This window comes from Magnolia sinica, chromosome 15, assembly GCF_029962835.1.
Source record: "Magnolia sinica isolate HGM2019 chromosome 15, MsV1, whole genome shotgun sequence".
In the NCBI taxonomy this organism is placed as follows: Eukaryota; Viridiplantae; Streptophyta; class Magnoliopsida; order Magnoliales; family Magnoliaceae; genus Magnolia; species Magnolia sinica.
In genome coordinates this window covers 5070597-5142685 of record NC_080587.1, presented here as the reverse complement: position 1 = coordinate 5142685, position 72089 = coordinate 5070597, and the positions used below count along the sequence as shown (strand labels likewise).

The 72089-nt window shown below is 41.0% G+C and overlaps 1 protein-coding gene across 6 annotated transcripts; it reads left to right on the top strand.

Annotated features, from left to right (window-relative positions):
• The first annotated feature begins 21337 nt into the window (after positions 1-21337).
• Positions 21338-54595, top strand: LOC131227389 (type I inositol polyphosphate 5-phosphatase 10-like). Of its 6 annotated transcripts, none has more exons than XM_058223184.1 (15): positions 21338-21484; positions 21580-21700; positions 46129-46250; positions 46415-46509; positions 46708-46783; positions 47960-48022; positions 48119-48206; positions 48583-48687; positions 49466-50060; positions 50453-50646; positions 51097-51205; positions 52182-52330; positions 52659-52871; positions 53172-53378; positions 54472-54595. In XM_058223184.1, the coding sequence occupies exons 4-14, from the start codon at positions 46495-46497 to the stop codon at positions 53176-53178; spliced, it is 1614 nt and encodes a 537-aa protein (XP_058079167.1). In that variant the 5' UTR covers positions 21338-21484; positions 21580-21700; positions 46129-46250; positions 46415-46494; the 3' UTR covers positions 53179-53378; positions 54472-54595. The 6 variants fall into 6 exon arrangements, with proteins under 6 accessions (XP_058079167.1, XP_058079166.1, XP_058079165.1 ...); XM_058223183.1 differs by having other exon boundaries at positions 48113-48206; XM_058223182.1 differs by having other exon boundaries at positions 47951-48022.
• The last annotated feature ends 17494 nt before the right edge of the window (positions 54596-72089 follow it).

Sequence of the window (72089 nt, the reverse complement as noted above, 5' to 3'; positions counted from 1 at the left end):
ATGAGAATTAAACTCTTACCGTTGAAGACTTCTTAGGGGCCACAGAAGTTTTAGATCGAACTAATATTTCTTTTTTTTTTTCCTTCATCCAGTTCTATATTACTTCACAAATAGGTTGGATGGAAAATAAACATAACCGTGGGCCCTAGAAAATTTTCAACGGCCAGCAACATTATCACCTCTGCTTCCTGTGGTGTGGTCTACTTGAACCTTTGATCTGCCTACATTTTTGTTTTCTACTGTAAAATTCCACGTAAAAATGGATGGACGGTGTGGATAAAACCTATACATCAAGATGAGCACTCCGATCCCCTGACCGTTCCCAGCAGGAAACGGGTAGGGGTAGGACGCAATCTACGTTCTACTCCAGACACCTTTTCTCGGATAGACGTACGGCCGACCAATCAAATCTGGCTATGTAACCAGACCGTTGAGGTTGGTGAGCACCTCACCACCTAATCGCCGTCTGTTCCGTACATGTACGTTAAGCTCAACCGTCCAAAATGTGGGACCCACGAATGGATAATGACCCTACAGGTAAAAGATCAATAAAAAACAAACAAATAAATAAATAAGGAAAAAGAGAACAAAAATCAAGCGTCATCGGAGAATCGAAATACCCACGGTACACGTGGCAAGGCAAGTTAGCATTTGGGCCGTCCATCGGGTTGCCACGATGGTAAATGTTTCAAACCAAACAAGGATCAAACGCTCCTAGTCTTCTCACCAGTTTTTTAAGCACAAGCCATCTATGGTGGGCCCGTTTGGACACCTGCATTAGGTAAGACATAGAACCAGAAATTACGTGTATGAAATTCTCATATGGGCCACAAGACAGATGATTGAATGTACACCGTGAGACATACGTGGGGTCATGAAAAATTTGAAATATAACAACTTATAAGTTTTCACTAATATGTGTTTATAATTTAATTTGAATGATATAGATAGTATATAAAAAACACGATGGACCTATGAAGGTTTTAACGGTAGGAATTTACCTGCACACGTTTATCTGAAATAAGGCTTACAAGAGTTTTGGATTTAGATCATTTTTGGGCCCATCACCTAAAATGATATTGCAAAACTGATGGGCGTGTTGGATTTAGATCATTTTCGAGCTTATCCCCTTGCTAATATAGAATTCTACGTAAATATTCGGATGCCGAACTCAGACGTCTCAACCCAACCTCAACGTCGCACGTCAACAACAGTTATATAAAGTACATCAACGGAAGACTTAAATATGACATCCGGGATGCCAACAACGGTTTCAGAGGGTACATCCATAGATGACTTAAATCCAATCGTTGGGACAACTTTTGTTTTTATTTTTGTTTCGATCCTAGTTCTATTTTTCGCATTGCATGTTGCGATCAAATTATAGGAACTTCACTGACGCTTTCCGGATGGACGTTGTTATCTATTGCAACTTTTAACTTGGACGACAGTACTCTCTCTTATGTTACATGTTTGTGTTCAAGTTTAGTATGTCTGCAATCCATGATCTATCCTATGATGGGGTGCAATTTTTCATCAATTCTCCTTCATTAATTGGGTGTTAATATAAAGTAATTGCCGAGGTGAGACGATGGTGTACTACATATGATGCAGGATGGTAGGACGGCTAAATACAGAAACATCTGCTTCTCTCTTCCCACGAACAGAGCAGAGCAAGGCTACCTTCGGGTTCAGTCTACTTCCAAACATGAGTTTAGCAATCCCAAAGGTATTTGCAAAATGATTTTTGCAATCACATAGTATCTTTTCCAAACATGATTTTACTCCAATTTTGCAGGATAAAAGGTAATCTCATATCTTCTAAACATGACGTTAAAAAGTACGGAATATATATATCAAATCTACAAACAATATCTTATACATGCATTAATTACCACCAATTCCATTTACTTTAATCCCACCTAATGTAAGTGGCCAAATGGGCCCTAAAAGGACCACCCACTTAATACATCTCGTGCCAAGTGTAATTGAGGATGTCAGATGCTAAGATCTGATCAGTGTTGAAATGAGGTATCTGTCGCTCAGTCTACCACTTGAGCTATGGATTTGGGTGTGCTATCTCGTTCTTCTAGACCTAGGTGTTATCACCCATGAATCAAGGGTCAGGATGATCTAATCAACCCAATTTTCATCCACATCAAATCTAAGTGGGTCCCACTTTTCACCTGGATTTATCGAGACGCGGTTTAGCTAGTGACCTGCCACTATCAAGATGGCTAGTTGTTGGTCTATTTATTTAAAAAAAGAAAAAAAAGAAAAAAGAGAGGTATATCTAAATCTCAGGTGGATAACATCTTAGGAAAATAGTAGAAATTAAATGTCCACTACTAAAAATTTCTTGGGCCACTGTAGCATTTATTTCACATCCAATAGATTGGGTCAAACAGACTTGGATTAAGGGTAAAAATACAAATATCAGCTTGTTTTAAAACTTTTGTGGAGCCCAAAAAGTTTTTAATGGTGGCCCTTCAATTAACGCTGTTTCCTGAAATGTGGTTCACTTGACATTTAGATGGATCTGATTTTTAGGATCACAACATAAAATGATCTGAAAAAATGGATGGACGGCGTGGATGAAACACATACATCATGTTGGGCCCACATAGCACCGACCGTAGGGCCACTAGCCAATCCGCGTACGTTTTATTGGAGGTGGAGGCGGATTGATCCCCCCATACGGAAACGAATTGGCTACTCCTCGTGGGGCTGGTGTTCGGTGCTCCGTGGGCCCACGATGATATATGTGTTTCATCTATTTTTAAAGATCATTTTAGGCTTGGTCCCAAAAATGAGAGGGATATAAATCTCGGGACCACAGCACAGGAAAACAATAATAATGGGATATCCACCATTAAAATCCTCTAAGGCCCACTGTACTGTTTATTTTTATTTTTATTTTATTTTATTTTTACACACGCACACACACCCCACACACTCACGCTGGTGGTATTTCACCACCTATGGGTAGGGTTAAAAGTTGGGCAGGTTCAACCCGACCAACCCGTGATCGGCCCGACATTGGGTTTGGCTCGGACAGGATATATCGGGTCCGATCTCAAGCTTGGGCTATATAAACACCAACTCGATAAAACTTGGATTAGGCTCGAGTTGAGGTCTCGGGTTGCCCGACCCAACCTGAACCCGATCAATATATAAGTCATTTACAAATCATAATTGAGTGTAACCCAACTTGAACCCGATCAATATATAAATTACTTACAAATTATAATTGAGTGTGGATCGTTTGTGTCAAAGGCACACTAGCGATGTCGGGTCTCATTTGTCCACGTCATTATCAAGGACTCAAGTTAACAAGATATGCCAGATTTCTCTCTCCCAAATTGATTGCATGCTATGCAACATGACTTCTAAAGGAGCAGTTGTCCTATATTTTAGCTTGTTTTTTTAAAGAAAAAAATGAAGTTCTTTATGATGAATGATCACATATTTAATTAATAAAATCATAGATATAAAAAATAAGTCCTATATTAAAATATAATAAATTAATGTAATAACGAAAATATTAGCACATATACTCAACCAACCTGATCAACTTGACTAAGCCCGCTTGGGTTGGGCTTGGTTTGAGAATTCTCAACCTTATGTTGATTTGGATTGGGTTAGAATTGAGGTATAGGAACCTTGGGTTGGGTTAGGGTTGAGCACCAACCCAACCTAAGGACCCAACTGTACTATTTATTTGACATCCAATCTGTTGAATAGGTTACACAGACCCGAGTCAATCACTCAAGCAAGAGCAAGGACCCAACTATACTGTTTATTTGACATCCAATCTGTTGAATAGGTTATATAGACCCCGATGGAGGGAAAAAACAAAGAACCGCTTGGTCGGAAACTTTTCTGCCCCCAAAAGTTTTTAATGGTCAACGCTCATTCAACAGTGTTTCCTGTAATGTAGTCCAATTGAGATTGGGATATAACTCATTTTTGTTCTCGTAATATAAAATGATCCGACGGAATGGATGAAACACATACATCATCATAGTGGGGCCCACAGAGCACCGACCATCAGCCATTTGGTTGGTGGCAGGGGAGTAGCCAATCATTCCCCTGCTGTACAGTTTGTTTATGAATGCCTTTCCAACGTCACAGAGTCACACTCCGCCTCCGCATTATTATCAAGAAAAAATTAGCACTGTAGACTCTTCCCCCATGATACTCGGCAGCATATGACGCCTCATACGGAGGCACTCAGATATTGTACACGTAGATATATTTATTCAATCTAAACCGTCTAAATTTTGGAACCAACCATTTTTCAGTCACCATCCTAAATTCACATTGATTCAACAATCCTATCTTCATATTTGAGGAAAGTTGTTTGTTGAAATAAATCTATTGGATAATTTTCATTTTTAACCGTCTAATAAATGTCCATCAATACAATAGATGGATAATCAAATAAGCTTTGTTTATGGTCCATGATAAATCTAAACTGGGATACATAAATAGGTGCCACGCGCAATTTCTAAACGAAGTAGGAAGGCTTACTGTTGGGGACAAAAATACAAGTCCGAAGACTCGGACTTAATGCCTCGGGACTCGGACTTAATACCTCGGGTCACCGAAGGATGTGTCAAATCCGAGGCATGGTTCGCTAAACCGAGACAACGGTTGAGTCGGTTCGGACGACTTATCAGCGTTCCGGGCATGTGTCGGGCGGACCACCTTACAAGACCGACCGTCGCTAGGTCAGATCTCATCCCGGATATCTTGGGATAAGATCTCCGACCCCGAAGCTCACGGGATCGGATGACGGCTCAAGATGGGCACGATCCTATCTCCGTGATACCAGGAGAAGATCCCGCGCTCAATATCAGGAGGACCCCAGCTATAAAAGGAGGACCCCTGTCACCTTGAGAGGTACGAAACAAATTCCCTCTAAAAACCTTTCAATACTTTGAGACCCCGAGTCCAGGCCTGACTTTGGCATCGGAGGGTCCCCTGCTCGAGCCAGGGTCTCCTTTGTCCTCTTTCTGTGCAGGCATACAAGGGTCAAAGGAGGACGAACCAGACATTTGCATCAACAGTTTGGCGCCGTCTGTGGGAACGTGCAAAAAGCCATCTCGTATCTCTATACTGAGTCCAATGGTGATGACTAGAAGGACGGTCCCAGAAGAAGATTTGAATGAGAACGCGATTACAGGGCCACCCGATCCAATCGCCGTTCCCCCAGCCCAGAACGCACCTACGAGGGGCGATCGGAACAAGCAACAATCAGCGGGGTCGCGACGATGGGCGGTTGGACAAGGAGGTTCAAGAAATCCGCTCCGATATGAATATGATGAAGCAGATGCTGGAACGAATGTATCAGCAGCAAATGCAGCCACTCCCGCATCCTCAAGGGGAGACAGCGCACGTACCGACGGCGGCGGTTGATCCTCAACCTTCCGCGCCGCAGTCTTTCCGGCCGAGCCAACCCCAAGGCGGATCAGAACCATCTCCAGCGCAGTCAGCCAACGCCTCCCTCCCCCCGACTGATCTTCGGCACGAAATAGAGCGAAGAAGGCGCAATCGCCCTTCCATGGAAGGCACGGCAGAAAGCAGCGAACCATGGAAAGCCGACATTCAAAATTTCAAAAAAGAAGTGCGGGAAGAGATGGCAAAAGAGATGGCGGACATAAAGCACGGCCGGAATATATACTCAACCGGGTCCGAAGCGAAAGCGTCCCCCTTTGTAGACTCGGTACTGAAGGCCCGGTTGCCCGAGAGGTTTCGATTACCTCAAATCACTCCTTTCACCGGCAAAACCGACCCGACCGAGCATATTGAGTGCTTCAGAACCTATGGAACTCTACGATGCCTCGGATGCGGTAATGGGTCGGGCCTTTTCTCTTACATTGACCGATGTAGCTCGACTGTGGTTCAAACAGTTGAAACCAAAGTCCATCAGTTCATTCGTTGAGCTGAGCGACGCCTTCCTCACCAACTTCATCGGCGGAAAGAAGAAATTAAAGCCCCCTGCACATCTGAATAACGTAGTTCAGAAGCAGGGAGAGCTACTAAAAGATTACATCAAGCGTTTTAATTTCGAATCCCTTCAAGTTCGAAAACATTCGGAAGAAACGGCCCTCAATGCACTCATGCAAGGAGTTAGGGATAAGCCATTCCTGGCATCTCTAGACAAAACTCCGCCCGATACTCTGGCAGAGTTTATGGCACGATCCGATAAATATGCCAACGCCGAGGAAGCGCGAATCCTGCGTGAAACTAAAACCTCGGCCAAAGAGTCGGCCAAAAAAGAAGCCGACTCGGCCGGAGGAAGGAAACGCAAAGAGGATCAAGCGCGTGACGAGCGAAGGTCAGGAAAACGGCCGGATCGAAAATTTTCCACATATACTCCCCTGAATAAGACTCGGGAAGAGGTACTGATGGAAATAAAAAACGAAGGCTTTGTTAGCTGGCCCAGTAAGCTCAGGAGTAATCCTAATCGGCGGGACAAGGATAAGTACTGCCATTATCACCGCGATCACGGGCATAACACAAGTGATTGCCGTCACTTAAAAGAAGAGATCGAACGACTCATAAAAGACGGCCGACTCAGAGAACATATGGTCAAAGCTGGGGCATCTGAGGCGCGCCCGACCGAGAGTCAGCCTATGGAAGAAATCCGGACGATCATCGGCGGTCCACAATGTGGGGGCGACTCAAACAACGCGCGAAGGAACCACGCACGAAAACTTAGTCAGCCTCAGTCCGAGCTCATGATTATAGATCGGCCATCAAAAGAAAGGAAAAGAGAAAGATATTGCATATCGTTCACTGAGGGAGACGCCCGAGGTATCCATCACCCCCACGATGATGCGTTGATCGTCTCCTTGGCGATCGCTAACCGAAAAGTGTTTCGGATACTCGTCGATACGGGGTCATCTGCAGACGTGTTATTTACCCAAGCTTTCGACAAAATGGGGATCGAACGATCCACACTACGCCCAGTTCGGACCCCGTTGATCGGTTTTTCCGGAGGACAGGTACTGCCTGAAGGGATTGTCTCGTTACCACTCACTGCTGGCAGCGCCCCATGTCAGACGACGATGATGGTTGACTTCCTAGTCGTCGATCAACCCTCAGTATACAACGCAATACTCGGCCGTCCTTCATTGAGTCTCCTCCAGGCCGTGGTATCCACGTACCATCTTTCAATGAAATTCCCGACCGAGTCGGGAGTCGGGATTGTCAAAGGAGACCAGCAGGATGCGAGGCGATGTTACATGATAGCCGTAAAAGGAGCCGCCGACAAAAGTCCGACCAACATATTAACGATCGAATCGTTGGATCCTCGGGGCGAGAATTATGAACGAGGACAGCCGGTCGAGGATCTTGTCTCGGTCCCCTTGGTCGAGACAGATGGATCCAAGACGGTACGAATTGGCTCGTCTCTGCAGTCCCCTTTGAAAGAAAAGCTGATAGCCCTGCTCCGTAGGTACGCCGACGTCTTTGCCTGGGGTCATGAAGATATGCCCGGGATCGACCCCTCTGTGGTGACCCACCGACTCAACATCGATCCGTCGTATCGACCGATCCGACAGAAGCGGCGACCGCTCGGCCCTGAACGATACGCTATCATCGAAGAAGAAGTCAACAAACTCCTCCAGGCTAATTTCATAGAAGAAATACACTATCCAGAGTGGGTCGCGAATGTCGTGCTTGTAAAGAAATCCAACGGGAAGTGGCGAGTCTGTATTGACTATACCGACTTAAATAAAGCCTGCCCCAAGGATAGCTTTCCGCTTCCGAGGATAGATCAGCTAGTAGACAGTACAGCCGGACATGAGCTCCTTAGTTTCATGGATGCATATTCAGGATATAATCAAATTGTAATGCATCAAACAGATAAATCAAAAACGACCTTTGTCACCGACAAAGGCCTTTATTGTTACCGAGTGATGCCATTTGGTCTGAAGAATGCCGGCGCAACTTATCAAAGGTTAGTTAACAAAATCTTTGCTCGGCTTATAGGCCGAACCATGGAAGTATACATCGACAACATGCTCGTCAAAAGCACACACGCGGCAGATCATGTGAATAATTTGGAAGAAATGCTTCTAATCCTACGGAAGTTCCGGATGAAGCTAAATCCAAGTAAATGTGCTTTTGGAGTAGGCTCCGGTAAATTCCTCGGTTTCTTGGTCAGTCAGCGAGGAATAGAGGCAAACCCTGAGAAGATAAAGGCTCTGATTGATATGGAATCCCCCAAAACCATTAAGGACGTCCAAAGGTTGACTGGACGAGTCGCAGCACTTAATCGGTTCCTGTCCAGAGCAACGGATAAGTGTCTCCCTTTCTTCAAACAATTGAAAGGAAGACAAGCGATGGGTTGGACGGAAGAGTGTGAAGCAGCATTCCAGCAATTAAAATTATATCTCGGTTCTGCACCTCTCTTATCAAAACCCGAACCGGGGGAGTCGTTGCTCCTCTACCTAGCGGTATCCGAGGCAGCGGTGAGCTCGGCTTTGATACGAGAATCCGAAGGAAAGTAACTGCCGGTTTACTACGTCAGCAAAGCGTTATTGCCAGCAGAAACGAGATACCCAAGCTTGGAAAAAGTGGCCTTGGCTTTAATAACTTCCTCTCGGCGACTTAGGCCGTATTTCCATGCCCACACCATCATAGTAATGACCGACCTTCCGCTTCGCCAGGTACTGCAGAAACCAGAAGCTTCCGGCCGACTCACCAAATGGGCTATCGAGCTGAGTGAGTTTGATATTCAATACCGACCAAAGGCAGCAATCAAAGGGCAAGCCGTAGCTGATTTTATCGCCGAGGGAACGTCTTCAACCGAACTTTCAGTAAATGATACACCGAAGGACGGTGCAGTTCCGACCTCGACCGCTCCCCCTTGCCCTATTCCGTGGAATCTGTATGTCGACGGTTCTTCCAACTCGAAGGCCAGTGGGGCTGGGGTTGTGCTTGAAACCCCCGATCATACCTATATACAGTACGCCTTACGACTTGGGTTCCAAGCGTCGAACAATACGGCGGAATATGAAGCGTTGTTACTCGGCCTCCGACTCGCCGCTAGCATGGAGGTCACGCACCTAAGTGTTTTCAGCGACTCTCAGTTGGTTGTTAACCAAGTTACCGGTGTATACCAGACACGAAAAGACCAGCTAAGGGCATACATGCAGAAAGCAAAGGAACTTATCAACGGATTTCAATTCTGTCGTGTCACTCGGATCCCTCGTGCGGAAAACAGCAAAGCCGATTTGTTAGCAAAGCTCGCCTCAGCCGATGAAGATGAGATACCCAGGTCCGTCCCCGTCGAATACGTTGACAAGCCAAGCATAGACGAACCAATTAGCGAGGCTGTCAATACAATCGACTCGGAACCTTCCTGGATTGATCCAATCCGCCAATACCTTAACGAAGGAAAGTTGCCCGAGGATCGTGCCGAGGCTCGACGAATTAAGATTCGAGCCTCCCGTTATACCATATTCAACGGAACCCTCTACAAGAAAGGTTACTACGCCCCGTTGCTGCGGTGCCTCAAACCCAGCGAGGCAAACTATGTGTTACGGGAAATTCATGAAGGAATCTGCGGAAACCACTCTGGAGGCGATCCCTCGCCTACAAGGTCCTACGACAGGGATACTACTGGCCCACTATCCAACACGACGCTCGCAAGCTCGTTCAAAAATGCGACAGATGCCAACGGTTCGCGGCAATTCCGAGGCAAGCGCCCGAAGCACTAACGCCGATGACCGGTCCCTGGCCTTTCACACAGTGGGGCATCGACATCATAGGACCGCTCCCTATGGGAAAAGGTCAGACCAAGTTTGCTGTGGTGGCGGTTGACTATTTCACGAAGTGGGCCGAGGCAGAACCATTAGCTAAAATAACCGAGCAGAAGATCACCGAATTTGTATGGAAAAACATTATCTGCCGATTCGGGGTACCCCGTACCATTGTTACAGACAATGGAAGGCAATTTGATAACAGAAGCTTTCGCGGGATGTGCGACAACCTCGGAATCAGAAACGTTTATTCTTCGCCTCATCATCCTCAAACCAACGGACAAGTTGAGGCGGTTAATAAGATTATCAAGCAACATCTTCGGACCAAGCTTGGCCGAGCTAAAGGAGCGTGGGCCGAAGAGCTCCCGAAAATTCTTTGGGCCTACCGTACCACCGCTCGAACAGCCACAGGGGAGACCCCATTTTCACTAGCCTATGGCTCGGAAGCCGTCACTCCCGTTGAAATCGGATTACCTTCGGCTCGGATCACCACGTTCAATGCAGAAGCAAACGAAGAACTCCTTGCACTCGGACTTGACCTTCTGGACGAACAAAGAGAAGTGGCACGGCTGCGCACGGAGGCGCGGCAGCGACAAGTGGCTCGGTTCTACAACACCCGAGTTAGGATTAGAAGATTTCGAATGGGGGATATGGTTCTTCGAAAAGTGTTTTCTAACACCAAGGAATTTGGTTCGGGTACACTGGGACCCAACTGGGAAGGACCCTACATCGTCTCGGGCACCATTAGACCGGGAACGTATCAGCTAGAAGACCTAAACGGACAACCGTTGCCCCACCCTTGGAACGCTGAACACCTCAAAGTCTACTATCCCTAGTTCTGTCTTCAACGATTAAAGACTCTGAACTAAGAAAGGATAAAGCCAAGTCGAATAAGTAAAGATAGGCATTTCTCTTCCATTCATCAAAACATATGTAAGTACAAAGCGAGCGAAGATCTCTTTCATTCATCAAAACATATGTAAGTACAAAGCAAGCGAATACATCAAAGCAAAAATATATATATATATATATATATATATATATATGCACCGGCCTCGCCCCCAGCAGTATCTTCAGCAGTGGCGTCCGGGTTCTCGGATCCCGAGGCTGCTCCACCCTCGATTTCTGAAAGGTCAAGGTCAGGGAAGGATTTCTTTATGTCCTTGACGCATTCCAGATATCCGCTTTGGAACAAGCGGTCCCTTTCATCCTCGAACTCCGCCGACTCGAGGAATGCTTGGACGGCTTGGTCCCTAGCCCTCTCGGCCTCCCGAGTCTTCTCGACGGCCTGCTGAATGTGCTCCGCCGCCTCAAGCTTAGCCCGAGCTAAGTCATCCGCGCACGAAGCATGGACTGCTAGAACTCGCTGATTCTCCTCTTCAGCTTTGGAGAGTCGAGCCAGTGCCTGAGCGACCTCTGCCTTCGCTTCGTCCAGGGCTCTTCTGGAGGAAGCCGCCTCTGCCCTCGCGTCTTCGGCAGCCTTCCGGGCAAGGGACGCCTCGCCTGTCAGGACGCCGACCCGGACCTCGGCCTCCTCGCGTCGACCTTCGACCTCAGACAGAAGAGCCTGCAGCCGATGAGTTGAGGATAGCTCCTTGCTGGCCTTGATTAAGCAAGGAGCGAGTTCAAAAAGCATCCGGGCAGCATGGCTGACGGTCTGCGACGACGGGGCGTTGTAGAGTTTCACGAACTCTCTTTCACACCCGTGGGCCAGGGCCCATGGAACCATCCCCGACACCACTTGCTGCAGGAATGACGGCCCCTCCTGGTTCGTCCCCTCCCCTCGGGAGGACGCGGTCCTCGTCTCTCCCTCCCCCCTGGAGGACGCGGCCCCGGTCTCCTCCTCCCGACTCGGAACATCCGTCTCAACGCGTGCCGAGTCAGGATCCGCCTGAGGCTCCGAAGCAGCAACCGCCGTCTCTTCCGCCCTTTCGTCCGGGTCGGGGATTACGACGACGGAAGGGGCAGAAGAGCTCGCTGGCTCTTTCTCCTTCCGCAGCACCCTTTGCCTCTTCGGCGGCCGAGGCTCCGAAAGAAGAACTGACCGCGGAGGAGCCTTCAACTTCGTGACTGGCCTAAGGGCAGGACGAGCTCCAGTCATCTCCGGTTCGAGGGTGATCCTGAGGTTGGGACGAGCTTCGGGCAGATCTGTAAAAAAAAAAAAAAAAAAAAAAAAAAAAAAACCAGAGAATAAGTTATGGCGAAGTAAGTCGAGGGAAATTCGGGAAATCCAGAAGATTCATTCTCAATTACCTGTAACTTCCGAGTCCAGACCTGCAAGATGAAGGCGCTCCGGCTGTAGAAGCACCTTCCAAGACCTATTCTTCGAATCCAACGACCTCAACTCTTTGATCCGAGCCGAGGCAGTGGTGCCGAGCTTCGGCCGCTTCTTTGGAATGTCTGCCAAACATAAGCTCGTCAGACTCAGAATATTACAAAAAAAAAAAAAAATAAAAATAAAAATAAGGGGGCGAGAGGGAGAGAAGACCCAAGTCACCTGCTCTTTGGAACGCCCGAGGGACACGAGCCTCGTAGGACCCGGATTCATCCGTCTCCCAGCGACCACATGCCCAAAACCAACGCTCTCTCCAGTGTTTGTTGGAAGTGGGAGGGTCTGTTTCATGGAACCGCCTCCGCCTCGCCAAGCCGCGAAGTAGAAGCCGGGATAGTTCGGATTTACCCGCACTTGATACAGGTGGAGGAATTCGTCGACTGTAAGTGGTGCTGTTCCATCTCAACCCACAACACCGCACATCCGAGTAAGTTTCTCCACCCATTCGGGACTATCTGCCCCGGGCAATCTTTATGCGAGACAAAACTCCCTGGACGATGGCCTGAAGGGGCAGACGCAAGCCGCATTGCATCGACACCTGGTAAATCGCGACTGCCCCGGCAGGAGGGTGGTCCGGTAAGTCATTCGGACGGGGAAGATAGGTGATGACCGACTCGGGAATATGGTACCCGACTCGGATTCTGTCCAAGTCCGTCTCAGTCAAGACTGAGGGAACCGGACCGCTTAAATCCTCTCCCGATCCTTCTTCTTCAGACTCGGCCTGCGCCGATTCACCAACGGGAGCAAGATCAGGGGTTCCTTCGGCGATTAAAATTTCATCTTCTTCCTCCTCATCTTCCTCCATGTCCCTTTGCAAGTTAGGCCTTCCCGGGCGGGTTAATAGAGATGACCCGCCCCGAGAAGGAACGACGGAAGCAGGGCGCTCCGCCGGAGCTTCGGTGACTCTCTCCGGTAGACAAGCAGCGTTGGCGTCCACTGCTATCTCCGTCAGTAAGGAAGGCGATTCCGCAACGTTCCAAAAACGTTGCGCTTCGCCTTCGTCTCCGGAAGCTCCCCCCTGGGGACTTTGAGAACTCCTATCCGCCATTAATATCTAATAAAGAGGAAGGAGAAACTCACCGGAGGGAGAAAGGAAAACGGAAATGGCGGAAAGAGGCACCGACGGTTAGGAGAAACGAAAAGAATGAGATGAAAGGCTATGCAAACCCCAAAGAAAATGCGGAGCGGGAATGGCAAGAGCAGTAAAAGTTTAAAGTGCGGGGCCCCTGACGTTATATAAGGTCGCCATACGGCAGAGACAATTAATGGGGAAATGATTCGACGCCTGCATCGATTCCCTCATTCGACACGTGGCGCACGTCGACTGGCGACGATAATACCTTTGCTACGTGTCCAATCTTCGTTGGCGGGATGTGCGATTTGACGGCTGACGGCGCATGCGATGTCAGGAGCTGAACCGTCCCCCATCAAAGGCCTTACGGAATGCATTTAATGACCACGACTCATCTCGGACTGAGTTACGAACCGACTCCAAACTCGCTACTCCTTAGTGTCATATGAAGCACACGGAGTAGGGGGGCTTACTGTTGGGGACAAAAATACAAGTCCGAAGACTCGGACTTAATGCCTCGGGACTCGGACTTAATACCTCGGGTCACCGAAGGATGTGTCAAATCCGAGGCATTGTTCGCTAAACCGAGACAACGGTTGAGTCGGTTCGGACGACTTATCAGCGTTCCGGGCATGTGTCGGGCGGACCACCTTACAAGACCGACCGTCGCTAGGTCAGATCTCATCCCGGATATCTTGGGATAAGATCTCCGACCCCGAAGCTCACGGGATCGGATGACGGCTCAAGATGGGCACGATCCTATCTCCGTGATACCAGGAGAAGATCCCGCGCTCAATATCAGGAGGACCCCAGCAGCTATAAAAGGAGGACCCCTGTCACCTTGAGAGGTACGAAACAAATTCCCTCTAAAAACCTTTCAATACTTTGAGACCCCGAGTCCAGGCCTGACTTTGGCATCGGAGGGTCCCCTGCTCGAGCCAGGGTCTCCTTTGTCCTCTTTTTGTGCAGGCATACAAGGGTCAAAGGAGGACGAACCAGACATTTGCATCAACAGAAAGCATTATAGCCTGCCAGAGTATTAAAAAACGCAAAAGTACATCGCAGGAGGGGCCAATCATTGAGAAATTGATAAATCTTAAATGTGAGACATTCATTAGCAATCCATGGGACGGCCACGATTGCTTCTCAACTCCACCCGCCGTTTTCTTACGGGGGCTATCTTATAGGTAAAAACGTAGTATTTAATACTCTGGAAGAGTATAATGGTTCATGTGCATTCACTTAGAATTTGTACACGTGCAATAAATGATATCCAAAACGAACCATTCAAATCTTAGGCCCCACTTTTAAATGGGTCCCAAGGTTAATATCACAGTGAATAAATATCCTAACTTGCAGATTGTTCAACATCCAGTGGATGGTTAAAATGGAAAACAATCAACGGTCCAAATTTGACAAAAAATTCCAACTATTAGGATCATTCGAGTAGCCTATGTAGAGTGGATCGCTGTATTTGGATGGTCTTAATACGGTTACGTGTATGTCAAGTATAGAGTTTTTGATACATGTGTATGGACCAATGTACTTCACCAGAGTATTAATAACTATATGCTAGTTGTCTATACATATGGACAGCCCCAAAATCAGATTTCTTAGACTATACCCGCCAACCGAATTACTGGCTACAAATGAATGGTTAAAATGAAAATGATACATGGTGGTCTCTCCAGCAGCAAGGAAATCCAGGCGGTTCAATCTCAGTTTACCTTTGAAAAGAGAATCATCAATGGTTCAAATCAATGGGAAAACTGAGATGGTTAAGATCATAGACAGAAAAGAAATATTCTCCTATAATGTATTAAGAAAGATCTAGTACTTAGCTAGAACTAGGCTTTGAGTTGAGTTAAACCGTGTTAGAGTTGACCCGAAATTTACGACTGTGGACCCCACCTTTTATCCAGTGGTTTTTACGAAACGATACGAACTTAACATACGCATTTAGACCTCCTCATACGGCCACTGAATTTGAGGACGAAAATACCCCTGCCTTCCTCTGGCTGGCGTGCAGACACGAGCGTTGACGGATTTGTGAACGAAGGACAGCCCCAAAATCAGATTTCTTAGACTATACCCGCCAACCGTATTAGCGGCTACAAATGAATGGTTAAAATGAAAATGATATATAGTGGTCTCTCCAGCAGCAAGGAGACAGGCGGTTCAATCTCAGTTTACCTTTGAAAAAAAAACAATCATAATGGCTCAAATCAATGGGAAAACTGAGATGGTTAATGTTAAGAAAGATCTAGTCTCCAAGCATTGAGTTGAGTTAAACCGAGTTAGAGTTGACCTGGCTTGCTTTGGTTTTAAAATAGCCCTGATGTAAACTCGCCCGACACGGTACTAAGTTTAATATGCTTGACCCAATCTGCGTATAGGCAACACCTGGGTTAATCAAGACCAATTCGAAACCCGATCACAAGTACTAAGTCAGGTCAAGTGCATTGGGTATCCATGGGTTGAAATCAGAACTCAAAACCTACGTTCACTTGAGCCAATTGCATCTTCTAGACATCTCATATTTGAAACGTCATATTTAAGTTTTTTTAATACATATGTATGAGTCTAGTTTCGGATTGTGTTGAGTCAATATCGAGTTGAATTTTGGGTTGAGTTGAGTTAAATTACTTAGTGACTCAAACTCAACTCAATTTGAGTTCAGATTGGACTAAGTCAACTGATTTGGATCTACTCACCCGTTGAATTTTGGGTTGAGTTGAGTCAAATTACTTAGTGACTCAAACTCAACTCAATTTGAGTTCAGATTGGACTAAGTCAACTGATTTGGATCTACTCACCCCCTCTGTTCCAATCAAGTTGGATATGAACGAGTTGAGTTTGCCTAGTCGAGTCATCCAGTGCCCAGCTCTAATTGTGGCCTGGGCATGATCACAATTGGCTGAACATGATGGACGGATCAGATCTTGAACACATACACCAATTTAGCACGTGTGCAGCAAATTCCTTCTTCAATCTACATGCTCACTCAAATCCCTTCGCATTCTTTAATCAGAGACCTATGCTTAGCACACGCGTGTACAAGGCATACCATCAACACGGCATAACATGTGCCAGCGTGGCATATAATCGCAGAATCCAAGCCTTCCATAAGATAGTTCCAACTGGGTAGATATTATCATCCAAATTCAAGGTGGTCCACTTTTCAGGTGGACCATTATGCTAGAAACATGAATACAGCGGTTCATTTGTCTCATAAACAGAATGGCCCACCAGACGAGTGGACTGGAATGATTTGTCTACATACTGGGACCCTTCCGATGGATGTATTTGTGTACACACGTGCCATTCTGGCACATGTGCCACATGGATAACAATACCCCGAGCGTGTTCGTCCAGAAGTACAGAGACAACAGTGGCACGTGGAGTTCAAAGAATCGAGGAAGAGATTTGTAGCCCGTCCCAGCCACATATATGGGTCGTTAGCCAAACATCCGCCATACACTTGGGCTTTTTTTTTTTTTCTAGATCAGCTGTAACCGTCCATCTCATGATTAGACAATGGATGGTCCACGACCTGAAAACCATACTAGTAATGGAACAGTCCAGAGTGAGACAGGACATTACAATCCAAGGGGATTTAAATGGTGTGGGTCCATGCTACTAGACCATCAAAACAATGACCTGAATGGACACGGATTGCCTGCGACAGGTGTCGTTGGAAGTTCCCGCCGTCAAAAGCTATGCAGTTCCTCTCTAATGTTAGGTAGAAATGGCACGGATCTCCTGTGAAAGCCTTTCACACAAAGTTTCAGCTCTGAGATGCTAAGTGGGCCCACGGTGATGGTTGTGAGAAATCCACACCGTCCATCTACTGTATGAGCTCATTTTAGGATAAGAGACCAAAAATTAGGTGAATACAATACTTAAGTCGGCCGCACCAGAGGAAAATTGGGAAAAAAGTTTCTGACCGTTGAAACTTTCATGGGATCCACGTTGATATTTATATGTTATCGAAACCTTTATAAGGTCATAGAAACTTAGCTTGATATGAAACTTTGTGTCCATACCAATGTTTCAAACGGTGGTCATTGAATCTACACTGTTTTCTCTTGTACAGACTACTTGACTTTTGACTACATCTCAGTTTTGGTTAAATAGTCTAAAATGACCTCCTAAAATGGATGGACGGTATGGATTCATCAAAAACATCATGGTGGGACCCACCTAGAATATCAGGGCAGGAACTTCGTGCCAAAGCCTTCCGTTGGAAATCCGCATCCAACGACATGAGCTCATAAATGAGGACGCGGATTAGATAATGACTCGTTCCGTGGCGAATCTTGCTACCGAAGTGACGTCATTGGGTTTTGTAGGCCCATCATGATGTATGTGTTGTATCAACACCGTTCACCCATTTGGAGAGATCATTTTAGAGAGATCAGTTTAGGGCATGAGCTAAAAAGTGAAGTAGATCTAAATCTCAAGTGAACCCCATTGTAGAAAACGGTAGAGATACTGGCATCCACCGTTGATTCATTCCTAGGCCCACCAAGATGATTATTTGATGTTAAACCTGTTTATGGCCTCAAGAAGTTTTTAATGGTAGGCATTAAATCCCCGCTGTTTTCTGTGGTGGGGTCCACTTGAGCTTTAGATCTACTTCAATCTTTGGCTCGTGCTCTAAAATGGTCTCTCTAAATGAATGGACGGTGGGATACAACACATACAGTATGGTGGGGCTTAAAAAACCTTATGACCTCCCTTCAGTAGCGACATTGCTACTCAACCGGTCAGTAGCTAAGCCGCGTCCCAAAAATGATACCAATCTAAAAGCGGATTGCCTGGTGTACCACACACCAACGGTATAGCCGGCTTGGGTCCTTACTCTTTCTCCGGTGATAAACTCTCGCGCGTTTCAACACTAGGTCTAGGGTTCGAGTACCCATGGGTGGTGAAATTCCACTAAGGCGTGAGTGTGTGTGGTGTGTTTGCGTGCGTTAAAGGAGATCGAAGCTACATGGCCGTTAAAATGATGTATTTATTATATTTACACTGTTCATCATTCGTTTTAGAGCATGATTTAAAAAAATGAATCAGCTCAACTGGACCACACCACAAGTAGATGATTTTCACGGTTAAAACATTCTCAGGGCCCACTATAACATTTAATTTCTATTCAATTAATTCATGAGGTCACAAAGACGAGGAATCAAGACGAAAACCAAATATTATATTGACCCCAAACTTCTATAAGCTCCAAAATGGTTTCAATGGCAGACGCTCAATCCCACACTGCTTTTTGCAGTGTGTCCACTTGATCTCTAGATCTGTCTTATTTTTCTGCTCAAGCATTATGACGAGATCCCCAAATGGATGAACGGTTTGGATATAATACATATCTCATGATAGTACTCACTTGCTAACGTCAACACACCGGCTAGATTGATTGGCTGGTGTACCACATAGACCACCGACCTGGCTGGCGCGGGTACGTGTTGTACGAAGATTAGCGCTGACACTCCTCGAGCTCTGAATTGTACGAACGGTTCAAAGGATATCAAAGTTACATGGGCCCCACAAGCATGTAGTTACTATATCCACTCTGTTCGACCATTTTTATTTGAATGTGAATGATTGTGGTATTTTCTTAACCGTCCATTCACAGAAGTCAAAATATGAATGTTGGGGACTACCCTATGAACGTTATATTCTCTGCATGGGCCAGAAATGGTGGACCCAAAAGTCAAGTGGTATGGATCGCCCAAAAATGGCTCATCTATAGCTGAACCGAGCATTCTTTTGGTGAGGAATACTACTCACAGAACACATGGCAACCCCACACATTTATGTGACATCCGAACCATGCATAATATGTGCCTGATGGTTAAGATGACCTGTTGCAAAAACCAGACAGCTCCACTCATCATGTGGGCCCCACCAATGCATGTAGACCGTTGGTACGTTTAGTTATTTACACAAGTGACAAGACCATATACACATGTAGTATCCATCTCATACACGGCTCTGATGTCCCACATTGTTCGAGATTCTCACGCGTACAGGGTGTAAAGGTTCATATTATATGCCAGATAATTCATAACTTTTCAATATGATCATCAAAAATACATTTCTTTTTCTTATATGACCACAAAACACATTATGTTTATAACGGTAAATTACTACATCAACTACGTGATATATTCTTTTTATCTTGTGTGAAAACGAGAGATATTTTCATTTTACCCACATGCATATATGAAAAAATTATCCATAACATTTAAATGAATTTTTTTACCATTTAGATAGCCTAAATCAAATGCAACAGATGACCTACAATTTGATGGCTTGGATCCGTTCAGGTGTTGAGGTCCACATAACAAGTGCTTTGGATTTCGCTCAAAATGTTAATTTCTTTGGTCTCTATAAATTTGAAGACAGACGTTAATTCATACTGTTAACAGTTAATTTTAATATTGAATTATATTATTTAATGATCAAATAATAGTTAATAATATAATATTTTATGAAAAGAAAATATCTCAAGTACAACAGGTTGGACCACAACTTATGGTCCACCCAATAGATAACTTGGAAGAAAAGTTAATAATATAGTATTTTATAAAAGGAGAACGTCTCAAGTCCAACTGATTGGATCACAACTTATGATAGACCCAATAGATAATTTCCAACCTTCTATGTGGATGCAACATCCAATCCATTCAATTAGTTGGGCCCACCATAAGGATTTTCATATTGTAAAAATCAACTCCATCCACTCATTGTGAAGACCATACTTGTATTTTGCTACTTATCAGTAGATAATATTGGCTTTCTTTATTGTGATCCATCTAATGAGTAGATGTTGCAGATTTTTGTATGAGATAATCCTAATGATGAGCCCAAACAATGTATAAGGTCAGTATTGTATTCACCTCTGAGTAGACCATAATTTAGTGATCCAAGTGGTTGGACTTGAGACCTTCTCCCGTGAAAGTCTATTAAAAATAGAAATGTACATGAATTGAGCTTGGCATAGCTTGGCTTGGCTTAGCTCGGCCAATAACTAACTCTAGCTAGAACTTGGCTCGATTCGGTCTTCAAACTTAATTGGTCAGCTCAACTTGATTAGCAACTTAGGCCAATTCAAGCTGAGTTCAAACTTGTGTTTTCTCAAATGCATAAAGTGCATCTTCAATTTTTTACGGAATAAAAATTAGTAACAATAATTTATAGGTGTTTTATCAAACACTTGACATTCATTATCAAAATCAAGATATAAGGATAGTTTATAAAGTAAATTTTTTTTGTAGTGATTTATTTTATATCCATTCCTTCCTAGCCACAAGTCAATCCCGCAGAGAATGTATGCACTTAAAATAATACTTAGTTGAGTCATTTCATCAAACACTTGGCAAGCAGCATCAATAATAAAATAATTGGGTCATCAAGCTATTTTGATCTGAGTTAAGCTTCGATTCGAGTTGAGTCGAGTGCAAACAAGCTTGAACTTGATTTGGAAATTATTTTTACCTCCAAAAATCAACTCCACTGGGTCTAAATCCGACAGCAAAGTGAGGCGTGTCAAACTGTTCCAAGTCAAGCCGAGGGAGATGACCGAGCTAACGCAACTCATGTCCTGCTATAAAGAAAAACCGGATTTATTTATTTTTTTCGTTGAGTAAGCTAAAAAGAAAGATGGTACGTGTAAAAAGCTCAACAAAAAAATAGAATCAAGCATCATGATGCCCACGTGTGGTGTTGCGTTTTTGACATCTAACCCTGACCGATGCACCCCACCATAAATATTAGCCGTCCAAAAGATGCAATCATAGCAGGACACATTATATAAAACAATATACACCACCCAAAAATGTCAAAATTAAGTGGCCCTCCCGATGATTTTATGGACCTGAATTTTGGGCCATGTGACCATCATCATAGGATGCACTTATTGGATGGGTTGGATGTCATACCCATATCAAGTGCGCCCCACAATGCTCCACTGCCCACTTCTGCTGCAACAAACTAATAATTTCCTAGTAAAACCAGAAATCTTGAACATTTTATTGGTAAAAAACTAAAAATCCCTTCCGCCGGTTCAAAAGTATCTAAGGGCATTTTCGTCAATCAGTCCAATCTGGATCTTTCCCCCGTCTCCGCACGTATATAAGTATCGGTTACTCGGAGATTCGACAAGCCGTCAGATCTTCAAATCCCATCCAAGATGAACTTCTCCTCGCCGGAATCTGACACCACAGATCTCTCCCACCCAGATCCGTACTGTGTCGCCGACTCTCTCTTACCGGAAAATTCGACTTTTACAAGGTATTCTACCTATTTCCATTCGACAGGAGATCTTCCAATCTCCCAGAGAAATGAATGGCTGTGATCTTACTTTCCTCTGGTTTGAATTTCACCAGTGAATTTTAGTTCAAATCTGGCGGGAATCGACAAGATCAACGAACGGGCAGCAGATCGTGATCGGACGGTTCGGATCTACGAGAAGAATCGAATCAAGAGAATATCTCCATAAGAAAATCAGTAAGACCTTCCTTCTTCTCTCCTTCTTCTATTCCATCCGTTTCAAATTCCAACGCGTTTCGGCCGTTAGATTTAGACGGATTTCTCGTAACGGTGACGGTTTCTGGTAAGTTTCTTTCCCGAGAAACCGAAACACTAAAATACTCGACGGTGCGTATTACGCACCACTAAAGAGAAACAGAACGTGAGGTGCATGCCTCCCGATAACGATAACATGCGCCCGCTTTGATATCAACGAACTTCGAAACGATGGCAAAGCTATTTTAATATCATTTCTCCGTTAATTCACTTCTCTGTTCTAAAATGCGCATCCATGCGTAATACGCACTCGTAGTTTCCACACACAATCCGACGAATTCTACATTTTTGGATGCCGAAAACGTTACAAGGACGACTACGTTTTAGTATTTTTTTATTTTTTATTTTTAACTGAGGAAGGGTGCTAAAATACGCACAAGTGCGTACTACACAAACCAACTTGCCCATGTGGAGAGGAGAGATCCAACTGTAGGATGCTCATGTTGAGCTGGCGTCAATGACTTTTCACTTTACTCCTCAAACGTGTCAAACGTGTGAGTAGATCAGAACCGTTGATCTGGTCGGTCACCCTCGATGTATGCTGGAAGCAAATGGCAATTTTCGACATACATAGTCCATCCATGTATGACCATAAGATACTATTCGAAGGATCTAGACCCTCATCTCTGGAGCTCGTATGAAGATGTGATACCCTTAGTCGATCGTGACCATCTGATCTGATGATTCCGTGGATTTGATTTTTTCAACCGTCCATTTTGTGGTTACCCGATTAGATGGCTAGGATCACACATGCACGTATTTCTAGGCATGTCAGCGTTTCGTGACCATGCTGATGTCAGCTCGGTGGGGTCCACTGGGTGGTGCGTGTCATCAGGTCCGAATAATCTGAACGGTTGATGTCTTTGATGCTCTTCAATAATCACACTTCGTTTATTATCTTGACCTTCATTTTCAGAATTGAATCCGAGCCATTAAAAATTTTGTAATTTGATCTCCACTCAGTGATGGTTTGAGTGATCTGATCAGCGTAATTTTCCTAGGATGACCGATAAGAGGTAGTGTCAGGAAATGGACGGTTTCGATCATCTAATAATTTTATCAGGTGGGCCCCACTAGAGCGACACATGATGCGAATCTATGTCGCGACAGAGACAAAACGTACTCATTTGTAATTAGCTTCTAAACGAGGACCTTTATTGTACGTATCCGTGCATGGTACGCGTATGAACGAGGTGCGATTGCACTCGCGACGGTGGACTTTCTTGAAGTCGTGCTCGCACGTGCCACTGCCGAAAGCGTGTGTTAGACGGAGGTACTAATCAAGTGGGTCCCACCATTCATATTCTCCTGTCAAGAATCAGCGAGATCCACTCATCTCGTCGCCGGATGTTTGTGTCTGATCACGACCGTCGGTCAATGTCTACCTCTCCATGGAATCTGATTGTCTAGTCTAGGAGCAATCCAGCATTATCTTTGATCAAGATGGGTTGCACCAGATGAACGCATTGGATCTTTCACACGTGTGCCATGATGGCAAATGTGTAAGAGGCGTACTCAAGAAGTGTACTCGCACATAGGGAGGCGGCTTCTCACCCTGTAAAGTCCTCACGTGACTTTTCACTGCTTTTTTTAAACTTTTGTGAGAGTCAGCTTTCAGTAACTTTATGCAAGCTTCTTGTGTACTCTGGTCACATCCTTCAACTACTCGCGCCAAGTCGACACGTGTCACTTTCAACACCTCAGAAAATCTGATGTGGTGGACCACGCTAGTTTGATAGCAAGCAAATACGCGTCGAACGTCGTTGATATTCTACGCTTGCTTTCAATTATGGCAAGCAGAACCAATGTGTACGCCTGACAATTCAAAGGATCTTATGGATTCTATGACCACTCTTTTCTATGGAAAAAATCATCCCGTAGAAAAATTACAGCACACAATATCAACGGCCACTCAAGAGATCCTAATTAGATAATATATATTATTGATTGAAAAACATGCACAAGAGAATTAATACTTAATTTAAATTCTAATAGGTGTATTTAAGCAGGCGCGAATTGCCTACCGTAGGAAGTTTATGCAAGTAGAAGATATATGGGGCCCACCCAAATGGCCGTTAGATATTCATTCTGTCCGTTAATTTCTTAAGTTCACAATAGGGTGAGTCCATAAATGAGATAGATCCAAAACTCAGGTGGACCACATGACACAAAACAACGGATTTGTAGGGCACAAATCAAGGACAACATTTGTAATTATAATTAATCCAGGCGTTATGATGCAGGGAAGGACATGATGAGGTTGATTACTGTCTTCCACAGGGTTAACTACTGTGAATTCGTAGTATTTCTCTACACTCTTCACGGAGATTTCTCAAATCCATTAGGGATGAAAATAGGAAAAATATCAAATAATTTGAAATAAATTGATTGATAATAAAAAAGAAAATTACACTCTTTTAAATAGTAAACTCACACCTATGATGAAGTTTTAAAATCGCGCTCCAACTCAAGCTTCTTATGAATGTGACTGACTACAAACAATAGACTTATTATTCATAGACAATCATGATTCCTACCATACTTCATGGTTTTTGGCCAAAATAGTAACGGTTCAAGTTGGCCTAACCATGTTATCCCCCTAATTTTTCTAAGCCACTTTCAGGTTGGTCATGACTCTTAAATCTCAAAGGATCAAAAGTAATTATTATCGAATTAAAACTTACTATTTATAGTAAAAAACGAAAATTAAAAAAGACTTTTGACCATCGATCTGATGGAATCTTGCAAATCCAACATGGGTTAGCTGGTGTAGGGTTGGTTGGCTAAAGTAGTTTCTCCTACCCAAAATTGTCAAAAAACTCATTTCGATTTGCGAGACTAAACCATTTTGAGGTTCTGACGGTCCTAATCACTTCTGCCTCCGATCGGGCCTTCTCTGGTCCATCTTGGCCATGAAAGTGTCCATAACCTACTCTACATCACATTAATAACCTTACAAATGGTTTGGATGGGATGGGATATAAACATCGTGGTGCACTACAGGACAGTTTTAATAGCGGCCCACCTAAGTTTTGGATCTGCTTGGATTGTAGGCCCCACTTGTCTGTGTTAAAGGATAAGCTGTAAAATATGGTATGTGGTCAAATATGATAAGATCATCTTAGTTCATCATTGTGTCTCAGGTGAGATTCATGTGCTGAGTGACCTTAGAACATTAGTGGTGAACAGAAATAATTTTACTGTAGCAGACAATGATAGATGCTTGGCATGAACCAGAAGCATGGTATGAAAATATGAAAACTCGACTGTCTGAGCTGACCTGATGACTCACCAAAGACTCCAGTTGACACGAAAGTATAACTACACGTTATAGTGATCCTAGTTGCATTGGGATATTCTTGCAGTGCAATCCGTCAATCTGGGCTGTTCATTAGGTCCCACAAGTATTTCATTGGATACCATGCAAAAATTGCAGTGATTGGATGATTTGGATAGTACAAGCATCTCCATGTGCAACTAGGTGCACCTTAAATTATAATGCTCTAAAGGCGTTGGATGGAAAAATTGCACCCCACTTGACTAATCAAATTCTTTACCCAATGAAATTCTTAGGAAAATGAAACCCTATGCTAGTGAATTTGAGCTGGTCCAGCTTCGAATCGACTCAACAAGTTTTTAAACTACCATTTGAAACATCAAGATTTAAAACCCATTATAGAAGGGTTTTTTTTTTTTTTTCTCTTATCTTGTTCTAGTGATTGTTTCTAACCACATACCATTTGGATAGAATGGAAATTGAAAAATACAGCTAGTTTACATCAACCAAAAATTTGCTCAATTTTGAAAAGTTACAGATGTTGCTACAAAGTATTTGTATTTATTTTTTCCTTTTTAATAACAAGTACAACTTTCTTTTTTTTTCTTAAATAGTCTAATGTGGGGGAAAAATATGTTGGGGAATCGCAGAAGCACACAGAGACGGATCAAATAAAGTACACACAATCGCACAACCAAATCCAAACAAGAACAATTCAAATTTTATTTGGAAAAATAATTGGAGAAAAAAACCACGGCATAGCGTGACGAATAATGTATTATAGAAGTAAAAATTATAAAAGATAGAGTCTTACTAATTCAAACAAACCTCAAATCTCCTTCCTCAAACCCTAGCTATACCCTTGAACTCTTAGGAATGAATTAAAAACCCCTAATACACATCTCTCTCCCCGAAATTCCGATTACACTTGCTATATAGTGTTACAACCGAAATAGGAAACAACTTATGCAGTTGTACAATTTTGGGCACATCTTCAATGGGGCCTTCGATGGCATCGACGATACCCCATCAAGGATCTGTCGATGGCATTGAACTCCTTCGATGTCATCGGATAGCAACACTAAAACGTTACAACAATCAACATAAATTTTTTAGATTTTTTCGATGAGATCGAGCATCTGTCGATGGCATCAGAGGTCATCGACAAACCTTATTATTAACATATCTAACACATCAACAACAGAGTTTACCTCTAATGTAATATTGGTTTATGTGATTATTTTAAACGAAGAAAGATTTCCCTTTGGAGATCGCAATCAAAGCAGTTGCAATTGAAAAAGGAAAATCATTTTTTAAGACTTTTATTTAGTAAAACAAACGGGTGCGACAGGTTTATTTTCTCTAGCGCTGATGTCAATTTACCTCCTGCTTGGGTCATGTTTTCTGCTTTTCCTATCATCTCCTTATTTTACCTTTAAACCAAATAGACACCACTGGTAGAAGGGTTTTGTGGAATTAGCTGTGAATGGGGCCATGGTGGTGTGTTTATGGCATCCAACTCGTCCACCGAGTTGCCACCACCTTTGAAAATGGAAGCCCACAAAAATCAGACCGATCGAATCTCCAGGCGGGCCACCAGATGAATTTAGAGATTTTTGGGTGACTGTCCATTGTTTTTTATATATAACATGGCGTGCTAGTGGTTGTGCTGGCCTGATTTTTGTGGTAATCCATATATGGTACGGCAACCCTGTTGATTGAGTTGGATGCCATGCACATGCCATGTTGGGCCCCGCAAGTGGTTAGTTGCCTGAAATTCTCGTATAAGCAGTTGCTGAGGAACCGGCCTCTTCGTCAGTATACAGATGCAGCAGACGTGTTTTGACAGCAGAAATTGGCTGTGTCTCACAAAACCTTAGAATGGAAAAAACCCAATTTCTTTATAAGCATTGGAGGGCCATCCTCTCTTTGAGAGAAGAATTATATTATCAGGGCCACAATCTATGCTATTGCAGCCAATGAGTTTGTAATCCAGACTGTTGATCTGAGGGACCCCACATTGGATGGGTCATTCCAATCAAAATTGAAAGACTTGAAGTTCCTAACCATACTATCTTTGATCATTTTTCTGTTGATTTTGGACCATTGCTGCCTTTTATTTTCTTAACCATACCTCAAAGTATTAGGATCATTCCATTGGGGGAGATTTTGAAGGCATGATCATTTTCAATGGGCCCAACTAATGGACGGTCTGGATTCAAAAGAGCACTGGCCCAGTTGTACTGACTGAGGACCAGATGCTTCTATGCATATTGCCAGTCCTTGACTTTGTAATCTCACAACTCTAGATAAGACTTTCTTAAACTAGTACTCATTTCTTGTTTGGTATTTGTCATATCGAAAGGGCTTTATTTTCTGACAGATGCTTCTCTTATAATTAACTCTCTTTTTTCTTTGAACCGTCCGTTTCAAACACCGATCGAATGTCTAGAAACATCCGTTTTGACAGGGGATTTTGACATTCAAACCTGTCTTTGGGTCCATATCAGGCCTAATGGACAGTTTGTATATCATCATTGTTTGAAAATAGGAATAAGAAAGAGATTTTATAACAATTAACCAAAATAAATGAATTTATGTAGACAGATTGGGTGACCCACCTCAGTGGTGAAATGATATAGTAAGATTTAATTGGGGGACTTAAGATTTGGTGGTGACGTCTCGAGTAGGTGGTGAAATGATGTGATGAGATTTAATTGGTGGATTCAGCTTTGGTGGTGACCTCTTAAGCACCGGGCTTCTTCTTTTTCTTTTCTTTTTTTTACACACCCCTGCAAGCCATAGTGGGATTTCACCACCTATGGGTACCGAACCCAAGACCCAGTGCTGAAACTCCTCGTAGTTGCTTGGTCCTGGTCATGCTGGAATAGTTTTGTAAGCCCATTATGATATATGTGTCATACACCAGCTCTGTTCATTTTCCCAACCATTTTGGGGCATGAGCCTAAAAATAAGAGAGATCCAAGCATTAATGACGATGACATCATAGGAAATAGTGGTGATGGAATGCCCAACATTAAAAACTTCTTGCAGCCTATTGTAACATTTATTTCCCATCCAACACGTGGATTTGGTCACACCCGACGAAAGGAAAACACAAATATTGATGTGATCCAAAACTTTTATTGCTGTAAAAAAGTTTTAATAGTGTTTATACCATATTTCGCACACCTATGCAGATCAATGAGATGCTTCTATGTTTCGGTACTATGCGCTAAATAATAGATGATGTCCTACTCATGACCCTCATTATTGCTTAAACTTAATCTAGCACACCCAAATCAAACAGTCTAGGAAATGCCATGCCGTCAGATATGGACGGAGCCCTTTTATAAATTTTCAGCCCAATTACCCCACTCAGTCATCTCTGACAGCAGCATATAGCTGCATCAATCAAATCTCTTGGCATCATTTTACCACTTAAGGCAGCTGGTGAGCTCCTGTCCACCTAATCTGCATCCATATCTTAACCAAGGGCAATGTGAATCTAGATCTTCTGGTGCCACAAGTAGGAAAATCCTGCTTGTCGCAATTTAATTGGACCACATCATCACACACGGCAATTAATACAACAATACTAATATTATCAATGATGAAGTGAACCAATCACAATGAAGGAAAGCAGAATTTTCCTGCTTGTTCCAATATCATTGGACCACATCATCACATGCAGCGTTACTGACAACATCAGTAATGAGGTGGACCAATCACGATGTTGGAAAACATGATTTTTCTGCATGTGGTTAGCAGGGGATCCTAATTCAGGGCAGAAAGGCTGTCATTGATTATTCCACAGTGCACCATTCACCGTGTCAAAAGTGGCTTCTAAGATATTGTCCATGTGATCCCTGACTGCATTGTCAGATTACCGTTCTCCACTCTGATGGGCCCCACCTGCTCAGAAAACAGCTTGGTCTGCTCGGATGGGTCGCTTTTCAGATTTATTGTCCGCCGGACGGTTCTGATCCGTTGTACAGGAGCGGGCCCTAGTTAGCGGATTACACAATTTTATGGCAGGTAATTCCATGGGATTGTATAAAAAGCAAAATAAAATAAAATAAAATTTTCCCAGGTAACTGATGGCTGGGATGTCATCAGTCAAGAAAAACAGCCACTATTCTATTTCTAGCATAGTATATATGGTGGGTAGTACTCATGTACAACTACACGTTATACATGAATCAACCTAGACCGTCCAAATTGTTTGACCACTGTAGATTGGACATAGACGAAATCTCACAGCCATTGCAGCATTCGATTGGTCAGTCTAAATCCATGGAACTCGCCTTGGATTCGAGAGAAAATAAGAAAATAGAAAAATTCAAAAAATTCAAAATTTGATTAGTTCATGATAAAAATGAATTTATAATCCTTTAAATAGTGATACTAAATTTTTAAAAAGTTTCGTAACCAAACTCAACTCAAATTCCATAAAATTCGTAATTATCAAAAATAGTAAAATTTAACTTTAATAAAAATTCTATCTAGTAAAACTTTTTAATGTCTAATTTTTAAAAATAAAAATTTCAAATAAATGTTTAACAAAAGAGTCATGAGTGTGATTACAAGTTATTTCTAAAAAAATAAAAAATTTAAAACTTTATATATATATATATATATATATATATATATATATATTATCAAAATTACTAAAAAATAGTAATTTTTTCTTAAAATTTTGTTTTTAAAATGAAAGTACACTTTGGATTATCCGTTTCAGTAAAGATTGATAAGTTATGAGCTTTATGATAATAATAAGATCAAAAGGTCGAGTCATTTTAGGTTTCACCATCTTCTGATCCAACAATGTTAGGATTGTATCTCTGCCACTTTCTAAATCAAATTTTCAGTAATGCCCGGGATCCTTCACATGTAGACATTGGCGTGTCTGAGTAGCTAGCCTTGGATGAAATTGAAATGACTGTCCATTTTCTTTTCTACACCATAGTACAATTATCAATTTCATGGTCGTCATTTTCATGATCTGACGCAATACACATGCTCGTGTCATGTATTATTCAAGACCGCCCATCTAGTGGGCCCTATCATTGATGGTCCAGGTTTTAAAAATACAACAGACAGTCGTAGCGATCACTTTTCTTCACTTTCTCGTAATAAATGTGGAGCGTCAATCATTTTTGTATTATACCACTGCTTTTAATGCCCCTTATTAGAGACTGTTAGGACCACCGGCAGTAGGCAACTAAGACGGATGGTCACATGTGAATTCGCCCTGACCCATCTTTTTAGAGGCTGAAAATGTTCTAATGCTCTCAGAGCACCATACGTTATAGTCCTACCACTTGTATAAGCAACTTGGACAGTTTAATAGATCAATCTAAACCGTCCATTAAGTCTAGAACACAATTCAAGGGCTGCCATTTAAATATAAGATGGATTGATGATGAAATCCATCCTAGATTGGGCCTTATTCATCATAGCCATCCTTTTTCCACCCTATGGATGGGATGGACTTTGGAATCATAAGCAATCCATGATGGGAACTAGCAAACAGATGGATTGATTGTTGACTAGATCTATTTCGGTAGAAATGATCTTGGCCATCCATGTATGTACGGCTTAAATAAGGCTTCTCACCGGATGGACAGAGCAGATTTACAAATATAACATGGTGGGCCCCACAAAGCGCGGGCGTTTAACAAACCTGACTGCTGGCTTTGACTCCTCTATCATTTTATTCGTTAGGTCTAGAATAGACGAATTCCATGATAGTTCCATAAAAGGTGGCGGTGAGACTCAACCGTAAACTTGGTATGGTTGTTGGGTGATCGTGACCTTTAAAATCTCTTAATCATTTGTGGATGGAGCATCTACCAGAAACTAAGGAAGATGTGAGAACATCCATCTCATTATGATTTTCTGATTGGACAACTCACTATTTCACTTTTAACCGTTCATTTGATAGCTGTCAATTAGATCGTTAAGATTTCTTGGTTGTTGTAATTTTAGACATACACTCTATGTAAAATTGGGCCAAAAAAATAGATGGTCCAGATTACTCTACATGGGTCCCATGAAGAGGATGAGTCACCACCTTCTTCAAACGGTGGTGGCCTATATCACTGGAGTAGGCCATCTTTTTTCAAGCACGAATTCAGGGGCGCGGGTAGGGTACTACCCACGGACGGTTCTGTCAAGAGATCTACGGGGTTCAGATGTATATATTTTATCCATGCCGTCTATTCATTTTGACAGATGATTTTATTGCATGGTCTCCAAAAGAAGATAGATTAAAGGCTCAAGTGGACCACACCACATGAAGCAATGGGTATTGAATTCCTACCATTGAAAAATTCCTAGGTCCCACCGTGATGTTTATTTTCCATTCAACCTGTTCATGAGGTCTCATAGACCTGCATGGGAAAAAATAAATATCAACTTGTTCCAAAACTTCTGTGCTCCCCAATAAGTTTTCAACGGTAAGCCTTCAGTACCCATTGCTTCTACCGGCGTGGTCGCTAGAACCTTAAATCAGCCTCCTTTACGAATTAATGTTTTAAAATAGTCTTTCAAAATGGATAGACGGCGTGGATAAAACATATACATTACGGAGGGCCCCATAGATCCCTTGACAGGACCGTCCATCTCTAGCTAGGTCTGGTGGGCAGTAACCAATCATCACCCCGAATACAGTGCATCCTAGGAGTACCGGCAGTCGGTACACACATCCTTTGCTAATGTAAGTACATCTGAAAGGAATCCAGGAGCATTTGTTCATTTTGACATTATTGTGGGGCCTAGCAAGGTTTCAACGTGGAAATGATTAACCCCACTGTTTTCTATGGTATGATCCACTTGATCTTTGGATATGCTTCGGTTTTGCTCTCAACACCTTAAATTAGATGAAAAAATGGATGGACGGTGTGGATAGACCACAAACATTTAAGGTGGGCCCAACTTTGTTTACTCAGTATGTAAGAGCGTACTGAGCAATCCGATTTTTAATTTGCCAGAGTTCTCGGTCCATTTGACCTACTTCTCGGTGAATTTGCTCGAGTTATTAGGCAATTTCATATTAGGCTCACTCAATTTCATTTGAAGCTCACTCAATTTCATTTGGAACTTGCTCAATTTAATGTTAGGCTCAATCAATTTCATATGAAATTTACTCAAATTCATTTAAAGCTCACTAAATTTTATATTAGAGTCGCTCAATTTCATGTTAGGCTCACTCAATTTCATGTTAGGTTTTGCGGCCCTCACCATGATGTATATCTTTTATCCATTCCGTTCATCCATTTTTACGGACCATTTTAGAGCTTGATCCAAAAAAAGAGAGAGATATAAATCTCACATGGACCACACTATAGGAAAACAATAGTAATGGGATATACACCATTAAAATCCTCCTAAGGCCCACTATACTGTTTATTTTTCACTCAATCTATTGATTAGTTCATGCAAATCCAGATGAAGGGAAAAAACAAAGAGTAGCTTAATCCAAAACTTTTATGAGCCCCAAAAAGTTTTTAATGGTCAACTTTCATTAAATATTGTTTCTTGTAATGTGGTCCACTTGAGATTGGCATACCTCATTTTTTCATCTCATACCATAAAATGATCTAGAAAAATAGATGGACAACATGGATGAAACACATACATCATGGTAGGGCCCACATAGCATCGACCACCAGCCATTGGATGGTGGTGGGGGAGTAGCTAATCCATTTTGGGTTGGATGGGCAGCAAGATGGGGGTCGACCAGGTTGGACTGCAGAGTTGGAAGGGTATTTTGGTCCCCCAACACGGGTAAAGTTTGGGTGGCTCTGGAAAACTGATGGGTGGAAGGTGAGATACACATGGGAAAAAATCTCTTCGGTGGGTAGCACCCGATCCACACCCAAATTCAGTGCACCCTAGGGCGTGTTTGGCCGGGCGCTGGATGTGGGATTAGGTGGGATTAGGAGGGATGGGACCGGCAATATCCTGGGATCGGAATGACGAGCCAAACAGATCCGGTGCACTTGTCCAGGGATATGAGCAATCCCATGGATCTTAAGACAATCCACTGACAATCCACTGACATCACCATCGTTACCTTAACAGTGATCCTATCCCTTGGTTGAATGGATTGGACAGTAAAATCCCAGGATAAGCGGGGCGTGCCAAACAGACCCGGTGAACTTCCGAGGGATATAAGCAATCCCATGGATCATGAGACAATCCACTGACACCATCATCATTACCTTAAAATTGATCCCATCCCACCAAATCCCATGGGATCGGTCGGGCCAAACACGCCATAAGAGTGCCGGCAGTCGGTACACATCCTTTGTAAAATAAGTACATCTGAAAGGAATCTTTGAGCATTTGTTCATTTTGACATTAATACTCAGATTTCAAACCGGCATGGGACGGTGGGAGATATGCCCGTACTGTCTCTTGTTGGACACACAATCATTTCCCTTTTTCTTTCTCCAATTCAATGCTCTTTGGTAGGTGATGTACCCTTTTTTTCTACATAGTTAGGTGACACTGGCAAACGACTTATAGCCTACTAAATTGTGGAAACCACTCTGCTAAGTCATGGTCCCAAAATCAAAGTAGTTGAAAAATCCTGGCCTTTGATTGGTTGACACATGTTTGTTGAAAATGGGTCATCTGATATTTTCCATTTTCAACCTTCCAATAAATGTCAACGAGTAGTGATTTTTGGTCTATGATACATCTAACCTAGGACCCATAATTTGGACAGTTAAATTTGAATTACTTCTATGCCCTGTATGCAATTTGAAAGTAATTTCTATCCATCCCACTCTGACCGAGGGTTTTTTTTTTTTTTTTTAAATATTGGTTTATTAATTTCCATAAGATTCGCATAGACTGATGTATTAGTGAGAAACATAAATGATCATCGGCAGCGTGATGTATCTGAACTTCACATTCAGCTTAGTTTTTACCATCAATGTGTAAATTGTGCAGGACATCCCAACCGTGTAAAGGTGGGCCATGTCATGAAGATCATCTAGTGTGAAATCAAGTGATCTAGTCATTAGAATGAAATCAATGGACAACGGTTTGACCAAATGTATTGGAGGCCCACCTGATGCGTGGCGGGTACCATATTTTCATGGGTTGGATGTCCTGCACCTGTGACAAGGTTGCAAAAAATGGAAGCGCGGATTGTGTGGTGTGACACATACCACCGACTTTGGTGGTGTGTTGATGTAACCAAGTCATGTTGACCCCACCTTGATGTCTGTGTTATATCTAAATTGTCCGGTTGAGATCGTTTTAGGGCTAGAGCCTAAAACTGAGGCAGATCCAAAACTCAAGTCAACCACATAACAGACGGCAGTGTGGATTGAACCGTTGGAAATTTTTGCGAGGACTTCATATTTATTTTTCCACTCATCCAGGTTTTTGTGACCTATGAACATGTTGGATCGGAAATAAATAAATAAATATATATATATATATATAGACACACTCAATAAGGCCGGAAAGTTTCAGAGTTGGGAATCATTGGCCCCACTGCTTTCCGGTCAGTAGCTCGGGCCGGTTTGAGTCAAGTTCGAGCCGAGTTTACTTGTGCAGCAATTTCACAAATGCACGGACGACACCTTTAAAATCTCACCATATGTGTGCTTTTATAGGTATTTTATCAAACACCTTCTAAGTAACATTAAAATCAAGAAAAAAAAAGTTACTTTTTTCATTGACATACTTTCCTTGCCACCAACTACACTTCATTGAGTCATTTCATCAAACACTTGGTGAGCAACATCAATATCAAAGTAACTGAGTCACCAAATTGATTCAATCCGAGTTCGATTGGAGTTGGGTTCGATCCGAGACGAGTCGAGTTGGGGCCAGTTCGAACTCATTTTCGAGCTCAAAAAATCAGCTTGACTAAGCTCGAGCTCAACTTCGAAGCAAGTCAAATAGAGCTTTTTCGAGTCGAGTCAGCGAGATAACTGAGCTAGCTCGGTTCGTGTACACCCCTAGGTGTGGTCCAGTTGAACTTTGGATCTATCTGTTCATACCCTACAATGATCTTGCCAAATGGATGGACAGTGTGGATATAATACATACATCGTGGGACCCACCAAATGTATGGATAGTGTGGATATAATACATATATCATGGTGGGACCCGCCGAACTTGGTGACGTTAATACACGCAGTCCACTTCCGCCACCAAATGGATGGATAGTGTGGATATAATACATATATCATGGTGGGACCCGCCGAACTTGGTGACGTTAATACACGCAGTCCACTTCCGCCAAAAGAAAATAAGGGGCTGCAAGTGGAGATCACGTACAAAGAGCTGGATGTGATCATTTCTCAAGGGGCTGCAAGTGGAGTTGACGTGCAAAGAGATGGGATGTGATCATTTCTCGAGTGAAAGAAAAAAGAATGAAATGAATCAAGTCCATCCAAACTGGAAATTATCATAGCTTTTACACGGGTTTGAGCCTGATTCCTAGATCTGGGGGTTGGGTCCACTTGTGATAAAATGGCCAAGCTGGTACCCAACTTTGCCATCTTTACTCTCTTATGGACTAGGCATCAACCTGAAACCAGGCCATTATCGATTGTGACATGTCAGAACTGGCCTTGATTTTAGGAAACGGATTGGCTACTCTCACCCGCCACCGGACGCGGATTTCCTGCGAAAGCCTTTCGCAGGAAGTTCCTGCGCTGGGAACGCAGATGGGGTCCACTTGGATGTTTGTGAGAAATCCTCACCGTCCATCTATTTTGTGAGTTCATTTTAGTACATCAGGCCAAAGATGAATCGTATCCACTGCTCAAGTGCGCCGAAAACGTGATAATTAAACGTCCACAGTTGAAATATTCGTGGGGCCACAGAAGTTTTGAATCATGATAATATTTGTGTTTGGTAGGAATTTCCCTAAATACTTTTTCTTTTAGTACGGACCACTTAAGTATTGGATCCTATCCAATTTTGGTATAATCTCCTAAAATTATCTCACAAAACGGATGGACGGAGTGGATTCCCAACAAACATCCAAGTGGACCCCATCTGCGTTCCCAGCGCAGGAACTTCCTGCGAAAGGCTTTCGCAGGAAATCCGCGTCCCCCGCCACCAGCCCAGTGGGTGGTGGTCGGTGCTTTGTGGGCCCCACCATGATGTGTGTTTTTCATCCATTCCGTTCATCCATTTTTACAGATCATTTTAGGCTTGATACAATATATGAGAGGGATATAAATCTCAGGTGGACCACACCACAGGAAAATAATAGCGATTGGATATCCACTATTAAAATCCTCCTAAGGCCCACTGTACTGTTTATTTGTCATCCAATCTATTGATTAGGTCATACAGACCCAGATGAAGGGACAAAAAAGAAAAAAGCTCAGCTTGCTCCAAAACTTTTATGGCCCCTAAAAAGTTTTTAATGGTCAAAGTTCATTCAACATTGTTTCCTGTAATGTGGTCCACTTAAGAGTGGGATATATCTCATTTTTTTTTATCTCATGCCATAAAATGATCCAAAAAAATAGATGGACGGCATGAATATGAAACACATACATCATGGTGGGGCCCACAGAGCACCGACCACCGGCCATTGGTTGGTGGCAGGGGGAGTAGCCAATCCGTTTCTTTGATTTATGCCCAAGTAGTAAATGTGGCCAGTACACGGAGTACTTATCATTTTCTGGGGGATGCAGGTAACAATTTCCATCTATTAGATAAACGTTGTAATATTATTATGAAAAAATTAGTAATAGTGTGGTGGCAATTTTTTTAGATTCTCAAAACACCGCAAGTTTTTTAACTCTTCATAGTTTTATTTTAAAATTATCTTGATTTTAATGCTTGAATTATTTAAAATTTTATTTTCTGGGCTGTTTGAATGCCTGTACGCACTTTATACCTAAAAAGAATTTGAGGTGTAAAATGTTTTCATACTGTTATGTTTGACTTTTAAGTGGTAATATGTTATCAGGTGAATAGATTGTGTTTGGCTAATTTATAAAGTGTTGATAATGAATGAAGTGGGTATTAACATCACATGGAGCTAGGGATGGTAAATCTATCTAATATTGGTAAATCACATTAAAAAAAAAAAAGATTTGATTTATTGAAGCCCTAAGAAAGTATTAAAGCATGCATGCAGTGGATGGATTAGATGTCCTCCGCCCAGTATAATGGGCTCCAAATACAGTCTGAAAGTTTTTAATGGTGGATGTTGCATTTATCCCTCTCATATGACCCATTAGATAATTAATCAATGTGTTTTTTTTTTTTTTTTTTTTTTTTTAAAGCCATAAAAGAACATTAAGGGAAGCATATGATGGACAAATTGGATATATTATACATATTATAGTAGATTTTACATGTCATGAGTGTATATCAACCATTGTATGTTGTCATGGATAATGTCTTTTTAACTATAAAGACTTTACTTATATTATAAAACATGATTTTTTGCCTGCTTTCATTTGTTTATAGCTTGTAAAGCCTTGATAAGCAAATGCTTATACATATAGCCCTTGCAATATGATTACCTGTAATCCTTTTAAAACTTAAGAATTTTATAAGCATCCAAATGACCCTTAATTTATTATATGATTAATTAATTAAATACTTACAATTATTTATAAATTTATAATAAATAATTTTTAAAGTTTTTTATTTGTATTTTTTCATTATTATTTCAAGTTGAACCTCAAAATTTGAAAATCACTTGAAAAGTTCTTACAAATGAGATTCGTCACTATGATTCTCAATAAGCTCTACATGCCAAAGGAAAGTGCAATTAGCCTGACAACAAGTAAACTTGGGTGTTGAGAATTATAAAAACAGGTTGAAAGTAGATTTTTTTTTTTTTTTTTTAAAGATTTTAATTAAACCCTAAATTTGATCCCATCATAGTTTTAAGGTACTTGACTCCATTTAAACATATCTAAATCCTAGAAGCAGATTCGTTTGAAGACAAGGTCATTGGGTGATGTAGAGCGGGTCGCAGACAGTTTCATGGCAAATATGGATCAAAAAAGGCCTAGTCGACTACAGAAGTGATCCGGACCATCGGACCTTAGATCCGGCGTATCTTGCAATCCAGAATGAGTTATCTGACGTAAAATATATGATTTTGGGGTAGAACGAGCTACTTTAGCCAACCAACCTAGCTATGCAGGGTTGCGTAGTCCAGAATTGCGAAAAACCCCTTGATCGACGGTCGTTTCCCTGTTTTAATTTCGTTTTTACTATAAATAGTAAGTTTTAGTTTAATTATAACTTTTCATCCGTCGGGCTTTACGAGTTGCGCCCAACATGAAAAGAGCTTCGAATAATTAGGAGAACGATTTGGTGAAGCCAAATAGGACACTTACTATTTTTGGCCGAAAACCTTACGCACTAGTAGACATCACAACCGTCTATAAATAGTAAGTTTACTATTTATAGTAAGTCGCGGATTCTAGGAGTTTGAGTTGTAGTTTGATTCTAATTTCTTTCCCATTACTTAGTACCCTTATTTAAAGGGTTGTGAGCTTGTTTTTAATTATTCATCAATCAATTTCGAATTTATTAGAATTTATTTTTATTTTCTGCTTTCTTTCCTCGTGGATTCGAGAAGTCTTTGTAAGGAGTCCAGAGAGGTTTCGTGGATTCAGAATATTTATCCTCTTGAGGAAGACAGTGCTTGACCTCACGTCCCCCCCTGCGTCATTGGGTTTCAATCACCCAATGGCATAGACCAATAAATAATATAGGATTTTTTTTTTTCCTTTTTAAATTTTTTTAACACGAGCGGCATGTGACACTTAGTACGCTTGCACATGAAAATTTACATGGCATAAATTAACTTAAACCCACAAGATTATGGAAATTGTTGTCACAAGCTACAATCCAAAAAAAAAAGAAAAAGAGATTGGTTCAGCAAACCTAACATCTAGTTCATAGACACATGTTTATTCAAATAAAACCATTCGATGTTTGTATCTACAACCATCTAACAAGTGCCCACTAATTTGATTGTCAGATTGTCAAAAAAAGTGTGACTTTTTATTGATTATGTTGTTGCTTAATTCGAACAAGTGGCCACATGTGTTATGAACAATTCGAATTTAATTAAACATGTGTGATTAGAAATAGTGTCAAGTATGCCAAAGTCGTATTCATCTTGAATTGATCGAACACTTTTGACTATAGGCACCAAACTAGCGGGATTAAGATGAAACTTATGAAGGTTGATTTGACTATTCAACCACCAATGATATAACCATAAGGCGATTTAAAAGGGGAGAGTTAATCTTTTAAAATGAGATCTTTTTGTCCTGTGCTAAAGATTTTTTCTTTCGACTGTGATAGCATTTTCATGTTTCATTAATAAGGATGATGAAAAGTAAAATCAACATAGGAAAAGTAAACTAAGTAGAGAAAATAAAGATAGTATCTATGGATTGCCTACGTGGACAGAACAACCAAGTTGTGTACGCAAGACACGATTAGTGTGATATGCCAAGTAAGAATATGGTGATCGATGGGATCCGATGACAAACATCGTGGATATTTAATATACTCTTAAAGTATACCGCAATAATAGTGTTAGACAGTAGTTGATCTAAACTAAAGTATAAATTCCAAACGTATTGCAGCATAACTAAACAGAAATAAAATATCTAAGTTAAGAAACTAAAATTAGAATAGGTAGTATTGCGTTGTAAAAATTGATTAGTTATGTGTGCGAGATTCTGGAGCTTTTATTTGAGTGTTATTTTCATAGGCTTAGACAGGTGGTGGCCATGCATTAATCTTTGTATTGTCAAGGATTTAGAAAGTTGATCCCGTAAAATATTTTGATTTTCTGCATAAACATAACCCATTCTACTAAGTCATATATACAAGAGATCATGTCCCTGGAGTCCTTATGTCACTAGGCTCTTGTGTCTATAGAGATCGCTTTTGATGGAACTCTAGTAATTAATACTTAATAAATTTTTCGTTGTAAAACTTTACTTTTAATAGAACTCCGGCATAAATCTCATACATACATATGTATATAATTCATTTTAAAGCTCAAATACACCACGTATAAGATGACCGTCACATAACATCTTTATACTATTTGATTTGACCGTGATAAGTAAAATGTAAGCACATTATATATCTAGACCGGCACATAATTTGAATTATTTTTACTCCATATGTGTATGTAGCACAGAACTTATCAGACATTTTAGGTAGGTATGATGGTTAGTAGGCATGCACTCAAGCATCAATGCATACAAGTTCCTTCTAAGTTATTAGACATTTTATAAGTAGGTATATGATTGTTGATCAGCATGCACTTAAGCATCATTCACGTGCTATATATGCATTCATTCAAATTAAACCATTGACAGCGTGGGACCTACTGCTCCTTTTACAGTCTGCGGCTCAAAAGGCACCTGTACTACCAACTACCAAGGATTATAACACTTGTACGGTGGATTAGACATCACACCGGTCATTACCAATGTGGGGCCCTCTGTTGTTCCGTGTAGCCTTTAATGGGCTGATTCGGTCTGATATCGGCGGATTATGCCGTACCATGGTGGGCCATACTGGTACGCATGGATCTAACGTACCAGAGCTTGATATTTACCTGGACCCGACTGGACCCGATGGATGGGACGCGGTTTGGCTTGTGACGCTGCCACCAGCCAGGTGGCTAGTGGTAGGTGATGTGTGGACCCCACCATGATATATGTGTTTCATCCACGCCGTCCATCCATTTTGAAAGAAAATTTTAGGGGTTGATCCCAAAAATGAGGTAGATCTAAATCTCAGGTGGATCATAATATGGGAAAACAGTAGTGATTGAATTTCCACCATTAAAAACCTCCCACGGCCCGATGTAATGGTTATTTGACATCTAACCTGTTGATTAGGTCATACAGACCTTGATGAAGGGAAAAAAATTATATCAGCTCGATCTAAAAATTTTGTGGCCCCAAGAAGTTTTTAATGGTGGACGTTCAATCAACACCGTGCGGTCCATTTGAGATTTGGATCAACCTCATTTTTGGTCTCATGCCATAAAATGATCTGGAAGAGTGGGTGGGCGGCATGGATGAAATACATAATCATGGTGGGGCCCACAGAGCACGACCACTAGCCATTGGTTACTGGAGGGACGCCGATGGAAAGGGCGGGGTACGGACATACCCGAACGAAGCCTCGACCAGTTGACAGACCCGGCTCGGGTCAGAGGCTTAGAGCTTACTCAGTCTCCGCCTGAAGTGTTAGCATACTCCACAAGGGGAGTGGATTAGGTGCGACCCTGACCGTGTGGCCCACCTTGATGTCTGTATTGTATATCCAAACCGTCCATCCTTTTTTCCACCTCATCTTAGGGTAAGTAAATAAATGAAGCAGATCTAAATCTAAGGTGGACCATACCATAGGAAAAAGTGGTGATTGAACACCCACTATTAAAAAATTCCTATGGCCCACCGTAATTCTTATTTACCATCCAACCTTTTTATTTAGTCACACAGACATGGAAGAAGCGAAATATAAAATATCAGCTTGATCCAAAACTTTTGTGGCCCGCAAGAATTTTTTAATGGTCAATCACCACTTTTTTCTATGATGTGTTCCACCCGCGAGTTTTATCTGCTTCATTTTAAAATCCATCCACTAAAATGAGTTGGAGAAATGGATGGACGGTGTGGATATATAATACATACATCAAGGGTGGGCCACACTTCCAGGGCCGTACCGTGTTTGGTAAGTCTGGGGCTGCACCTAATCTGCTCCTTTCCGTAAGACCCCTTCTTCGCTCAAGGACCACTTTCTCAAAAATGACGCTTTCGGTCCCCTTCCATTGCCCCAACGCCCCTAAAATCCCAGGGGCGAAACGGTCATTGCACATTTCTAGCATGCTTGCTTAGACAAAATCCATGGAAACATGAGAGATGGCCTCTCGTTGGATGGACCACAAACTCCGAAAAGACACTTTTGCCCCTGACGCAGTGACGCATACGGATCCGAACATTATTTTATTCGAAATGACAGGGGCAAAACAGTCATTTCAACGAAGTGGACGACTTACCTTTGGACCAAACCATCGAAACAGGGAAGGTTGCTTCTCATCTAAGGACACCATCCTCAAATGCACCAACGACGGTACAATAGTCCAAGGACATTGTACGGTTGAACCGGAATATGGTAGAACCATCTGTCCAAAGCACACATGGCAAGGATTTCTACTAATCGGGTCCGTCCATCTGCTGGGACCGAGCATTGATTGTTTATATTTGAAAAAATCATACCTATCAAAAAATCCCATCCATTAATATCATCCCTTATTATTTTCATTTTCAACCCTTTTGATAGCCCCAATCAGAAGTGCGATTGGTGTGAATTTTCAAATATAAGCCATCCATTGTAGGTCCCACTAGATGAACGGACTTGATTGATACATCATCCTGCCACGTGTACTCTGCACGGATAAGTGTCAAGTCCGCGTATCATTTGCCCAAAATCTTAAATCTCCTTTTGTTATTTGCATTTCCCGAGGAAGCCCGTGGGGCATTGGGAAAGGGAGCCAGCCTTAAAAATAAATAAATAAAAGTTCTCCGGAGTTTTCTAGTTCCTCGCGCGTGTAAATTTCAGTCCATATATTCGCATACAGATGTGTAACCTTCGTGTATCTTACGAACATCCGATCCGTCCATCACGTAGGCCCCACCATATTAGACGTAATAGAAAACTCGGGCAAGCTCACTTATTATTTTATGATTCTTTCCACCTAAGGAAACGCACAATACACTATGTTTTTGGTTCGTACAAGTAGGGATCGTGATTTAATGATCGAGACCGTTAGTTATGGATAACCCCTAATATCTCATGAAGGATGATCCTAGCCCTTCATTCCATTGCATGTGGGCCACTGTTATTTTTGGATGTCCTTTTTCATGCATCTAATTATCTTGCTACTCGTTCCACGTTGGACCCAAAAGTAACAATAATCTGTACCATTGAAATGTGGGCTCTACTTGTAAAAATCTGAAAATCCGACGGTAGTGAGCATATCCTTCAGGCCAAGATCTAACTTTGTTTTGAACATTGTGGCCCACCTGGTGATTGGACGGGCCTGATTTTAATTTTTTTGGACAAGGGTAGCCACACGATCTAGTTCCTAATGGACGGATAGGATAGGGACATATGTTGTGGCGCATGTGGAGCTGGGCCATGGACCACGCTTGTGGGATTACCCGCCATGTGTCTTCCCTTTTAAGAGGAAGAGGAGTTATTTTAGAGGTGGGCCCCACATTTGGAAACCATAGAGGGGCTTCCTTCTGAAAAGTGGGAAACATATGGTTATAAAATCCAGACCATTGAAATTCTGACCACTGCCGTCACTAGAGCGTCTCCCAGAAAGCTTCCACTTATCAATATGGGGACCATTTCCAGACGAACGTGGACCGTTTTTCATAATTTTCTTCTCAACCGTCCATCCGTGGGCCACATTTCAAAGCGTTATGACCGTTCTATGAATGAGATTTTTTAGAAATAGCCTATCCACGGTGGAAAACAACGGACCAACTGTCTGGATTGCAAGATGGTGGGGTCCACTTGTCAGAGTTGAAATTTTTTGAGGGAGGATATCCCATTTCCCATCTCATGGAAGAAAACAAGGAGAAAGAGACGAAGTACGGCGTTTCCTAAGACTCTTGAAAAGAGGCAGAAAGCACGACGATATATATTCCATTTCCCAACTACAGTCCAAAACGCAACAGCTTCGTTGACTGCTTCTTCAAAGCTCAAACATTCCAAGCTATTCACCTTTTTTGAACTCCCAGCTTCTTTCCTTTTGTTAAGTCCAATGCAATTTGGGAGTTTTGGAGGCTGAGGGGAGAGAGAGACAAGTCAAACGAGTGAACAACACCAGGTTCTAAACCTCGAATGTTTTTCAGCCCCTTTTTGAATGTTTTTGGTATATGTGTCATCATGCATCTCGAGAAATCTTATTGGATTTGATTTTTATTTTTATTTTGGTGTTTTGGGTTTTCTTGCTTTTATAAATGCATGGATTGCATGGTCCTGTAGTTCACAAAATGTGGTTGCAATTTTCTAAGGTAATTTGATTTGGGTTTTTGTCATTGATGAGGAATCTTATTGGTTTTATAGTTTTCTTCTTGATTTGGGTTTGTTGGGTGGTTTTCATTCTCATGAAATGGGTATGTAGTTTTGGTGGCATTTGAAAGTTGTTGGCATTGGAAGATACTTTATGAAAGCATAGCTGCTCTTTTTTCATATTTCATTCTCATTTTATTTAGGTAATTTGATTTGGGTTTCATCTTATTGGTGTTAATCGATTTTATTTTATTTTATTGTGGTTGTTGATTTGAGTTTGTTGGGTTGTCTTTATTTTCTTACTGGGTATGGAGTTTTGGATTAGGTAATATTTTTAATGAAAATTTTGTAGCCTTTCCTAAAATACAGGTTTTTTTTTTTTTTTTACTTTTCCAGGTTTCATTCACATTTAGTTTGGGTATTTTGATTTAGGTTGTTAACTTTCTTTCTCTCTCAAAAAAAAAAAAAGAAAAAAGAAAAAAGAAAAAAGAAAAAAAGATTTGAGTTGTGGTCTTTGATGAGGAATCTTATTTGTTTTATTGTTTTTTCGTTGATTTGTGTTTGAAAGGTTATTTTCATTTTCGTGCATGGGTATTGTAGTTTTTGGATGCATTGAAGGTTGATGGCATTGGATTATAGTATAAGAATATATGGAATTGTTGTCTATGTTGAGGAATTGCATGGAGTGCATGGTCTGGAGTTCGGATGCATTTGAAAGGGAAAGGGATTGGATGATAGTTTATGAAGATTTTAAGTTGCCTTTACTTCTCTCTCTCTCTCTCTCTCTCTCTCTCTCTCTCTCTTTCCAATGTGATTAGATTATTAGACTTGGTTGTTGTATATGTTGATTTTCAATTTATTTTTTTATTTTTTTCCCTCTCTCTTGGGTTGATTGGTTGTTTTTCTTTTTCTTCTTTGATTGGGTTGTAGTTTGGTTACATTTAAGGTTTGATGGAATTGGGATGTAGTTTAAGAAGATATGGTTCCGTTTTTTCTTCCTTTTTTTTTCTTTCTTTTCTTCTTTTTTCTTTTTTGTTTTCTCCTCTTTTTTCATTTTGTTTAGGTAATGCATTGATGTTGTTGCCTATGGTGAGAAATCGTTATCTTTTTATGATTTTATGTTGAGTTCATTGATTGCTATTGTCCTTTTTATCCATGGTTTCTGCAGTCCGTATTTAAGATAGATTCCAAGGTTTAATGGCATTGCATTGCCGTTCATGAAATTATAGTTGCCTTTTCGTATCTCAGATTCCTTATATTTGGGTGGCTGGATTCGAGTTATCTATGTTGAGTGAGAATCCTTATTTGTTCTAGTTTTCTATTGATTTGGTTTAATAAGTTACCTTCTTTATGCATTTGGTTGCATGGTCTGTAGTTTGGGTGCATTTCAAGATTGTTATCTTCAAATTCCATGAAATATTGCTACATTTCATCCACCAAAGAAGATATATTGCTGCTTTATTTCTCTTATCTTACTTTTCATTAGGTAATGCCATTTGGATTTTTGTCTATCATGAGGAATTATAATTAATTATTTTTTGTTAATTTGGGTTGATTGGTTTTTCTCATTTTAGTGCCTGCATTAAACATGGTTTGTAGTTCGGATGCATATAAAGGTTGACGGCATCGATTCTATATTTCATGAAAATATTGTTGCGTTTCTTCTCTCATTTTCCTTTTGTTTAGGTTAATTGATTTTTTATTTTTTATTTTTTTATTTTATATATATATATATATATATTTGCGTAATTTTGGTTTAATGGGGACCATTCCTAATTGGAACTGGATTTTCTTTCATGAATACACACACACACACACACACACACACACACACACACACACACACACACATCATTTTCCTACTTTATGTAATTGGTTTGAGTTGTTGTCTATGCTGTGAAGTCTGTGAAATCTATTGCATTTATGGTTTTATTTGGTCTTTTTTAATGGTTTTTTTTTTTTCCCTCTTAATGCCTTGTGGTTGCAGGGCTTGTAATCTGGAGGCACTGAAAGGATTTGTTAAGTTTGATCTGGCTAATGGTATTGGAAGTTTCTTATTTTGATCTTCTCATTTTCTTGTGAGGGGAAAGAATGATAGGAAAAAAAAAGGTATTTTTCTAGTTTTTCTTCATGCTTTTGAAGTCGAAGTATGAATACCCTTTCTTTTTTCTCGTATTTTCCGGTTAAAAGCAACTTGTTCAAATTGGGTGTTCTCCAATTCCCATCTCTTCATTAAAAATTTTTCTTCTGAATATTTTATGCATGAATAACAGGTTTCAAGTTTTGGGGTGTCAGATTGTACTTAAAGTTTAGACTTTTCATTCTCCATTGAAGGAGAATAGAGATTTTAGAGATGACCTTCAGGAAGGTATATCCTTTATTGTTTGTTAGATTCTTCAAAGGGCTTTTGTTTTTCTTAGATTCTAATTCCTGAGAATCCAATTTTCTAGAACATTTCTTGGTTGGTGGAAGAAGAATCTCGTCTGCTTCTTTTATTTTCATTTTGAAAGACTGGGTTTTTTTTTTTTCTTTAAATTAATTATTTTTTTATACATGATGCTTGCAGTCTTTTCTTCCAAGAATATTTTCATCCAAAGAGAAGACCATAAGCCAAACCGACGAAGATTCATTCGATTCTTCCGGTAAGTAATAAGCATCTCCTTACCTTTTAAATCCAACAAAATCTCTCAAATCCTTTTACCAATTTTTTTTTAAAAATTTACTGCATGCCTTATTTGGCAGAAATTACCAAGCTGACTCTTGCAGATTGCAAAACTGCCTTTTCTCTTCAATTCAAGAACGTGCTCAATTTTCCAAATGCCCCTCTGCTAGATCCGTAATTCATGTTGGTTTTCCAAGGGAATCAGTACCCAACATTCGAAAAATTTTCGGGCAAGTTTACATAATGATTTGATTAAGTCAAGAATTTAAAAATTGCATTGATTTTTAGTGGTGGATAAGGTATTTCAATGAAAGATAGAGACAGCCGAATTTCTCTGTCAAAACAGACGGCACAAAACTACTCACCAAACTCATACGGACTATCTTTATGAGAAAACGAAACTTGCATTGTCCAAATTACGAGAGAAATCTATGTCAATGCTGCCAAGATGGTCCCAATATCAATTTATTGCAGCCCTTTTCTTTTAGCTGAGACTTCATATTCAAGGAAACGAACTAAGAAAAAGACAACACAGGTAGAAAAATAACTACCCATTGTAAATGAAAACAACAAAGGAGAATATTGCAGATAGCTTTTTGAACTTAGGTAATTCGGTATCCATTTAAGCTGTAACTTGGGATGTAAGAATGGTATTTTATTTGAGGAATTATGGAGTGTTGAGCCTCAGGAAATGTGGATTTTACTGAGGATTCAATTCCTTATGTGTGGGCCTGTTGTCTGGTGATCTAGGCCATTGAGATGTTGAGCCTGCAGTGAATGGACCATGCTCCCAAAAATCTTCCACCTTTTAAGATAGTAAAAATCAGATTGATTGCCTAGAGATGGACGGTTAAGAAAAAAAATATAGGACCAGTTTCAATGGAAAAGAAAGAGCCAAAGATTGGGTGGATAGGGTCTTCCAATCTTGAAGACTTTTTTGGAGATGGGGGATGACAGTGCAGCCCATCATATCAACAGTTTCTATTGCCTAACTGCGGATCCCACACACATGGTATCTAAAGCCTGAGCAACTTCTGGATTTGATAACCCCACCCAAGAAACTTGGGGTGAATTTGGATGAAGTTTCTTCGTCTCTTTATCCTCTTCCAAGCTTTCCCTCTTATATCTAGTATTTCTTTCTTGCAAGAAATAACAGTGGAATTTGAGAGAACCCTGACTTTTTCAGCTACCCCACCATCCTTCAGAAAAAGTTTATCTGGTATGCATTAATTTCATTGATTTTTCTTCCTATTTGTCTTTATCCCATCCAAGATTTTCCTCTTATTCTTTTATCTTCTATTGATATTAGTTGCAGAATCAGAGTCTACTTCAAGGCTTGGAAGTCTGAATTTCAGTAACTTCCAGTCTCAGATGTCGGACATCTCAGACAGACGAGACTTCAGGTTTTCTAATCTTGATTTTTGTGTTGTGCTCTGTTCCTAATTCTTGTCTGGGAATTGATATGTACACCCACCATGATTGATTTCCCCACGCTCATTTCCTGTTTTGGGGGTTGAAATAGTAGTACACATTTGTAATGTTTCATTTCCCAAAATTGAAAAAAAAAAAAATGCGAGTGTCTGTATGCAAATCAACCAAGGCTGGTGTGAGTAGTCTGCTCCTGGCTGATATGTGCCCCCACTATGATTGTTTCATTTCCACAATTTTGTACTATTTCAATTCCTAAAATAGAAAATTGGTGTATGCATATCAATGAAGGGTGGGTGTAAATAGTAGCTACCTTCTGTTTGTGAACTGTTTGTTGTTTTCTTTCTTCAGGATATTTGTGGCAACATGGAATGTAGGAGGGAAGCCACCAGACAACGAGCTGAATCTTGATGATTTTCTTCGTGTAGACGATCAATCAGATATTTATGTTTTAGGGTATGAGTTGTTTTCTAGGATTTTTTTTTTTTTTTACAACATGTCTAAACATTGTTGTCGATGTGATGGATTGGATTGGTGAGCATCTCTTATTTTTCCATTGGTTTTTCTGCTGATTTTTTTTTTTCCTATTTTATGTTGAAGTTATTAGTTTTCAAGAAATTTGTAGATTCCTGTCTTTAAATTCCCATGAAAATCAAGAAGCCTTTCTCTTTCATTTCTAAAATTCACTTAATGGTTCATGGTTTTTTGTCCGCATTTTTGTTGTCAGTTCCTTTTTTCTCTTCAAATCCATCCATAAATTACAGGGGGTTTTCATATTTTTCTTCAGTTTCATGCAGTTTCTTCTGTTCATGTAAGAGATCAAGATGATTCAGAAAACTGAAAATCAGACAGAAGAGGACATTCCCCATAAATGTGCCAATGTGGCACACCTTCAAGATCCAGGTCATCCAGCAAGTGGGACCCACTGTTGAAATGCCCAGGCCAAGAAATCAGGCCTGTTCACTCATCAGGTGGGTCAGAAAATTGGAAGGACCAATCGCCATCTCTTTTCTAATCATCCATTCTTCTCATATGAATGTGGCCAGCCTGATAAGTGTACTGTCATGGCTTTTGGACTGAGTCATGTTCACAGCAAGCCCAACCTAATGGATGGCCCGAATCTATATCTCCTCTTCTATCTGCCTTCATCTGAATCTCCACAAAGAACAGCATTCCTCAATTTGAAATTTACCTGAACTTTCCTGCTGATTGAATTTCTGGTAAACTACACCAGGTTTCAAGAAATAGTCCCTTTGAATGCGGGGAATGTGCTGGTTATAGAAGATAATGAGCCTGCAGCAAAATGGCTATCTCTAATCAACCAGGCCCTTAACAAACCGCAAGGGGCAGACGCTGCTCCCAGCCCAAGCACCCCATCAGAGTACTCCTTTGTCTCCCAAGCCTCCAGCACGAAGTCATTGGTTTCTTTGAGAGACACGAAGAGCCCCAGTAGCTTACTGTTCTTTCAGAAGTCTTCTCTCAAAACAGTCAGCAAGAATTTCAGGACAGAGCGTGGGAGGCGTCTCAGGACGTGCAACTGTCCTTCCGATGTTGGGAAGAAGTACAAGGACTCTTGCTTCAGCTGCCAGCAGGCTTATGGCAGGGAGGACTCCTCTTCGTCGGAGGATGAAGAACTTTCAAATAATTTCTTGGTGTCAGATATATCGGCTGCCTCTAGTACTAACCCGTCAGGTTATAGCCTAATAGCAAACAAGCAGATGGTGGGGATCTTTGTTTCTATTTGGGTGAGGAAAGAGCTTGTTCAGCACATTGGCCATTTGAGGCTCTCTTGTGTGGGACGCGGGATCATGGGATATCTAGGAAACAAGGTGAGGATGCATTGGTTGTAATCTGTGAATTGCGATTGGGTATGTATGATCAAGACCATTCATCTGGTGGACCACCATGTAATTGGCTATAGGCCATCTCTGAGCACCCAATTCTTGAGCATTATGCCCATTAAATGTGGACCCTATATATATTATTTTAGGACATGGCTCATCTTCATGGTGGTCTACTGAATTAATGGCCTTGATCACCACCAGACACAAGCATCAAGTGCACAACAGTGATGTTTTGGCAGTGTGGTAGTGTTCATCTTTTGAACAAAATGACATTATCAATGCCATTTAACAATGATCGGATTTGTAGAAACCCGTTGGATTTGTCGTAATCTCCAGTTCTGCTTCATATTTACACAGGCATGGTTTTTGGGTTGCAGGGGTGTATATCTGTGAGCATGTCTTTGTATCAAACAAGCTTCTGCTTTGTCTGCAGTCACTTGGCTTCAGGGGAGAAAGAAGGAGACGAGCTCCGGAGGAATTCAGATGTTGTAGAGATACTAAAAAACACGCAGTTCCAGAAGATCTGCAAGACGCCTGGTCGTAGGATCCCTGAGAAAATCCTTGAACATGAGTAAGCATTTCGTTCGTTTCACTTGATTTTGTCCACAGGCTGGAGCCAACGCATATCGATTACCATCTTGTAACTGTAATCAGTCCATTTGATAAGATAGATCAACATCTTGATCTATCTGAATCGGCCAGCTGATTTTCCAATTCATGGATAGGCTATCGGTCGAAATCACAGCAATGGGCTGTTCCGAACCATTCAAGTGATTGAATCTTTCCTGGGCCATTCTTCTGAATTTCTCTTGACCATAGAAAAATGGTTGATTGGTGGGACCTTCGATCTATTGCTTATCTTAGAGTTGGTCCACTAAATGGACGGACTGCATTCATTGGCAAATTGCACCAATCAAAGTTCTGTAGCATTGGTACCAATACATCTGAATCTCTCCTTTTCTAAAACTGATCTAAAATACTGGCGCTTTTTTTTTTTTTTTTTTGGTGAAAAACGAATCAGCCGGATCATATGGTTAGGGGACTTGAACTACCGCATTGCATTGAGCTACTCAGAAACCAGGAAGCTTCTAGAGGATAATGACTGGGACGCCCTCCTTGAGAAGGATCAGGTAACTAACTGCTCCAGAATGCTTCTGATTGACGAATACATGACCAAACCAAAATGTTTTGCATTTTAATGAAATCTCACGACAGCTTCCTTTGAAGTAGCTAAACATGTTTTGGCAAGCTTGCGATCTTCTTTGAGTATGTATTAGCCTTTACTCAAAAGCACTGGCATAGTTTGTTTATCAAATCTAAGAACATGCAATCTCCACAACGCAGATCTGTGAAGCATGGATTTGACTCTATTTTTATTTTATTTTTTATTTTCATTTGAGCTTAAACATGACACTGATTGGGTGAGGTTAAGAGCCTATTTGGATCAGTGGAATCCAGAAAGTAATTGTAGAAAAGAAAATGTTTTCCACTGATGTAAGATTTTTTGTCGGTTGCGACAATGAGGTAACATCTAGAGCATTGTTTTCCCTTTTAAAAAAAAAGGTGTTTTCTTTTACCATTGACCATTACACATTTCCATGAAAATCATGGAAACTAAAACCAACAACCCTTTTAAGATTCTTTTCCACAGATTTTCTTATTCACATTTTTCCTCATATATGGCGCTTTCATTTCCAGACCTACTTTTGAATTTCCATTAATCAAAACATACCTTAATTTTCTAACTGTTTAGTTGGTGGTTATGAAATTAGAAGGTAAAAAGAAAAATGGTCAGTTGTCCAAATTCAATTCAAATCATATGGTTATGATTGTTGGGTCAGTGTGTGATAACAGGCCCTCCATCCATGATGGGGCTGAATATTCAATCTGTTGGTATTGGCATTAATGTATGACATATTGATGATGACCATTTAGTGTCTTTCATGCCATTCTCCTCGTTTCCAGAAAATTGTGTGATGATCACACCCGACACGATGTGCACATCACCCATAAGTATGTTAGTTCGAATTACCTTCTTGTATGCCAAATGAAAGATTCTTTAATAGAGCGAGAAATGCTTACCATTGAGCTTCTTTGATTAAATAGCTTAAAATTGAAAGAGAAGCTGGGAGAGTATTCAAGGGATGGAATGAAGGAAAGATCTACTTTGCTCCAACATACAAATACTCTAACAACTCGGATGCTTACGCTGGGGAGACTATATCATCAAAGAAGAAGAGGAGAACTCCAGCATGGTATGTGGGCATTCAATCACATTTTTGGTAGTTACTTAAACGGACGGCTTATGTTGCGTTTGAATGCTCAATTGAATTAAATTGCAATAATTCATTCCAACAAAGTAGAAATACATCAGTGGAGCAAGCCCCACTCCATTCACATTGAAGTACTAGCACCCGAATAGCAATCCAGTTCGCTTTGTGTTGAATTGAAATTTCGGATTGGTCATTATTGTGGACTAAAATGGTTGGTAATTTCTCCAAGTATCGCAATTCAGTTCAACTGAGCATCCAAACACACCCTTCCTGGTCGAACACGTATTAATTCCTACAGTCGACTTTTCAGGTGTGACAGAATACTATGGCATGGTAATGGAATAGAGCAATTGTCTTACATACGTGGGGAGTCAAGATTTTCCGATCACCGGCCGGTTTGTGCGGTTTTCGTTGTGGATGTTGGAATTGGCAGATCAAAGAGAGGATTGTCAAGCACCAACATGAAAGTTGGAGTGGAGGAGCTCTTACCTCCAAGCAGTAGCTACATGGCTTTAAAAAATATGTAAGTATACACAGCTCACCTCTGCTTCCCTACGTGCACTAAGTGGATTGGTGGGCCAACATGTGTATAACCCACAGCCAGAAAAAGGCGATGCAATCAGACTACGGTAGCTTGACAGTTACTTTACTGAAAATATTGATGGTTAATTCAAAACAAGCACCAGAGTCGTCCAATCACTACAAATTTTGGCCTTTGGTAGATGGACATGTTGGCCTACCAGATCAATGGTCCCAATTACTTCTAAATTAACATATGGTATGAATTCAATAACTAACTTTCATTTTCAATGGGATGTTTTAGGTACTGAAACTGTAAAACCGACAAATCGCAGACCTGACAGAAAGAAAATACTGAATTTTTTGTGAATTAAATTGACCCGTTAGCAGAGGAAGAGGCCTATCTACCATACCTGCATAGAAAAAATCTGTACATCCGAAATTCTCTCATTGCCTCTGGCAAAGCAAGTTTAGCAATGGGGCATTTGAACATTTTACTAACACATCTCAGGTAAGATTATTTTATTTTGGAAAGAATTGTTCAATGTTGTGAAGATACATTGAAAAATCAAAGTGTCCACCCATCAGCACCATCCATTTCTTATTGTATGAGTGTTGATCTGGGTCATGTTCATTGATCCAAACCATTGATCTGATGATATACATAGCTGATGCGGTTTGCTCAAAGTCTTGAAGATCGAGGGCCTACGACACAACAGTTGGGGAGACATTCCAAGTTCCAGTCCTATATTTTCTTTTTCTATATTGGGACATTAGCAATCCATGTGAGGCACATCGTATCAATGGTTTGGATCATCGAACATGACGGCCTGAAAATCCAATGGCAATTGTCATGATGTACCAAATACAATACGTCAGGATGTATTGTAGCAAATGGGCGGTAATATGTGTAGATACACTTTCTTTTCAATGTATCCAGATCAAGGTATTCAAAATCGGTTAGGTAATGGCCGTAATGGCCATTATGTAATGGCTGTAATGGCCGTTATGTAATGGTAACAGTCATAACCATTACGCGTCACGGGGCTGAAACGGCCGTAATGGTCCAGTAACAGTTTTTTCAAAAAATAAAAAACGGTCATAATGGCCATTACGGCCCGTATCAAAACAATAACGGTCGTGGCCGTTACAGCCACCATTACTGATTTGGAACACCTTGATCCACATAGCACAGGCCATTTCTATTTATTTATTTCCTTCACAAACGGTTGCACAAGAGTTTCTCATGCAACCCAGCTCATGTGCCAGCATGTCATGTGCATAGGACATCTAATCCATGCACAAGATGGGCTCCACCATCAAGATGGTCCAGCACAAAACTTATGCTTGTCCCTTACATTGAATCAGAACGTCAGGAAGTTATCTAAACCACCCATTGTTTCCATACAAGCATGGCCTGCCTGATGAGTGGACCAGATTTTTGTGGCAGATCACTCTCCTAGCGAGGCCAACCTTATACACCAAACCACTCAGATGTCTTAAGCACATGACAGGGAGGCACATGAGGTGGGGTGCTTGAGAGGATCATATACAACTGGATGTAGGTGAATACAATTAACGAATTTTCTCACTCTGTTTTGCAGTGACTTCCAAAAACCAAAGCCAAATGGTGATCTTGTGACGAAGACTACTATTTAATTTAATGATTTTTTTAGCTGTTTCAGCTACATATTAATGAAAGGCAGTGCGTATGATGAAATCATTCCATGTTTTGTGTCCCAATTTTCCCTCATTGGATGGATTTTTTTGGTGTTGTGATCACCTATGACATGTTGTCGTAGGTTATTAGCTCAGCAGGTGTGTGCAGAAAAGAGAGAAATCTCTGAAAAGGAGAGAAATTTGATATTATTGATAAAAATGTTTCTTTATAAAGCCGTCCCGTGTAACTTTTGTAAGTCTTAAGCTCAAAATTCACAACCTCTCTTAATACTCAAAATTGTATTTGGATAAGAGTAAATGAAACGCGTTTGAAATCTAAATATCTTGTTTGAATTGGAGTAAATGAGAGGAATTGGAATGCATTGGAAATTTTCAATATATTCATAAGAACATATGTGATATCTGAACTCAATTTTAATATTCTAAATTAGCACATAATGATATTTGATAGAATGATTATAATAAGCTCGTTGAAATATATTCTTTAACGAAAAATAAGAAAATTTTGGAGCGTAGAGTGGGCCATAAATGTAAGGATTACAAACAAGCATTTTGCCAACATTTGTTAACCATCAATTTATATGGCAACCTTTGGACAATTTGGATCATTCTATTGATGTGATTTAGTGATGTATCTGATAATGGGATTGTGTGTAACAACAACTTTGTTTACTCGTGTGACTCTCCAAGGGAGACCAAAAAGGCATTTCACCCCATTTATTTCCAAACCTCGCATCTGAAAAAGGATTTCATTCACAAGCCTATTTACTTCCAATTCATTTCATTTCTATGCATCTACTCCTGTCTAAATACAGCTAGCTCAAGAGGCCATTTACCTTCATTTACTCCCATTCAAATGACCCCTAAACCTCGACTCAAACTATGTTCCAAACTTTAAGCTATCTCAACATTCTCTAAGCCTTAAAATACCTTTAAAATAACATATTGCAATTTAATAAAAATGGTAGATTGGCTAAAAACATAAAATTAACCCTAAAATAACCACAGGTGAAATGTACAGGCCATCCATCAGAAGTGTACCACTATCTAATGCTCCATCCCAAGAATCAGGTCAGTCCACCGGTCAGGTGGGCAACTTCTTTAGCCAATGTGCAGTTATGAAAAAATCTCTAAATCTTCCACCATCTACATGTTGTGATCCACCTGATGGATGGCCTGGATGTTCCACACATCTGCCATGCTGTCATATATGATGGCATGTGCATTAGCTAACTTGTATGTGGGATTAACAAAGCTAGCTAAAATGATATGAACTCATTTTTTTTTTTTCAAGTGGCACCCAAGCAGACTCCCTGCGAAGAAGTTACGTCACCAAGTTCTGTGGTCCGACCATGATGCATGTGTTGTATCCACACTGTCCATCCATTTGAAGGGATTATTTCAGCGCATGAGCCAAAGAATGAGGCAGATCCAAAGCTCAATTAGACCTCACTACAGGGGAAAAAAGAAAGTGGGGATTGAATGTCTACCATTAAAAGCTTCTTGGGTCCACAGAAGTTTTCGATCAAGCAGATATGTGTTTTCCCTTCGTCTATGTATGTGTTAACTTATGAATAGGTTGGATTTCAAATAAATATCTTGGTGATCCCAGGAAGGTTTCACTTAATCTTTGGATCTGCCTCATTCTTTGGCTCATGCCCTAAAATGATCACTCCAAATGGATTGGACTAGTTTAGATTGAGAGGATTTAGAATATTCCATTTCTATATGCGAGTTACACTGCATGTTTTATTTAAGTCGGTTTTTCTTGAATTTGAAAGTTCCTTCAAGATGGAGTTTGGCTTGAGTCGATTTTTTGAGTGGTCTAAATCCAACCAATTTAAAAGTAGACCTAGGTTGGGTTTGGTTTGATCTAGGTTCCATAGTCCACTCATTTGATAATTTGGAGCAGTGCTTTTTGACTTGGGCTTGGCTTAGTGGGTCCAATTTAATATCTAAGGCCCATTTTCAGTATGAGTACTGATCACGTGCAGGTTACCTGCTTGAAAAATAAATAATCAAATATATATATATATATATATATATATATATATATATATACTTCTTGTGTATCTATTCAGTGTATGATGGTGCATAAATACAAAGAGAATGGCTTCAAATATGAAGAAAATACAATTAAAGAGATTATTTCAAATCGCAAGAAAAATGGAAGGAAAATATTTTTAATTATATCTTTTCTAATAATACATGCACTATGAGCTACAATACGATGCAAGTATCACAACAATACGATGGTCCATGAGCCTGTTTGGGAGTGTGGATTTGGGACCCTTAGATTTGGAAACTTTCCATTGTACGTTTGACACCTTGGATTCAAAATCTCCTGTAATCCAAAAGTAGTAATGCATATTATATTTAAAGTGAGTTTGAATTTAATCACTAAATTAATTTTAATATTTCTCATTAGTGTACGTATGTAATGTTTCACATAATGGTGGTAATATGTCTGTCGAACTATATACTTTGCTCGGAAATGATGAAATTCCAAGTTTCGAATGAGCTGCAAGCACAGAATCACATTTGAATGACTAACCAATGATTTTTAACCATTGATTTACATGGACAATGTTTGGATGGCACATATTATCCAATTAAAGTAATTATCGTGATGCAGTTGATAATCTAATTATTTTAGGATACCATCAGTGGGTCATGTGCCCCATAGATTAGTAGCCTAGTGACACACGTGTTACACATGCAACTCTTGGAAGGATTTTAGATGCAATAAAACTCTCAATTATTTTATGGTGCCAAACATATTAGGGGATTGGAAATCTCCTCAAATCCCCCCAAATTCATGGTGCTAATTGAACCCTAAGTTACTCCTAGTTGCATTGAGACAAATAATCCAAATTAATTGATCTAGACTGTCCATTAGCTACAACATAAATTTCTGAGCTACTTTGCAAATTTTGCAACAATACGGGGATCTCAACTATCTTATCAATGACTTTTAACATGGACAAGCAAGATTATGGGAAGAAAAAAAAAGCCTAAGTCACAATTGGGTCCTTCTATTTGACAGTTCACGTCATGGATTGCATATGATTCTAAAGAATCACTTATATAAGGTAGTTTAACAATCCCATCTATAGTTTGAAAAATTACTACAAATGGATACATTAGATCATTTCTCATCCTTATAATAAATAAATTAATATGATAAAAGAATAGTTGTTGAGAGTGTGGGACGGAGAAAGTTCTCCGGCTCGGATGGTAGGTGTGGCCTACCGTGATGTTTGTGAGAAATCCACCCTGTCCATCAGTTTTGACAGCTCATTTTAGGCCATGCTACCAATCCAATACTCAACTGGGCCTCAGGAGAGGAAACAATGGGAATTCAGTGACCACTTTGAAACATTCATTCGGCCCCAAAGTTTCATACAAGGCTAAGTCCATGGTGCTTTCACTTCATCCCAGTGGATGGCATATAAACATAAGGTAGATCTTAGGAAGGCTTTAACACTAGGAAACTCTTCCCCCAGCTTTCCTTCTCACAGGGGCCACTTGAGTATTGGATCCACCTCATTTTTTTTGTAGCATGCCCTAAAATGAGCTCTCAAAGCATGGATGAAGTGGATTTCTCACAAACATCACAATGGCCCCACCTAGCATCTCATAGTAAAAACTTCTTGCCAAAGGCATTCAGAGGAAATCCACATCCAGACATGGAACTGCTGACATGGCAGTAAATGGATTGGATACAAGTTAGATATTGCAACATCCTTATCTAAAATCCGACTTGGATATGGGGACAGATATGGATTCAGATATTATCCAAAAAAGTTAGGTGCTGGTCAGATATAGATATTATTCAAGAAGTCAGAAAAAAACCAGTAAAAAATAACACTTTTCCCAACATATATATTACCTAATATCAAGCTACACATACAAATAATTTAAATAAATACTTACTTTTAATATGTTGTGTAAAAATATTATTAATTGAGTAAGCAAATCTGGGTATAACCCACTTAGAATTCAAGTTATCAGATAAAAAAATTTAAATCTGGAAAAAAAATTTCATATCAATATCCAATTTTCTAGGCAAGATATGTTGGATAGAGAAAGGGGTATCCATTTCTAGAATTACATGGCAGCCATTTCCTCAAATCAGAGATGCTCATTCCAAATCTACTCCGTCCATCAGCTTCTCAACCTCACAATAGGACAGAAATCCAACCTCAGGTGGGCCACACAACAGGAAACAGTGAGAATGGAAGCGTCCACCATTAAAACCTTCCTAGAGCTGACCATGATGTTTACATGCTATCCAAACCATTCAAAAGGTCATTACCACTTATATAAACTGTAGGCAAAAATATCTTCCTCATCCAAAACTTCCATGGCCCCCACAAAATTTCAATTGTGGGCATTCAATCCCTGCTGTTTCTGATTTTTAATTTCCTGTCCTGTTGTGAGCTTGAGAAAGCGATGAACGGAGTGGATTCATCACGTACGGGCATATGGGGTAGGATGCGATTCACTTCTTGTTCCTCCCCCCTTTTCTCCGATAATAATAACTTCCATAGGTCGCTTTTTCGCGGTGCAGCCCTGGGCAAACACCAGCCTGTTATAAAACTCAGGTGGACCACACCACAGAGAAGAACGGAGAAAGAATGCCAAGCATATATATATATATATATATATATATATTCCATCCAACCCGTTCAAAAGGTGGGCCTACGAGGATGAAGGGACAATTAAAAAAAAAATCAGCTTTACCCAAAGCGTAGTGGACTACAACGGGTGAACTTAAAATTTTACACATTATTTTATATTATTTCCAAAGGTTTAGCTGACCTGAGTTTGGGATGGGGATGATTTTCACCAGGTACATTGAAAATGATGATGATTACGAGATGAATGGAGTGGATTTTACATTAATACATCGGTGGGCCACACAAAGCAAGAGTATTGTACAATAAATGGGTCCGCCACTTCCACCGGCGCACGTCTAAAACCTGAGTATCTCAACCTCCAAATTCTTCGAGTAAGAATACTACCCACACAGCCATTTATAAATCACAATTTATTTATTTATTTTTCTTTCCAATGTGAAACTTGAAAAAAAAAAAAAAGAAGGAAAAAAACTGCAATTTTTCATTTGAAAATTTTCAACATCATATTTAAAGAGAAAACAAAATTTTCGAAATATTTTTATCCAACTTTAAGTTGGTCCCACCTTGAATATTACCTTAGTATATTAGTAATATAGATGTTTCCCTTGGTATTGCCAGGCCTGGCCAAGCAAAAATAAATTTTCAGTAGCCCAGCCCGGACAGTTCAAAATCTTGGCCGAAACCTACCCAGGCCCGGCCCGTTGCCAGCCTAAGAGTTGTGTTGTTAAAGTGGTTAGTGCGTGGTGTGTACCATAAATAAGATGAGAATGGTGGGGCCCACTATGTTGTCTGTGTGACATCTACTCCGTCCATCGGGTGCATCCCTTGCTATTAGTCCATGGAGCCAAAAATCTGACAGGTGGGGCACACCACAGATATCATTTGAGAAAGGATGCTGACCATAGGTTTTGTGTGTGGGGCCCACTAGGTCTCGATGGATAGATTTTTGTACTGTACGATGGATAGATATAATGTGGTTACAGGATGGATGGATTGTACGGTACCAGTGAAAATTTAAAGCTATGGTCCGTACATGGTGTGGATCATTGTTCTGATGGTAAGGATTGCTTTTCATGTATACCAAAAAAAAAAAGTAAGTATCTATCAATATCCGGCCATTGGTTTCTACTTCGTGGATTGGATTGACCTCATCATCCAACAACACCATTTTCTGTGGAGTGGTCACATGTATAAGATATGCTATGTGCGTTGAAGGTGGCTAATCCACTCATTGGGTGGGGTCCAGCTTTGAAATAACAACAGCTCCATATTATCTTGATACAATGTATAGGTTGGTGAGTGGGTCCGTACAGTGGCCAACTCAAAAGTGGTGTGACCAACTTAAAAAGCGGCTTGGCCCACTATCTAGTTGGATTTGCGGATCGGGATCTGTCGCCTATTAAAGTTGGAATGTTAAAAGCAGTTTCTCATGGTGTGGCTTGGAACTTTGTGTGTCAGAATGTCTCCCGGCCTTGATCTAGTCACTTCTTGATACCCAGGATTCTGTACATGTTTTAAGAGAACCCATCTGGACAAACTTAGAAATTTATTGAAAAAAAAAAAGCTGAGAGGTTATGAATATTGCTAAAAGATTTGAGAAAATTGAGCAAGAAATATTTAAGGTGAAAAATAAAAAACTCAAATGGCAAAGTTTTTTTTTTGTAGCAGTTGAGGGAGACATTTCCTAAACAAAAAAGACCTTATTGGCCCCTAATGGTTGAGGGAGAAAAACGAATTGTTAGCTCATCCGCACTTGGATTGATTGCGAATAAATGCAAAAGCTAGCATTATTGATAAATAGAAATAATATCTTAAAATGAGGGCTTGTTTGATAGCATGACATTGGAGGGATTTATTCTGAGTTGATGTTATATTTATTTATTTTTATTTAATTTTGTCTTTGGCGAGAAGGAACTAGAAGATTTGGATTTGAGAGGAATCAATAGGCCCAAAGAAAAAACAAAGAAAAAAATAAAACTCTTTTTTGAACTCCCACAACCTTAAGGTTATGATTTCAAATCCTCTTACTTTCGTGTAGATTAAAATCCAAATGAGCCCAGGGCCTACTTGGATTGGTTGAAATAATGTAAATGTCATTTTAAAAATATTGTTTTAATTTTCTTCTTCTTCGTTAGAAAATGCATTTTTGTTTATACTTGAGAAATGACATTTTCGATATTTTGAGGAATATGAGAGGAAATGACTTATCATTTTATAAAGTGCACCAGATGGTGGTCACGTGTGCCGCACTTTACATCCTCATGTGTGCCACATGTGCTAATGTATGGTATATGTCATATGTGTTGCCCACCACCTTCAATTGTCCAAACATATGTAAACAATCATTCAACTGCTCATGTACTAATGTGTCACATGTATCACAATTCTTCGTAAAATAAAATATACCCATTCGGGGATGTCAACTGTCGGGCTTAGGATATATGAGCCTTGGTCTGAATTTTGATCTGTTTTGATCTGGTAGTAAAAATTTTAATTTTTCAGGCTCTGAGCCTAATCCATTGACACTCTTAATTACATACCTGTTAACATGCAACATATGCTACCTTCTATTTTCAAGCACACACATATGGCTATACACGAACTGAGTTAGCTCAGTCAGCTCGCTCGACTCTACTAGAAAAAGCTCGATTTGACTTGGTTCGAAACTAAGTTCGAGCCGAGTCAAGCTGATTTTTTAGCTTAAAAAAATTTCAAACCGAGTTCGAGCTCAACTCGACTCGACTCGGATCGAACCCCAACTCAAATCGAACTCCGATTGAACCAGTTCGGTGACTCGATTACTTTGATATTGGTGTTGCTCACCGAGTGTTTGATGAAATGACTCAATGAAGTGTCGGTTAGTGGCAAGGAAGGTATGTATATGAAACAAATATCATTTTTTCTTGATTTTGATGTTGCCCACAAGGTGTTTGATGAAATACCTGTAAACAACTTCTGCTGTTTTACATACAGTAAGAAATTGAAAGTGCACTCCATGTGTTTGTGAAAATGCCACACAGCTTGATCTTGGCTCGAACTCGGCTTGAACTAGCCCGAGTTGCTGACCGAACTGAGCCGGGGTTAGCTAGTGGCCTAGCCGAGTCGAGTTGTGCCAAGCTCAACTTGGTTCGACTCATGTACACCTCTACTCACACATGCTGGCGTCGCACATGTCCAACATGTAACAATGCAAAACATGTGGCCATGATCCATCTTTTGCAACTTCTATTTTTTTTAAAAAATAATAATAATTTTAAGTCCATGATAATTTCATAGTCCCAACAATAATTTGGAAATAAAGATATATGTGTGTGCGTGTGTGTGTAATTTGGAAATAAAGATATATATATACACATATACATACATACATACATATATATATATGGGGAAAAAATAGTATAAGTCCGAAGGCTCGGCTATGGAATGGACCAATTCTACTGACACCGCCCAGTGATCCGAGGCAATAAGCCCGATCGAGGCAGGTAAGTAAAAAGCTTAAAGGAGAGACTTAGCTCGGATTCTGGGGAATAAATCCCAACTGAAACTTACAAAGTCATGAGCCACAAGGCTAAGTATATAAGATGCATAAAGTTGACTCGGCAAACAAACATCTAAAGAGGCCGATCAAGGCCCAAAGCTTAGAAGCCACCTAATCGACTATAAAACCGACCCATGTTTAGGTCGGTTACAGAGTCGGCTATCGGATTAAGAAAAGATATCGATTATGGATCGGTTCCATTTCATCCGACAGAAGGCAAGTAGTTTTATCCTTAAAGCCAGCCGAAGCCCACTCGTCACCAGAGTCGGTTAGGACCGAGCTAAGCAAGGAAAAGACGATGTAAATGGAAATACCGTCTCGAAAATCCAGTAAAAGGACCTTCGATCCTGAAGATCTCGGGATCGGATGGAGTCCAAAAACATATCAAAATCAAATCTCCGAGAAATCAGGAGAAGAATCCCTGCACGCTGGGGCCCTCCCATTCCTATAAATATACGAGACCTCTAAGGTGAAAGGTACACAGAAACTCTCCTCAAAAACCTTTCCTCACGATCCTATCACTGACTTAAGCATCGGAGGGTCCCCGGCTCTAGCCAGGGTCTTCGTTGTCTCCTTCTTTATGCAGGAGGTAGGGCGGAGGAAGACGCACCAGTTTTTTGCACTAACAGATTGGCGTCGTCTATGGGAAACGATACGAAAAGTCATTTTCCAAGCTCTATCGAAAAGCTTCAAACAAGTTTTAATGGCAAGGACTAGAAGAACTGCTTAAAACGAGCCTAACAAGCTTGATGAGGTCGCTGTCACTGGGCCTCTGGCACTTGAAGGTCCGCCGGGTACGAACGGAGCTCGAGGAGCCCATAATCGACCCGACAACCAGCAAGGTTCTGTGGCCCGTCCGACAGCCTCTGTTTTGACCAGGCACAATCGACGGAACCGAGGAAACGGTCGGTTAGATAAGGAAGTCCAAAATCTCAGGACCGATCTGAACTATATGAAGCAGATGCTGGAGCAGATCCATCGCCAGCAAGTTCTACCTCAATATGATAGTAGCCGGGTGAATGCTCCGCAACAATTCGCCGATCCTAGCTTGTCGCTCCGCAGTCTATCCCTCGGCAGAGTTAGCACCAGGGTCCGCCAGAGCCTACACTTGCTCATTTCGTGACCGCCCCACTGTCTGCCTCTGATTTACGACATGAAATAGATCAGAGAAGGCACAGCAGGCCTTTAGTTGAGGGGACGGACGATAGTGGCGAACCTTAGAAAGCCGACCTCCAGGACTTCAGGAGAGAAGTGTGGAAAGAAATCGTGGACATGAAGCAAGGCCGTGACGTACATCAAACAAGGCCCGAGGCAAAGGCATCACAGTTCATAGAAGAAATAATGCAACCTGGCTACCGGAACGATTCCGTCTTCCGCAGATTACACCCTTCACCGGTAAAACTGATCCAATCGAGCACATAGAATCTTTTCGGACATATATGGAGCTGCATGTTCACTTCCTAAGTATAGGGTTGTGATGTAGTAATAAACTCGGTAAGATCGAGGTCGAATCCCAAGGGACTGATATCTGTACGTTGTCTGAAACTAACTAGAACTAAAACTAGAATGAGATGAAATCTAATTCGAGTTGTAATTTGAGTAATAAGAGTGAAACACTAATCTAAAACTTAAGTAATTCAGAGGAAGGGAAACTAGGGATTCAGAGGATCCACTTGTAGAGATCAGGGAGATCTTATGCCATCACCATGAAAATTAAACTGAACTTCTTTTAATATAGTTTTAAAGAGATGAAAGATATATGAATTAGAATGGATTCCATCATCAAACCATGCCCAGGAGGCAAAGCAACCAACAGAATTAAACTAATTACCAACCAATCAACAATGCATGAAAGTTAGGAAGGGTACCATCATCCGACCATGCCCAGGAGACGATGGTGAACAACAGGGCTTCCTGACGTCATAAACATCAAAAGGGAAAAGGAGATATTCAAGGCCATTGCAGATCCATTGTAATTTCAGTCACAACAGACCATTAAAGACAAAAAAACATTCCTTTAATAATCAATCAAATTCAGTTCATAAATTTAAATTAAAAGCATACAATAGAGTCTCTCATCTCGCTACAGGCTTCCCCTCTTCGCCCCAGCTAAGAGGTTTAGCCGATCACGAGCATGATTAGGCTAAATTCAAAATGAAAAGAAAAAGAACAAGAGAAGAACTAGATCTCTCTCCCTCTGCTCATGTGCAGCTACCCCTTCCACGTCCAGCTTTCTCTCTCTACTCCACGTTCGCCCAGCTCCCCTCCTCACGTTCTCTCTCTTCCTTTCTTATAGGTGGTGGAGTTCGTGCATGGAGAAGCGCTGGAGCCTGCATACAGCAACATGCAGTCCTGCGTATCCAGCCAGTCAGTTTACACCATTGACTCTCTTTCGTAGTCGGCGAGAAACATGCGCAGAGGACCCGTGCTCAACCGCGTTTAACACCATAGCCGATCCGTTTCGAACATCTAATCCATTCGCACTTCTTGGTGATGGTCAATTGCCTCAGGGGAAGGATTTGGGCGGCTAGGATCGTCAGTCCGATCCTCACCCAGATTGCAGAACAGCCCGAATTTTTCGGTTGCGCGCAACAGAGCCTGCGCACTTCTTGCGCTGTGCTGTCGGTGGAGTCCATGATCGAGTTCTGTTTCGAAATCCAGTCCGTCCATTCGATTTCCCACGAAAAAACGTTCAGAGATGGGTGATTTTGGATCGAGTTAGGTGTGGCCCATTGAATTGTAACCCAGCCGTCCATCCTACGTTCAACGGCTACGATTTTACCATGGATTGCATGATGTCAAAATATCACCTAGGTGAGGTTAATAACCCTCCTCTGTACACAATGGACGGTCCAGATTGATGATTTTGATGAGAACTGGGCCCCACTGCACGGAACCGGCGGACGGCGTAAGGACGCTGTGTCCATTCTTGAATTGGAGAAGAGGGAGTTGGTCAGCGTGCGCTGACCGACTTTGAGAAGTTCAGTGCACGGATAGTGCACATGTGATGCACATGAGGTCCTATGGAGATGTTCGTGAGAAGTCCGCTCCGTCCATCCGTTTTGTCAACTCATTTAACACGTTGAGACCAATTTTTAAGCACATCCAGATCGCAGGTGGGCCCAAAATCAATGGTTTATGGGCTGATATGTCCGTTGGGCCACTTTCACAGGGATCGAATGGATGAAATTCGATGTGTACGGTTAATTTATAGTCCTCAGGCCACGTATGAAGTTTCGAATCGAATGGATGGTGAGAACCCTGTAATCTTGCATTCTGGATGAATTTTAGGCCTCTTTAGCTTGAAATATTAGATTTCCTCGAATCCCGGGCGTGTAAACTCTTCGATCTCAGTCCCCTAGAGTCCGTCCCTCGCCTTAGTGAATTCTGAACGTCAAATCTATGCTTTTAGCATCCTATTTCAGTCCAAGCTCGTAAATACACTCTGCATCACAAACATGATTAAAGCGGGCTACTAAACGGTATCATGTTCGTAAATCCAAGCAATAACTGGGGTCTAATATGCAATATTTGACCCTCAACACTGCATGATGCCTCAGACGCTGTAATGTGCCAAGCCTTCTCCCTCACTTTAGCCAATGTAGCTTGACTTTGGTTCAAACAGCTAAAACCAAAGTCCGTTAGCTCGTTCACAGAACTTAGCGATGCCTTCCTCACTAATTTCATTGGTGGGAAAAAGAAGTTGAAGCCACCCACGCACTTGAACAACATAGTTCAGAAGGAGGGAGAGCTGCTAAAAGATTATATCAAACGCTTCAACTTTGAGTCGCTCCAAGTCCGAAAACATTCGAACGAAACAACACTAAACTCAATCGTATAAGGCGTAAGAGACAAGCCATTTCTGGCCTCCTTGGACAAAAATCTGCCGACTACTTTAGCAGAATTCATGGCTCGTTCGGATAAATATGCGGATGCCGAAGAAACTCGGATCTTGCGCGAGGCCGCTTAGAACGCAGAAACCTCAGCTAAAGAGTCAGCAAAAAAGGAAGTTGACTTGGCTGGTGGTAAGAAGCGAAAGGAGGATCTCCCACGACGATCGCAAGACGAATAAGCGGCCCTATAACAAGTATTCAACCTATACTCCGCTCAATAAGTCACGAGAGTAAGTCCTTATGGAGATAAAAAATGAAAGGTTCATGAACTGGCCCAACAAACTCGACGGCAATTCCAACCAATGGGACAAATACAAGTACTGTCATTATCATCGTGATCACGAGCACAATATGAGTGATTGCTACCGTTTGAAGCAAGAAATCGAGAGGTTCATCCGAGAAGGCCATCTTAAAGAGCACGTTGAAAGAACCGGAACAACGGAAGAACATTTGGGAAACAACCGACCTACGGAGAAAATCCGGACCATCGTCGGTGGTCCTCGAGGAGGAAGCGACTCAAACAATGCTCGAAAAAATCATGCTAGGAACATTAGTCGACCCTAGTCCGAAATTCTGATACTAGCTCGGCCTTCGAAAGAAAAAAAAAGGAGAAATACTGCTTATCATTCACTTATGAAGACGCTCGGGGCATCCATCATCCGCATGATGACGCATTAGTCGTCACCCTCACGATAGTGAACCACAAGGTATTCCGCATTTTCGTTGATAAAGAGTCGTCCGCAGACGTATTGTTCACTCAAGCATTCGACAAAATGGGTGTTGAACGATCGACTTTACGGCCAGTTCACACCCCATTAATCGGATTCTCTGGTGGATGAACATTCACTGAAGGAGTCATCTCATTGCCACTCACTGCTAGTAACTCTCCACACCAGGCGACAGTAATGGTCGACTTCCTGATAGTTGACCAACCATCAGTCTACAACACTATACTCGGCCGACCTTCTCTGTGCCTTCTCCAAACTGTGGTATCAACTATCATCTCTCCATGAAATTCCTGACCGAGTCGGGAGTAAAAGTCGTAAAAGGTGACCAACAGGACTCACGGCGTTGCTATGCGACGGCCGTAAAGGCTCCAGCCGAGGTAAGGCCTGCTTGGATCTGACTGCAGCTCAAAAGCAGGCAGCTGAGGCAGGAGCAAAAGTCGAGGCTACCTTGATTCGGGCTGGCGTTCTGTCGAGCGACTTGGGACTCGCTAGGAAGGCCGCTGATAATGTCAAAGCCGAATGTGCTCGCGTAGCCTCGCTACTGACAGAGGCTCAAGAAGAGAGTTGGCGAATCCGTCAAGCTCATGCCTCTTGCGCAGATAAGTTGGCTTGAACCAAGGCTGAGGCTGAGGCGGCTATTTAGAGAGCCATCGAGGAGGTCAAGGAGGCCAAGGATCGGGCCTTATAGACCTTTCTCGAATCTCAAGAGTTTGAGGAAGAGAGGAATCGCTTGTATCAGAGTGGGTATACAGCTTGTATTCACCTGATGAAATGGTCTTTTCTTGACCTTGATCTTTTGGGATTTTATGAAGGTGCCTCTGGATCCGTGGGGTCGGAGGCCAAGGCTACTGGGTCTGCTGATGCTGCAACTGGTACCGAGGTCGAGTCCGAGGCGGCTCCAGAGGTTGCTCCAAGTGGTGGCAGTAGTTGAATATCGGTCACCTGCCGAGTTAGCTCCATTTTTGGCACTCACACCAACACTTGGTTTTAGCACTCACACCAGCGCTTCAAGCACACCAATCTTCAGGGCTGACCCGAGAGCATCTGTAACCGAGAGAAGATTTCTTATGTTGAAGCCGACAGTCTCTGCCTTTATAATTATTCGATCAAGAATAGCTACACCAAAATATATTTATTTATAATACCAAAATCAACAAAATTATAACTGACAAACAACCACTTTTGTTTTTGCATGGTGACAAACAACCATTTATTTTCCAAAACGTAAAATGTTGGCTAGTGTGATCAAGAAACAAAACCAAGGAAAAGGGAGAGGGAGAGAGGAAAAAAAATAGATGGATAAAGCTGACTTTTGAGTCCAAAAGCATAGAAGAGGTGTTACCCAATAGGCCATTGAAGTGTGTTTGTTAATAGTCATTCAGCTAGTCTTTTTGGTTCATAGTCATTGTCATTCATGAAAACCAATGTAATATTCATTTCATTTGTATTTCTTTAGTTGTTTGTAGAATTTTGGTAGAGACCCAAAGAAAAAAAAAAAAACAAACAACAACAACAGAGAGAGTGAGAAGAAAATCAGTGCCCTATGAGTCTTTTTTTTATATGCATTATTTATATATCTGCCTTGCAGACACTACTATACGACGGGTTGGGAAGCAGGGGATGCTTCCAATGTCTTTAAAAAGGCTGAGAGCAATGTGGAGAGGAGGTGGTACTAGCTGTGATTTGATGCACTTATGTTGCATGCTGACGATAAAAAGCATGTAAAAAGGAGGGGAATGGGGTTTTGGGTATTTGTTTTTTTTTTTTTGTCAAAGTTGGGAATTTCTTTTGAGGGTGTGCTTTCACTGTTACTTTCGTATTGGGGCCATAAAGACAGACATTGTTGTGGTATCAAAAGGAATTTGTTCATGGATATGTGATGAGTTTAATCTGCTATGAAGTTGGTTTTTTTCATGATCTGATGATACATTTGAGGAAAACATCACGTGACATAATATTGGTAATGGTTTCATTCAATTGAGCTTGAATTTGTTCGTTCTGCGATGGCTTTTCTTATTTCTCCCATGCATTCTCTTTTATTCTCTAAAACAACCACTTTTTTTTTTTTTTGCATGGTGAGAAACAACCATTTATAACTGAGAAACTTTATGGTTTTTTTTGGAATTCAGCAATGAAATGGACAGGAATAGGATTAAATCAGATAACCTAGCTTTTATAATCTACCAGAAAAAAGGAAAGAGCAAGAAAGAGAATATAAAGGAAAAACTAGACACCGAAAAAAAAAATACAATGTTGAAGTAGACCCTGTATCTCTTCTAAAACACGATTTGTTTTAAAAGAACTGCAGAATCTATTGCAAAAATTAACGTCTGACTGTGACTCCCTTACTCGTTGATTGCATGGATTGACAGTTGAGTGTCAGTTCATTTCTTGGGCGAACGCGGATTAAGTGAGATAGGGTAACAGCTTGTGGATCTGGGCTCCACATTGATGCATGTGTTGTATATCAGAACTTGCCATATCAAATGAGGTACTTCTAAATATCAGGAGGATCACAGAGTTGGGTTGAAATCCACTCATTAAAAACTGTTTTTAGGGGCCACAAAAGTCCTGTCAGAGGTTGGATGACAATTCAGTATCAGATGTGTCCCTTGTGAAGTTTGCCAAGTGAGCGTTTAACCAACACCTGCATTATAATCTCCTTAAATTTGGATTGTCTCTTTTTCTTTAAACATGCCCAGGAATGAGTTGGCAATTTGAATGAGTTGTCAATTCTTTTCTTCTTTTTTTTCCTTCTAATGTATTCTTACAATAAGTTCTTCGAATCTAAGAAACTGGTTGAATATACAACATACATCAAAGGAAGTGAATTGGCTAGTATACCACACACCACTGCGATGTAAGACATAAAAATTAAATATGATCATGTTAGTTCAGAAACAATTACACAAATTTCATATCCCACATGAAATTCCAAACATTTAATTAAGGGGAATCTATGCGGGTCCAGGCCTACACATGATATGGTTGGATCAATAAAAATTATGAACCAAACGATACTCAAAGATAAGAAATAATTATCCACACATGCATAATAATCAGTCCCTAATCTAAGGGATTCAAAAATTTCAATTCGAGAAACCCTAGGGTAAGAAAAGGTGCATAAAATTGGAGATTTGAGTAATTTAGGGTTAGGTTTAGGAATTTTGGGTGAAAGCGGAATGAAAGAGAGGAGAGAGACGAATTAGAGAAGTATCGCACGCGTGGACAACGACAATTGCCCAGACGCATGTGCGTGTGATCCCGGCCGCATGTGTGAGGGCCCCACTATTCAAAAAAAGGCCACCTTGGCCTTTGTCGGACAAGGATGGACTCCAAAATCGCCAAATCTCACCTCGATCCGATCTACAGTTTGTGCGTAGTGCTTCGCCGAAGTTTCAGCCCTCCTATAGGGCCAGATTTTGAAATTCTGCTGTGGGGAGGAGAATTGCTGCAATAGATGATTGATTCAAAGTGTAGATGATGGGGTGAGATGAGAAGAATGGATGGTAGAAGATGGGTAGTAGAGATGGCGATAAATGGGGGGCGAATCGGGATAGAAGTGGCTTCGCACCACGGTAATTATCCCTTCGAAGAAGGGAGGGCTTCGCAACCAATTACGTTTTCATAACTCGAACAAGAGTAGGAAAACGCAGTAATTTTTATTAATATTCATTAAATCAAAAGAAATATAAGGGGTGTCTATTTATAGGGAAAACCATATACCCTAAAACTTGCGCCATATGCGCAACCTATTACTTAGCGATGAATAAACTAAAATAAAACCAATCAAAGAAATCTAAAGCGTTCACGATGTTCTAAATAACATATTGGCGATGAAGTAAACTAAAATAAAAATCAATCAAAGAAATCTAAAGCGTTCACGGTGTTCTAAATAACATAAATAAGCAAAATCTAAAATATGAAATCAATCCGACTAGTGGGCACGATCATGAGATCCTATAATGGGTTTTTCTTGGCTATCGGGCCCACTCTCTTGAACCAAAACTCCGTCTTTTAACTAGGAGGCCCTCCCTGAATCTCGTCATCAATCCAGATCGACGGTGGGGCCCTCCTTCTTCTAGCGTACGTGCGTAGGGGGGCGGCGTGAGTGCATATGTGCGCGTGATGTCCCCATCACACTACATATCAAATGCGTGTCCCTCGAGGAGAAGCAATGACGCTACACGAGTTGTTAAATAAGAAATGCAGAATATATTTCAAAAATTAACATGTGACTGTGACTCCAACTCTACTACAAGATTACATAGCTTATACATTTGAGTGTGAGTTCATTTCTTGTGCAATGAAGACACTAAACCAAACAGACATAAAAGAAACAATCAATCACTCACATCACCTATAAAGAACAAAACTAACATACAATGAGACAATCAAACCTACAACAATTTCAAAAGCAAAATGAAAAGTCGTATTACAAAGTTAAAATATTTGTGATTTAATTGGAACATTATGGAGTCAGGTCTTTGTGTGGTAGAATCAGACATCATGGAGTACCTTTGGAGTATAAATCGCAACAAGAATAATCAAAATAGAAGGCTTTCCTTTCCAGTTTTTTGAGGATCAATGCACATGAAATACTTGAGCCATTTCAAGTTCAAAACCACCATCACCAACTTTGTTAGAGTTGGGCATATATGATTTTTCCAATCATCTTTATATGTTTAACATAGATTTCACTCTACAAATGTTTCATCAAACCCTCAGCAACAACCATCA

Excerpts from the sequence above, each read along its gene's own strand:
- LOC131227389 (XM_058223180.1), top strand. Across the intron at positions 46,784-47,950 it reads AGATTCATTCGATTCTTCCG|AAATAACAGTGGAATTTGAG; the intron begins GTAAGTAATAAG and ends CTTTCTTGCAAG. Across the intron at positions 51,206-52,181 it reads CCCTCCTTGAGAAGGATCAG|CTTAAAATTGAAAGAGAAGC; the intron begins GTAACTAACTGC and ends TTGATTAAATAG.